The 60,948-nt window shown below is 42.8% G+C and overlaps 2 protein-coding genes across 4 annotated transcripts; one reads left to right on the top strand and one right to left on the bottom strand.

Annotated features, from left to right (window-relative positions):
• Positions 1–8,643: 8,643 nt before the first annotated feature.
• zbtb43 (zinc finger and BTB domain containing 43) lies at positions 8,644–34,964 on the top strand. 3 transcript variants are annotated; one of them, XR_011882783.1, is made up of 2 exons: positions 8,644–8,717; positions 33,624–34,964. XR_011882783.1 is itself a non-coding variant. In XM_072239986.1 (2 exons), exon 2 carries the CDS (start codon positions 16,972–16,974, stop codon positions 18,391–18,393), a length of 1,422 nt encoding a protein of 473 aa, XP_072096087.1. In that variant the 5' UTR covers positions 8,650–8,717; positions 16,954–16,971; the 3' UTR covers positions 18,394–24,459. The 3 variants fall into 3 exon arrangements, 2 of the variants coding, with proteins under 2 accessions (XP_072096087.1, XP_072096088.1); XM_072239986.1 differs by lacking the exon at positions 33,624–34,964 and adding an exon at positions 16,954–24,459 and having other exon boundaries at positions 8,650–8,717; XM_072239987.1 differs by lacking the exons at positions 8,644–8,717; positions 33,624–34,964 and adding exons at positions 15,666–15,857; positions 16,954–24,459.
• A 9,868-nt stretch (positions 34,965–44,832) lies between these two features.
• cfap144 (cilia and flagella associated protein 144) lies at positions 44,833–60,735 on the bottom strand. The gene is made up of 4 exons (XM_072239960.1): positions 60,518–60,735; positions 52,002–52,061; positions 51,794–51,897; positions 44,833–45,064 (listed from the first exon to the last, which is right to left on the bottom strand). Exons 1-4 carry the CDS (start codon positions 60,645–60,647, stop codon positions 44,957–44,959), a joined length of 402 nt encoding a protein of 133 aa, XP_072096061.1. The 5' UTR covers positions 60,648–60,735; the 3' UTR covers positions 44,833–44,956.
• Between the last annotated feature and the right edge of the window lie 213 nt (positions 60,736–60,948).

The raw sequence follows: 60,948 nt of genomic DNA on the forward strand, positions 1-60,948 counted from the left end.
GAATGATATTATGGTCTTTTGGAGGTCACCTGATGTAATTTTCCCGCCGATGTGTGGTCATGTGATGACATGTGACCCATGACTATATAAGGGTCGACCCAGGTGACACAGGGGGTTTTTAGATTGTAGATTTCCAGGTAGAATGTGCTGTATCTCTGTTTCTGTTGCGTGTTTGTTCTTATGACGCCGTTTCATTTTTAAAACAGAGTGTGCGTTCTGTTGCAAGATACCATTATTATTTGGACTAGAAATTTTTGCTAGATGTGTTGATTTACCCAATTCCAACATTAGAAGGGAGAGTGAAGAATTTATCGAAGTTACAGGATCGAAGGATTGAGAGGAGTTGGCATCGTTTGGCAGTTTAATAAAGGATCGACCTTATTCGTTGGAGTAGTAGCTACCTGCATCGAGATAACTCTTGCCAAAAAGAGCAAGGAGTTTATGCAAAAAGGTGCTCTCTCTCTCTCTAAAGGAATTTAAGGTCAGTTGATTTAAACAGTTTATTTTCAGCATCGTGAATCCTGTGGACAGAACCAGCAGGAAAGTTGCCTCTGTGAAGAAATCCTTCTCCAGAGAAGTCTCTCCCAATTGAAAGTGTAAATCTGTTGGACTTTCGAAGTTATCGCTTTAAGAACTATATCTGATTGTGTCGCTTTAAGAACTGTTTTCGCATTTAATGCTTTAAGAACCAGAGCCAAGTGGCGAGTTGGTGAACGGCTGCATATCTGTTAACTTCTGGTTAAAGTTTTTGTTTTTTTTTACCTTATCCTTTATCCGTGTTTAATAAATGTTTGGTTATTTTTATATAACCTGTCTCGATTGATATTCATTGTTGCTGGTTACGTAACACTTTGTTGTTTATGTGAGCTTGCTATGCACAAATTAATGTTTTCTACAAGAGATATTACACTTCAGAAAGTGCTTCATTGGCTGCCAAAATACATTCAGTGTATTACAGAAAGTACCTAATAAAGTGGCCATTGAGTGTAAGTTTCTCGTCTGTAGCCCATCCACTTCTAGGTTCAACATGTGCATTCAGAGATGCTCTTCTGCACACCACTGTTGTAACACATGGTCTCGCATTAACAAGGCATTTTCTGCCATAGAATTGTTGCTGATTGGATGCATTTTTGTTTATCCCACCATTCTCTGTAAACTCTAGAGACTGTTGTGCATGAAAACCCCAAGAGATCAGCAGTTTCTGAGATATTCCAACCACCCTGCCTGGCACCAACAATCATTCCATGGTTAAAGTCATTTCAATCACATTTCTTCCAGATTCTTATGGTTGGTCAGAGAATCAACTGAACCTCTTGACCATGCCTACATGCTTTTATGCACTGAGTTGCTGCTGCATGATTGGCTACATTAACAAGGTGTACAGGTGTACCTAATAAAGTGGCCACTGAGTGAAAGTGGAACAGCCAGAAGCTGTGAAAGATGCCACTTTCCACAATGATCATCATTATCTTCTTGATTGTATCGGCAAGTTTACGGCGCTGGAGGTTCATGGCAGGGAGAGTTTCTCTTCCTTCTACCGTCTGCATGAGATGATGGGACTTTCGAGAGATTTTGAGACTTTTTTTTACCATGCCCATGGTCTGTTCTTTATCAAATTATGGTATTGCTTTGCACTGTTGTAACTATATGTTATAATTATGTGGTTCTTGTCAGTTTTTCAGTCTTGGTTTATCTTGTGTTTCTGTGATATCATACCGGAGAAACATTGTATCATTTCTTAATGCATGCATTACTAAATGATAATAAAAGAGGACTGCGTGTCCTCATAATCTAATCTAAATTGGTATTATTATTATCATACATACCAAGACACCAAGAAAAAAATACAGTTTTTCAAGGCATCCACAGAGACAATTACAAAATCTAAGTACCTTGAAGTAGTCCAAGAATTGAAATTTTGATTTTGATTCAGAATCAGGTTTATGATCATTAGAGTCATAGGGTTTAGAAAAGTACAGCACAGACTAGGCCCTTCGGCCTATCTGGTCCATGCCAAACCACTTAAACTGCCTGCCCCCATTGACCTGCAATGGGACTATAGCCCTCCTTACCCCTACCATCCATGTACCTATCCAAACTTCGTTTAAACATTGAAATCAAGTTCAGATACACCACTTGAGCTGGAAGCTCATTCCACACTCTCACAACCTCTTTCAGCTTTCATCCTTAGCCTGTGAATTCTGGTTGTAGTCTCATGCAACTTTATTAGAAAAAGCTTGCTTGCATTTTCCCTATCTATATCCTTCATAATTTTGTACACCTCTATCAAATCTCCTCTCAATCTTCTACAATCTAAGGAATAAAGGCCTAATCTATTCAATCTTTTGTTATAAGTCAGGTCCTCCAGAGCCGGCAACATCCTTGTAAATTTTCCCTGTACTCTTTCAACCTTATTTACATCTTTCCTATAAGTAGGTGACCAAAACTACACACAATACTCCAGATTAGACCACACCAACTTCTTATACAACTTCAACATAACATCCCATCTCCAGTATTCGATACTTTGATTTATGACCCTATCATTATGACTCTATCTACCTATGACATCACGTCCAATGAATTACAGACCTGTACTCCCAGATCCCTTTGTTCTACAGCACTCCTCTGTGTCCTACCGTTCACTGTGTAAGACATACCGAAGTGCAACATCTCACACTAGTCTGCATTAAATTCCATTTGCCATGTTTTAGCCAATTTTTCCAGCTGATCCAGATCCTGCTGCAAGCCATGATAGTCTTCCCCACTGTCCACTCCACTGTCAATCTTGGCGTCATCTGCAAATTTGCTGATTCAGTTATCCAGATTATCATCCAGATCATTGATATAGATGACAAACAACAATGAACCCATCACTGATCCCTATGACACTCCACTAGTCAAGGCCTCCAGTAAGAGAGGTAACCATCTACTACCACTCTCTGGCTTCTCTCACAAAGCCAATGTCTAATCTACTACCACACCTTGAATGCCGAGCAACTAAACCTTCTTGACCAAACTCCCATGTGGAACTTTGTCAAATGCCTTGCTAAAGTCCATGTAAACAACATCAACTGCCTTGCCTTCATCAGCTTTCTTGAAAAGCTCTATAGGATTCGTTAGACACAACCTACCATGCACAAAGCCATGCTATCGTTAATCAGTCTGTGTCTGTCCAAATACTCATGTAACCAGTCTCTCAGAATACCTTTGAATAACTTTCTCACTACTGATGTCAGATTCGCCAGCCTCTAATTTTCTGGTTTATTTTAGAGCCTTTCTTAAACAGTGGAACAAAATTAGCTATCCTCCAATCCTCCGGTATCTCACCTGTCGCTAAGGATGATTTAAGTATTTCTGCTAGGGCCATGGCAATTCCTGCACTTGCCTCTCACAAGGTCTGAAGGAACACCTTGTCAGGCCCTGGGAATATATCCACCCCAACTTGCCTCAAGATAGAAACATCTCCTCCTCTGGAATCCGCATAGGGTCCATGACTCACTTTGCCTCACTTCTATAGACACTGTGTTCGTCTCCTGAGTAAATACAGATGCAAAAAAATAATTTAATATCTCTCCCATCTGGTTTGGCTCCTCACATGGATTACCATTCTGATCTTCCAAAGGACCAATTTTGTCCCTTGCAATCCTTTTCCTTTTTAGCATATCTGTAGAATCCCATAGGATTCCACTTCACCTTGTCTGCTACAGCACCTTTATGCCTTCTTTTAGCCCTCCTGATTTCTTTCTCAAGTGTTCCCGTGAATTTCTTACAATCCATCAGCATCTCATTTGTTCTGACCTGCTTATACCTCCTATGCACCTCCTTTTTTTTTCTTAACCACAGCCTCAGTATCTCTTGAAAACTAAGGTTGTTATCTCTTGAAAACTAAACCTGTTATCTTTCTATTTTATTCTGACAGGTACATACAAGCTTTGTACTTTCAAAGTTTCACTTTTGAAGGCCTCCCACTTACCAAGTACACCTTTGCCAGGAAGCAGGCCGTCCAAATCCACAACTGCCAGGTCCTTTCGGACACCATCAGCATTGGCCTTTCTCCAGCATAGAATCTCAACCCACAGACCAGACCTATCTTTTTCCATATTTACTTTGAAACAATAACATTATAGATAAATACTTCATTGCTCCCAAAGGAAATTACAGTGTGACAGTAGCATTACAAGTGCACAGATATACAAATATTAGAAGAGAAGTAAGAAAGAATAAAAAACAAGTTCCCTCAAACAGTCTAACAGGAGGGGGGGGTCAAGACTTCCCTGGCTATAGGTTTACTCATTATAGAGCTGAATGGCCATGGGAAAGAATTAACTCATACAGAGCAGTTGTCTTAGTCTATTACTAAAATTGCTCCTCTGTTCAGCCAAGGTGGCATGCAGAGGGTGAGAAACATTGTCCAAAATTGCCAGGATTTTCTGCAGGGTCCTTTGTTCTACCACAGCCTCCCGTGTGTCCAGTTTGACTCCTATAACAGAGCCAGCATTTCTAATCAGTTTATTGAGCCTGTTGGCATCACCCATGTTGATGCCATTGCCCCAGAACACCACCGCACAGACGATTGTACTGGTGACAACAGACTACTAGAACATGCATAATCCAAAGAACCTCAGTTTCCTCAGGAAGTAGAGGCGACTCTGGCCTTTGTTGTACACAGCCTCGGTGCTTGTGCTCCACTCAGGTCTGTCATCCAGGTGCACCCCCAGGTACCTGTAGGTCCTCACCACATCCACGTCCTCACCATCAATAGTAACTGGGAGCAATGCAGGCTTAGTATTCCTAAAGTCTATCACCATCTCCCTCTGCAGCTCAACTTGCACCGTTTGACGAAGTCCTCCCCCAGGGCCATGTATTCATCCTCCCATCCTCTCTTTATACACCCAACCATTGCTAAGTCATCAGAGAATTTCTGCAGAGGACGATTCAGTGTTGTATCCAAAGCCCAAGGTACACAGGAGTAAACAGGAAGAGAGCCAATACAGTCCCCTGTGCTGCATGTAGCCACATCTGACACACAGCTCTGAAGCTGCACAAATTGTGGCCTGCCAGTCAGGTAGCCCATTATGATCACTAGATGCAAAGTGTTCCCCTACACAAATTTCTGCCACCTGTACTGCCTCATTCCCTAATAACAGATCAAGTATCGCACACTCTCTTGTTGGTACCTCTACATACTGATTAAGGAAACTTTACTGAAAACATTTGACAAACTCTATCCCATCTAGTCTTTTTACAGTATGAGAGTCCCAGTTAATATGTGGAAAGTTAAAATCACCCTGCCCTCAACTCATCTGCCTTTCCAATGATACTTCTTGCATTGAAATATACACAGCTCAGGACACTAGTCACACCATACTCAACTTTTTGATTCCTGACTTTGTCTGAGGTCTTAACAAGATCCGTCTCCACAACCTCTCCACTCTCTGTTCTGGCACTCTGGTTCCACTCCCCTACAACTCCAGTTTAATCTACCTCCCCACACCGTGCAGCACTAGCAAAACTTCCCACTCGGATATTAATCTCCTTCTAGTTCAGGTAAAAACCATCCCTTCTGAACAAGTCCCACCTTCCCTGGGAGAGACCCTAATGATCCAAAAATCTAATGCCCTCCCTCCTACAGCAACTCCTTAACCACGTATTAAACTGTATAATCTTCCTAATTCTGGCCTCACTAGTACGGGACATGGGTAACAACCCTAAGATCACAACCCTGGAGATCCTGCTCTTTAAAGGCATCCATTAGTCTTGCGAGACCATGGATCTGCGCCTGGAAAGTCTTCACTCTCCAGGGCGCAGGCCTGGGCAAGGTTGTATGGAAGACCAGCAGTTGCCCATGCTGCAAGTCTCCCCTCTCTACAACACTGATGTTGTCCAAGGGAAGGGCATTAGGACCCATACAGCTTGGCACCAGTGATTAAGTGTCTTGCTCAAAGACACAACACGCTGCCTCGGCTGGGGCTCAAACTCACGACCTTGAGATCATTAGTTGAATGCCTTAACCATATGGCCACGTGGCCTCTCTGCTCCTAAGCACCAAACTCCCTGAACTCTCCCTACCCATGTCATTGGTAGCTACATGGACCACGACCTCAAGCTGTTCGCGCTCCCCCTTAAGAATGCTGAGGACTCGATCCAAGATGTCCCAGACCCTGGCACCCAGGAGGCAATATATCATCCAGGAATCTCATTCTCATCCACTGAACCTCCTTTCTATTCCCCTAATGAACGAATCTCCTACTGGCACTGCTCGCCCCTTCTCCTCCCTTCCCTTCTGAGTCACAGAGCCAGACACAATGCCAGAGATCTACCACTGTGACTTTCCTCTGCTAGGTCAATCCCCCCCCCCCCCGCAACAGTATCCAAAATGGTATACCTGTTGTTGAGGGGGATGGCCACGGGGGTACCCTCCACTGTTTGTTTACCCTCTTTCCCCTTTCTCAATGTCACCCAGTTTCCTGTGTCCTGCACCTTGGGCGTAACTACCTCGCTAAATGTCCTGTCTATCATCCCTCAGCCTCCTGAATGATCCGGAGATCAGCCAGCTCCAGCTCCAATTTATCAACGCGGAGTATTAGAAGCTGCAGCTGTATTCAACTATCCTGCCTGACATCACTACTGATCTAACAGAGCAAATATAAAGAAGGAAAATCAATAAATAAACTGTGTGTGTGTGTGTGTGTTGGGGGGGGGGTGAATCTACCTTCAGCTTTTCATTTTCTTTGACTAAAGCCCCAAACTCCACAGTCTAATTCTGTCCACTCCAACAATGGCCCCTCCGCTTGCCGCTGCCTTATTTTAATTTGTTCTTGCAAATCAATCCTGAATGCTGATAGGCCAATGTTCAAAACACCAAACTGCCATGAGTTGCTGTCTTTTCTCCTTAATTTGTGAACCTGAGTGAATTACGTCTCCCCACGCTTCCGATCTCTGATTGGCTGCTGCTCGATACACCAAACTGCAGTGAGTCAATGCCTTTTCTACTCAATCGGTGTACCTGAGTGAGCTACATCTTCTCACGCTTCTGATCTCCAATAGGCCACTGCTCATTGACTTGTATGCATTTATTTTTTTATTATTTCGAGATACAGCATGGTAACAGGCGCTTCCAGCCCAACAAACCCATGCCACCCAATTACACACATTGACCTACTGTCCCATAAGTCTTTGGGCTGTGGGAGGAATCCGGAGCACCCAGAGGAAACCCATGCGGTCACAGGGAGAATGTACAAACTCCTGACAGCAGCAGGAATCGAACCCAGATCACTGGCGCTATAATATTTATGCTAACCGCAATGCTACTGTGTCGACTTCTTCCTGACGTGAAATTTGTTGTTTTGTGGCAGCAAGTACAGTGCAAAGACATCAAAATTACTGCAAATAAATAATGCAAGAAAATGAAAAACCTTTATGGGTTCATGGAAATCTGATCATGGAGGAGAAGATGGCACCGGTGAACAGCGCTACCACAGGCGACATCTTCCAGATGGTCCATGAAACTGTTTTTTTCACTTCTTTTACATCTTTTTCTTTCCTATGTGGCATCGGTACTGTTGGAGCCTGTGATTTACAATTTCATTAGGTGTTTTTGGGCCGATTGAGTGATCTAGTGCTTTGCTGTCTGTGAGAAGGTTCCAGGAGGCTTGTGGCCAAGAAGCTTAGAGATGGAGCACGAGCCCATGATCAACTCCATTTCTCGCTGATTAAAGCATCGAGGAAGATTGAAAGCATAGAGGCAAGAGTGGAAGGCAAGCGAGTGTTCAGCACCTTTTACCAGCTTTTCGCTCACTGCTGCCGGGGGAAGGTGTCTCTTTCCCTTTTGCACACTGCTCCCGAGGGAAGGTTCCTGTGTTCGAATGGTCTCTCTCCCTCGATGCTGGCAGAGGATGGTGTCTGCAGCTGTGGACTGGACTGGAGCTCTTGGTCACTACTTTTTCTGTTGCTATTTTGGGTAACTTTGAATCAGGGCAGCCTGGAGATAGTAAACACTAAGCTGAACTGAATACGGACTCTTTTGATCATGTGTTTCATATTCTGTGTTTTCACTTGTTCTTTCTTGTTGCTGTTTGCACAATTTGGTTTTTGTGTGTGGGGGGGAATTGATATTCTTTTTGCCAGTTACGCATTTTCTTTTCTTGCACGTTGGGGGAGGTTGATGTTTTTCTCTGATAGGTCCCGTGGTTTTCTGTTTCGTGGCTGTCTTTGTAGAAGACGAATATCAGGGTTGAATACTGCATTGTACTTTGAATCCTTTGAAGGAGCTGTTCCTGAGTTATTGAGTGTGTGTCTTCAGCAATAACAGAATGCAGAGTGCAGTTTCAAAGGGTCTGGGTGGAAAGGAATTGACAGCATGGGCCAGTTGAATTGCAGGTACATTTTCCGTGCTGTAAGACTCTGTGACTGTATTATAGCGCGACAATTACAGAAAAAGTGCAGTGCAGTTAGATAATAAGAGTTGAACATAAAAGCAAGATTAACATTGACTGCAAAGTTGTAAAAGGTGCTACAAAAGCAAAGGCTGTTACATTATTACGGACGACGCATTCCAACGGAGTTGAGAGAGCGCGGACAGCGCCTGCGCGCTGCTCCGGCCTGTTTGTTTACACGGCAGGCGTGCCTCTGCGGTCACGTGAGCTGTCGGTGACGTCAGCGCGGTTGTCGGGGAGCTGCCGATGCGGCCTCTCAGGTGAAAGGGAATCTCACAGGTACGTGGTGATGGTGGCGGCAGCGCCCGGTGACCTTCACTGACACTTGCGGACTCAAGCCGAGACGAGGTCGCGCTGGGCCGGGCATCCTTTCAACCCAGCTGCCGTTTTTGTCCGTTCCCATCCTCGGTCGCTCGACGTGAGGTTTCGAAGGCCTCACCGAGAGAGGACTTGTTGACGTCTCAGGCGGGGTGGGCTGGTGTGATGATGTCATTGGTGGTCCTGGGAATTGACAGTAATTCTGCCCTATCATCTACGGCTTCTCCCCCAATCATGGGCAGGGCTTTATGTTTGGCAGGCGGCTGGCTAATCATCTTAAGGTTAGGATAGACAAATGGGCGGGGTCTCGTAGCGCAGGCTTGAGGAGGGCTGCAAGGGTGGATGCAAAAAAAAGTAGCTATCTTGCTTTGCCCTGTTGGTAAATAAAACGTTTTATTTAATAAAGCACCATTCAAAAAGTGCTAAATTTTCATATTAGTCCAAGTTTATTAAATAAGAAATAAATAATAAATTACCCTTATTATTTCTATTTGACTCCTGACAACTTGTTTATCTACAGATCAAAACCTAAGCCCACAAATGCATTTCCACGCGCAAATTTGCTAACCTAAGATATTTATTGAATTTGATAGGCTTAATTTTTTTTTATCAGTTTGTGCCTCATGTTTTAAATCTTATGTAGGTTCTTCAGTTAGAACATGAAGCAGTCCAACCCTCTGCTTTACAGCCAGTTTTGGGGAACATTTGGTCTCAAACTAATGTGTGATAGGAATATCATTTGCTGCCTTTAGGTGCCAGGCAATAATCATCTCCATCAATAATCTAACCACATCAACTTGATGTTCGGTGGTATTACTGTCATCAAAGTCAGCAAAGCCTTAAGGTTTCTTTAACATATTTGCAATGAGTAGAATAATAAAGGGGTCTGCAACAGGAGTTAGCTGACTTTCTACTAGCAATAAAACATTTCAGATTTGGCAGTATTCCCCAACTTGTCTTGGTGAATGCAGTACAAATTGCACTGAAAAAACTTGAAATGTTGCGAAACAAGACAGCTGGTTCCTTTTCCTTAATCTGTTTCTCTCCCCACTGATACTTTCTTAACCTGCTGAGTGCTTCCTGTATTTTTCACTGTCAATTCAGATTTCCAGCATCTGCAGTTTTTGCTTCTAAAGTAACTATGTTTAATTGGGACAGGAACTCAATTGAATTGCCTTTATTTCTTACATCCTTCGCATACATGAGGAGTAAACATCTTTACGTTACGTGTCCGTTTAAATGAGCAATGTGCAATTTGTAGAAATTTGTAATAAATAGTATGTACAACAGGAGCATAAAAGTACAATTCTGTCAGCGTGAATTAATCAGTCTGATAGCCTGGTGGAAGAAGCTGTCCCGGAGCCTGTTGGTCCTGGCTTTTATGTTGCAGTACTGTTTCCCGGATGGTAGCAGCTGGAACAGTTTGTGATTGGGGAGACTCGGGTGCCCAATGATCCTTCGGACCCTTTTTACTCACCTGTCTCTGTAAGTGTCCTGAATAGTGGGAAGTTCACATCTACAAGTGTGCTGGGCTGTCCGCACCACCCTCTGCAGAGTCCTACAGTTCCCATACCAGGCAGTGATGCAGCCAAGTCAGGATGTACCCCTGTAGAAAGTCCTTAGGATTTGGGGACTCATGCCAAACTTCATTGATTGGATGAGTTCTTCTAGCAGTTTGCTTTTAGCAGCACATTGCAATACTTGCAGTCCCTTGTCTCTAAGTTTGATGGGGTCTATACTGAACATTCACTACTATCTTACAATGTACTAATCCATTTCTTCATGGAATAGAAAATCAGAATGTAATGTTAGAATGTGAAAATTGATCAAATAAAATGTAAAGATATGCTTATTTATGATTTTGATAACTTTAATCTGATTGGAACTTCTTTAAGAGGGGCAAAGTCAAAGTTCATAATGCACAAGTTGAAGACCAAAAGCGCAAGAGATTCTGCAGATGCTGGAAATCCAGAGCAGCACACACAAATGCTGGAGGAACTCCGCAGATCAGGCAGCATCTATGAAAAGGAATAAGAGTCAATGTTTCTAGCTGAGGCCCTTCGGCAGGACGAGCCCCAATGAAGGGTCACGACCCAAAATGTTTGACTGTTCATTCCTTACCATAGATGCTGCCTGATCTGTTGTGTTCCTCCAGCATCTTGGCGTGTTAAAGACCAAAACTTTTGTTGTGAAGTACTAAGTTTGAAACTTGTGAATAGAATTGGAAGTAGTGCACTAATATAAGACCCTTACAGGAATATTAGAACACAGTACTGTACAAGTAGTACTCTGAAATGATTCTTGTAACAAATACAACGGGTAGAAAACACATAAGAATAAAAGACAACATTGGACAGTTTGTTTGAAACTTGAGTGAAAGGAAGAAGAAACGTAAGGGCTCTGTGCCATTGAGCATTAATTGGGAGTTTGAATAGACTCAATGGGCCTAATGGCCTTCATTGTGGGAACAATCCCACGATTCCATAAAGGTTTTAGCATTAGTTTTCTTGTAGGACTACCAGAGTTTCCTGGGCTTTATGGGACAGCAGCATAGTGATTAGGGGAGTATTTTAATCACAAAGAATTCAACATTAATTACATTTCTTAAAGATCATTGGTGGGCCATTGTATTAAAAATAAGTTTGAATCTCACATAAAAAAACAACATGTTTAGAATAATTCAGACAGCCTCTTCCATCACAGACATTGAAAATTGTTTTAGAGCTAATATTACCAGAGCTAGCCAAATGGCATGTCAGTAAGATATGATAATAATTCAGTGTTTCTGGTCAATGCATAAATTTTACTTAACCAAGTGTTTTCCTGCTGTGTAGAATGTCTATAAGAAACAAGAAAATATGTATTTTTGAAAAAGATAATGCAATTTTGAAATGGAAAAAATAGTTCTTGTGACATAAGCAGGAGGATAAAAGTACGATCCATACTAAAAGATTAATGAATGCACAAGCAATATTTTAATTATGATTCACTATATTGGTGGTTGATATGTTATCATGCAACATTAAAATAATTTATTTAATTAGAGATACCGTGCAGATAGACCCTTCCGGCCCTCAGAACTGTGCCGCTCAGGAATCCATTGATGTAGCCCTAACCTAATCTCAGGACAATTTACAATAACCAATTAAAGTACTAACTGGTACGTCTTTGGAATGTGGGAGGAAACTGGAGCATCCCACATGTACGGAAGGAGACCCATGTGCACATCGGAAGGTCATACAAACTTTCTTACGGAAGATGCCGGAATTGATTCCAAAGTCCGATGCCCTGAGCTGTAATAAATAAATACACATTAAAGTAACAAAAGCTTAACTGCTTTGAATTGAAGAGCAAAAACTGCAGCTGTTGAGAATAGAAACAAGAAATGCTCAGCATTTTGAAGAAACAGAGCCAATGATACAGATGGATGACTGTCTATCAGAATTAGTTCTGATGAAAGCTTATCAATTTGAAATATTAACTGTTTGCTCCTCCATAGATGCTACCTGACCTGCTTTTGATGTTTATTTCTTCAGTGGAACTCCCATGTTACTTGATTTTTAAGTTTGAAGAAATAAAATCTAACCATGTTTAATTAAAAGTTTAAAGTAAATTTTATTATTAAAGTCACCATATACAACCTTGAGATTCATTTTCCTGTGGGCATATTCAGTAAATCTATAGAATAGTAACTATAACAAGATACTAATGATAAGTACAAAAGAAACTCTTGCTTTGGAAATCTTGAAGTAGAGTTTTAGTTTCTATCGTTTTTAACTCTGAATTTGAGACATAGTGTAAGCGTAGTCACAGTAACAAGATAGGGTGAGAGATATTAGATAGTGCTCAGGAAAGCGGGGCTTTTAGTTTGCTTCAGCATATGTCATTAAATTTGTTTTGTGGCAGCGGTACAGTGCAATACGTAAAAATACTATAAATTTCAGTAAGTATATATAAAAAAAGAAAATTTAATCAATAAGTAGTGCAAAAACAGAGGAGGAGGAACTGAGATGGTTTTCATGGGCTCAGTGCCCATTCAGAAATCTCATGGCAGAGGGGAAGAAGCTGTTCCTGAAACACTGAGTGTGTGTCTTCAGGCTCCTGTACATTCTCCTAGATGGTAGCAATGAGAAGAGGGCATGTCCTGGGTGATGGGGGTCCTTAATGACGGATGCCACCTTTTTGAGGCATCGCCTTTAGAATGATTTATATGTTTCTTTTTTATCATTTCCATCAAAACAAAATGCTTTCGCTGAGACACATATGTCTCAGAATTCAAAGAAAAGATTTGAATTGCTCCAGGATTTTTATTTTATTTCATTCACAGGATAGATGGTATTTGTTTCCCATTCTTATTAGTCCAATAGAAGGTTATGATGAGCTCCCTCCGTCTAGATCTATTACATTATGTGTGGTTGATCTATGGGACGGAGCTGATAAGCAGGAAGTTCCTGAAGTTGTATCCAGCAATACAGAAGCAATGGCATATTGTATAAAGTGTGTGACTGTATGAGCTGGCAATGACAATGGTAATAGTCTTGTATTTCTGCTGTCCTTGTTCAGCGAGCTGTCAAAAATAACAGGTTTGGGAGATATTTTTAAGGAAGCCTTGCTGAGTTCTGACATCGCATGTTAAAAATGTCAAACACAGCAGCCATGATGGACAGAACATGGATGGAAGAAGTTTTTAAGCGAGAAATTGAGGTGCCCTGGAGAATATCAAACTCCTTATGTTGAAGGTAAATGAATCCCACTCAGCACTTGGCAATGCTTTGTGGAATGGCTTTGGGGTAGGAGAAGGTGAGTCACTCAGATAGCTAATCTTTCAATAGCTCCTCACAATCACGACATATTACATGCTCTTAGGACAGCTTGGTAGCATAGTAATTAGCGTAACAGTTTACAGCACCAGCAATTGGGGTTCAATTCCCATCACTGTCTGCAAGAACATAGAACATAGAATAGTACAGCACAGTACGAGCCCTTCAGCCCACATTGTTGTGCCAACCCTCAAACCCTGACTCCCATATAACCCCCCACCTTAAATTCCTCCATATACCTGTCTAGTAGTCTCTTAAATTTCACTAGTGTATCTGTCTCCACCACTGACTCAGGCAGTGCATTCCACGCCCCAACCACTCTCTGAGTAAAAAACCTTCCTCTAATATCCCCCTTGAACTTCCCACCCCTAACCTTAAAGCCATGTCCCCTTGTATTGAGCAGTGGTGCCCTGGGGAAGATGCGTTGGCTATCCACTCTATCTATTCCTCTTAATATCTTGTATACCTCTATCATGTCTCCTCTCATCCTCCTTCTCTCCAAAGAGTAAAGCCCTAGCTCCTTTAATCTCTGATCATAATCCACACTCTCTAAACCAGGCAGCATCCTCATAAATCTACTCTGTACCCTTTCCAATGCTTCCACATCCTTCCTATAGTGAGGTGACCAGAACTGGACACAGTACTCTAAGTGTGGCCTAACCAGAGTTTTATAGACCTGCATCATTACCTCGCGACTCTTAAACTCTATCCCTCGACTTATGAAAGCTAACACCCCATAAGCTTTCTTAACTACCCTATCTACCTGTGAGGCAACTTACAGGGATCTGTGGACATGTACTCCCGGATCTCCCTGCTTCTCCACACTACCAAGTATCCTGCCATTTACTTTGTACTCTGCCTTGGAGTTTGTCCTTCCAAAGTGTACCACCTCACACTTCTCCAGGTTGAACTCCATCTGCCACTTCTCAGCCCACTTCTGCATCCTATCAATGTGTCTCTGCAATCTTTGACAATCTTCTACACTGTCTACAACACCACCAACCTTTGTGTCATCTGCAAACTTGCCAACCCACCCTTCTACCCCCACATCCAGGTCGTTAATAAAAACCATGAAAAGTAGAGGACCCAGAACCGATCCTTGTGGGATACCACTAGTCACAACCCTCCAATCCGAATATATTCCCTCCACCATGACCCTCTGCCTTCTGCAGGCAAGCCAATCCTGAATCCACCTGGCCAAACTTCCCTGGATCCCATGCCTTCTGACTTTCTGAATAAGCCTACAGTGTGGAACCTTGTCAAATGCCTTACTAAAATCCATATAGATTACATCCACTGCACTACCCTCATCTATATGCCTGGTCACCTCCTCAAAGAACTGTATCAGGCTTGTTAGACACGATCTGCCCTTCACAAAGCCATGCTGACTGTCCCTGATCAGACCATGATTCTCTAAATGCCCATAGATCCTATCTCTAAGAATCTTTTCCAACAGTCTTCCCACCACAGACATAAGGCTCACTGATCTATAATTACCCTGACTATTCCTACTACTTTTTTTGAACAAGGGAACAATATTCGCCGCCCTCCAATCCTCCAGTACCATTCCCGTAGACAACGAGGACATAAAGATCCTAGCCAGAGGCTCAGCAATCTCTTCCCTCACCTCGTGGAGCAGCCTGGGGAATATTCCGTCAGGCCCCGGGGACTTATTTGTCCTAATGTATTTTAACAAATCCAACACCTCCTCTCCCTTAATATCAACATGCTCCAGAACATCAACCTCGCTCATATTGTCCTCACCATCATCAAGTTCCCTCTCATTGGTGAATACCGAAGAGAAGTATTCATTGAGGACCTCGCTCACTTCCACAGCCTCCAGGCACATCTTCCCACCTTTATCTCTAATCGGTCCTACCTTCACCCCTGTCATCCTTTTGTTCTTCACATAATTGAAGAATGCCGTGGGGTTTTCCTTTACCCTACTCGCCAAGGCCTTCTCATGCCCCCTTCTTGCTCTTCTCAGCCCCTTCTTAAACTCCTTTCTTGCTACCCTATATTCCTCAATAGACTCATCTGATCCTTGCTTCCTAAACCTCATGTATGCTGCCTTCTTCCACCTGACTAGATTTTCCACCTCACTTGTCACCCATGGTTCCTTCACCCTACCATTCTTTATCTTCCTCACCGGGACAAATTTATCCCTAACATCCTGCAAGAGATCTCTGAATATCGACAAAGAAGTTTGTACGTTCTCCCTGTGACTGTGTGGATTTCCTCCTGGTGCTCCAGTTTCCTCCTACATCTCAAAGACATAAAGGTTAGTTGGTTAATTGGGTGCTGGGTGGGTGGTGCGGGCTCGTAGTGCCCAAAGGGCCTGTTACTGTGCAATATCTCTAAATAAATAGATGATTTGAGTTAAGTGTCTGGTTCGTGGTGATGTTGGGTCCTCAGAAGAAGGCCAAGATAGGCTATCCACAAAACCCCTTAGATGAAAATGTTTGCAAATTCTTAAAAATTTTGCTTTAATAGAGTAGTTTTCTAAGCTATTTCATAGAGTCAGTAATCAGTATCAGATTTAATATCACTGGTATATGTTGTGAAATTTTTTGTCTTTGTGACAGCAGTAGAATGCAATACATAATAATAGAAAAAATGTGAATTGCAGTAAGTATAATAATATTTAAATTAGTAGTGCAAAAATAGAAATACAGAAGTAGAAAGGTAGTGTTCAATATCCGTTCAGAAATCGGATGGCAGAGGAGAAGAAATTGTTCATGATTCATTGTGTGTGTGCCTTCAGGCTTCTGTACCTCCTTCCTAATAGTAGCTATGAGAACAAGGCATGACCTAGGCGATGGGGGTCCTTAATGATGGATGCCACCTTTTTGAGGCATCGCTCCTTGAAGATGTCCTGGATATTATGGGGGATAGTGCCCATGGTGGAGCTGACTGAGTTTACAAATTTCTGCAGCTTATTTTGATCCTGTGCCCCCTCCCCATACCACGTAGTGATGCAGCCATTAAAATACTCAACAACATTGCTATATGTCTGAAGTCACATAGGAGTCAGACCAGGTAAAAGTAGAAAGTTGTTTTCTAAAACGGATTTGCAAATCATGAAAGTTCATGTATTAATGCATCAATTTATTAATAACCACAACTAATTATGAAATTACCTTGCTGCCATAGTGAGATTTGAATACAAATTTAAATAATATAACCATTTCCAATGCCCAAATTTAACCTGTGATTTGAAAAGCATTACGTTTGCTTTGCTGTGAACAAACATTGTATCTTAGTATTTAAAACTAAGAGAAATTTTTAAGAATGCTACTTTGAGTCTCAACAGTACACAAATTTAGCATTTTCTCAGATCACATTTAACATATCCATTGTCTTGTATTTTTAAACAGTATTTGATTTCATCTACGATGGAACTAGCAACCAATTTTTTCCGAGTGGAGTTCCCAAATTTCACGAGTACTTTACTGCAGAGGTTAAACCAGCAGCGTCAAGATGGACAGCTATGTGACATCACTATTCAAGTTCAGGGTCATTTATTCAGGGCCCATAGGGCTGTATTAGCTGCCAGTTCACCTTATTTTTGTGATCAGGTACTACTGAAGAATAGCAATCGGATTCTTCTGCCAGACGTGATGAACCCAAAGGCATTTGAAAATGTTTTGTTATCTTGCTACACGGGGAAGCTTGTATTGCCAGCCACTGACATTGTCAGCTACTTAACAGTAGCGAGCTTCCTTCAAATGTGGCACGTGGTGGATAAGTGTACAGAACTTTTAAAGATGTGCCCAACTGTTCCATACCAGAAGGCAAATCATTTGATTGACCATCAGTCACCCAGTAGCAGTAATTTTAATGGCTTAGGGGAACATTCAGAACTCAATGCTCTGGGACAACATGAACTCAATAAGGGTACAACTGAAGATTCAAAGGCTGATGAAAATGGTGAAGAGAGCCCCAAAGAGGGTAACGTATCACCGCCCCAATCCGTAGATCACGACAACCTTCCCAGCAATTCCTCGGGAGAGCAGGATCACTTAAGTGCAGAAATGAATAGCCAGGATGGCGAGGAAGGAGCAAGTGACAGTGCAGAGTATGCTTTTGCCAGACCGCTGTATAGTCAACCTAGCATAATGCCTCACAAACGGTGGGTGTATGTAAAACAGGAAAAGTTTGAGCAGGATTATGGTGATGGAGTCTCCCTTCCTGCTGTTGAAGATCACCAAGTCTCCGAGTCGGAGAACCTTACTCAGGCAGAACCAGTAATACAATCTTCCAGCATTGATGACAGCTTTAATATCGTCACTGCCAAAAACCAAGAGATGTTTGAGGAAGGACCTGAGAATCGTTCTTACGATGAGCAGGTTGATTACTATGGGTCATCACTGGATGAGTTTTCAGCTGACAGGGGAGATACGAGCATCAGTGCACACCGTCAGGATCCATTGATGGCAGCAGAAATGCAGGTGAATCGACTGCCTGGTTATGGGGTTGAAGGTGAACTAGGGCCACCAGTTAATGAAAAGACCTCTCACTCTGGCTTCACTGCTGTTGTTTACAAACTTTACCCATGTCAGTGTGGCAAAAACTTCACTCACAAGAGTCAGCGAGATCGACACATGAGCATGCATCTTGGCCTCCGGCCATATGGCTGTGGTGTTTGTGGTAAGAAATTTAAAATGAAGCACCATCTTGTTGGCCATATGAAGATCCATACTGGCATTAAACCGTATGAGTGCCACATCTGTGGTAAGAAATTCATGTGGCGAGATAGTTTTCATCGGCATGTGACATCGTGCACAAAACTGTATCAGGTCCCTGATGTCCGCTGACAGGACTTATGGGCCAAGAGGCCCATTTAAATTATATACGGTACTTGATGTAGTTAAGATGTTTTAAGTGCTTTTGACTCATTCAGTGGTGGGCTCAATCACAGTAGAAAACCAGAGGTTTCATTGCTGACAGCCAGGGGATTGTGAGAAATCTGTAGGTGCCACAATGACATTTATTTAACCAAAACCATTCTCCTATAGTTTTTACACTTTAAATCTTGCACAATTACATGACTGCTAGACAACTGAATTGACGAGCCTTGTGTACATTTAATGTGGAAAGAAGTGAAAGCAAATCTAGGAATAAATGTAGAACTGTATTTTGCTAATGTGTTATTAGCTCCATTTGCACATGTATATTTTATGTCGAGTCTATACTGAGAGCGTTGTGTGTAGAAATGCTGTCAGCTCGCAAATGAACATCTCTCCTCTGAGTCTGAAGCTTTTTGGGCTCGAGTCCCCCACAAGCGACTGGGGGAATAGGCCGCCACTTACATGCATCACTGAGGAAATACATTGGAGTGCCATCTTTCCAATGAGAGATTAAACCGCGGCTGCAAATGCCCTTAGGTACATGTTAAAAATCCCATGGCATTGTTTCAAAGGAAGAATAGGGGAGGTAGCCTAAAGTCCTGGATAATTTTTATTCTCAATCAACATCACTTGCAGAAAATAAACATTATTTAATCTTGCTGTGCATAAACTAGCAGCTGTTTATCCTACATTACAACAGTGTTTATACTTTAGAAAAAGTTCTATTTTAGCTGTAAAGCACTTCCGAATGTCCTGAGATTAAATGGACTATATTAATCCAAGTCTCATTCTTTCCCTTTTCTGCCTTTCACAAAGGCAGTTTTATGTAATGGAGAGGATTGTGATAGGAATTTATATATTACATGCACAAAACCAGAAGTTGGAGCAGTTTACAATCATCTTAAATTCCAAGGCTGCAGGTGCCATGTTAATGGAAATTCCTATTAAAGTGTTGTATTCTGGAGCCTGATCCTCAGAATTATATTTGGACTTTGAGGATTAGTACTGAGCTCGGTGTTCGAATGGTGCCCAACGTTGTTTGTGAACAATGGACTGCCGATCATTTTGCAAAAGGCTTACAGATTGAAATACTCTTTAAGATGTTTGAAGTCTTTCAACCAAACCTTTCATTTGGCATGTTGGCTGATGAATAACTTAAGAAATCTTTCTGTAACTTTGAATATTTGGTATGTTGTAGCTTTGCAATGCATTCTAAAAAAAATTGTCTGCATTGATAGTGGCTTTAAATAACTAGGTGTGAGACAGGCTGAAAATAACAACTATAGTAGACTGATGCTCGTTTCCCAAAATGGTATTACTTGCATACTCTGTGTATGTGTATATTTGAAGTATTGTGTCCTAGACACTAAATGTTGAGCATGCATGACAGCTGAGGAGTAAATTACCAGTCAGATTTACTGACGGAACTCAGCACATCAGGCAGCATCTATGAAAAGGAACAAACAGTCAACATTTTGGGCTGAGACTCTTATCAGGACCTGATGAAAGCTCCAGCATTTTATGTTTGTTCCTCTGGGTGTTCATCAGCATCTGCAGAATCTCTTGTGTTCAAGATTTACTGACAAAAGTTTCTATTTGGTAAGGTATTATTCACAGCAGATGGACATCTATGAAACCACAATGAAATTATAGAAGAATATAAGGTGGAAAGAGAGAACAGGAAATTAATAATTAATAAGCTCCAAAGATGAAAATGCAGCATTTGATAGAACAACTTATTGGCTTCTTTAACAAAGGTGGATGATTTGAAAATTATGTACTGTTAATTGCTTTCTTGAAAATGTTCAGTCATTTTCCGCTGAAAGCAAATGACACTTTAATTTCTGTTTTGCATTTGTTACTTTTAGAAATAGAACTAAAAGAGCCTGAGAATTAAAATTTTTAAGCTACAATTCTTTTTAAAAGTACCTATAAGCAGTTGATGTTTTACAGAACTAATGATATTTTAATGTAAACATAGTTCAACTCCAAAGTTATTCGATAATTACAACTTTTAGGACCTGAAGACTACTATAAAGCACTCAAATCGAAAAAACTTGTTTGCAAATCCTATCTGTAAAAACATGTTACTTGTGCAATGGATTTGAATCTTTCAGTGTGAAGTCGCTGAGATCAGCTTACCTAAAACTGACACCCCTGTCTGTAGGAATTTGAAATTATTTGATTATGTGATAGCATTACTTGGCAGATCAGAAGTACTTAAAAATACTGTCGAAGATGTACCAGCCAGCCTCGTGTATTGATAAGATATGGAGAGGGAAGTACAGGGGTGTGGTTAGCATGGAAAACGAGGCCATTTAAATGCTCATTAAAGGTCTCTAATGCATCATTAGCTCTCTGACCTTGAGTAAATGGTGTTTTCGTATAGAGGAAAGCAGCTTCCAATTGAACACTGCCTATGCCAAATTAAAGAGCTGATTTTGATTTTTAAAGTATAATCCTTGGTAAATTTACTTTAACATCCTAAGCATTTTAATATAATTAAAAGGTACATAGACTGTTGTGGAATACAGTAGGTGCTCATCATATTCAGCATTGATTCTCCATATCCGTTGAGCCAATAGGATAATTCCTCTGAAAGGCTTTTTGAATTCCAATGCCTGTATAGTAAATTTAAAATCTGGGCTTTTGGTGGACAGACATGCAATAGAAAGTACTATCTGGTGCTACAGGGAAATAGCAAAAGAATGGGACTGACTGGAGTGCTCTAGAAAGAGACATCACAGCCTCAGTACAGTACCTGGCCTCAGGTGCTCTTATGAATATGCCTCAAATGAATGTCTACTCTGTAGTGCTCAGTTTAAAGGCTTCAACCTTTTCAGTACCCTGATTTCTGTTACTGTAATTAAATGTATTAGCACCAGGTAAGGGATTACTGAACAACTTAAAACTGTCAACCTTATTTCCAATACCATCAGCATTATTGAAAATGAGAGCACATTATTAAATTTGAAGTGTGCTCTTCCTTTTTGGTGGGAGCTAGAGGAAGGGAGTGGTGATAAGTTTATGCCTTGAAAATGGAAGAGGAACTGGAATGTTGTTTGATCATTGCCCGTCTTTTCCTGACTAACTCTAGAATAAAGCAGTGTATACCATAGTTAGCTGCAGTCCTGCCACCTTTACTTACTTAATAACCATCACTGCTGTGGTCCATTGTAAGAATCAAACAGACCTGTGTGATGCAAGAAAAAAACCAGAGGAAAAAAATCCCAAAAAATCATTGCACTATTTTAAGACAAACAACCAGAAAGCAAATTACAGAGCAAAGCTTTGCTGTTGTAAAATACAGTTAATTTATATAGCTTAATTCATCTGTGAATAGTAAATTATTCTCACAGTGTTTGAAAAGATATGCAGTCCTTAAAATTATGTGGAGTTAAACGATGTTTAAAATAGTTTGGCTGAATCCCTTCACCTATATTAAGCATTTTCAGTTGACCAATGAAAATCTATTTTACTAAATATTTGTTCACTATCAATTTCCAGGAGACTTTCTTTACTTGGATTTGGTGGAATATATGGAGATGACATTCTGTGCATTTTATATTTTACTTGGGAGTCCAGTGTATTTCCAAGTTAGAATAAGCTCTCTCCAGAGCCCTAACAGATTTAGAGTCATTCTAGTTACAGAGCACAGAAAGAGAACCTTCATCACTCCATGTCTATGTTGGTTAAGAAGTACCCATTTATGCTGTTCCCACTTATCAGCACTTCAATCCATATCCTTCTCTGTCTGGTGGCTCAAGGGGCAACTGGGCCATAAGATTAAAATGGCTACATCATCTGTAGTGACGCAGATAACCTCATTGAACCAATGAAACTTCATTGTTTCTGTTTGCATGTATTATGTGCAACTGGACTGTCTGTTTTGAAATTAACACCTTGCCCTTTGTTAAGGTACACAGCAAGTGCCTGTACCAAGCTAATTTTATCAGACATAAGGGAAAGGCCCCATCTGATTTATACCTTCCACTAGACTTTGAAGGTTTTGGATTGGAGTGAGTTCCCCCTATGTTTTCCCCTGTTTATGAAATGTTTCCATTTCTGTCACTGGTCACAGAATATTACAGTTATTAAACATTACATTTATGCCAAATAAATAATAATAGAGCAATATTTGGGTATAAAATGAACTAGTAGTGGAAGAAGCTGTTTTGGAAGTTCCATAAGTGTCATGTAAGTGTAATTCAAATTAAACTTTAAAACCAGTCATTTAAATCCATACCTGGTCCCATTATCCATTATCTATTTTCATCTTTATTTGAAATAATTAATACAATGTTTTAGAAGCAGTAAGTGTGCACTGATTACTTTGTAATTCAATTACAACATTTATCAGATTTTCAAATCCAATAGATAATATATCATAGAATAATATAAATTCATATTAGACTTTATATATGTATATATGTTATTTAAATCAATGCATTGTCTTTAGGGTCAAAGCTAACTGGACACTGACAGATGAATTTATTTATACTGGAAAGATGTGTACGATAAGCTTTGAGTAATTTACAGTGGTCATTGCAATAATTAACATACTCATCTTGATTAGATATCTATGTAATATTTCTGTGAGAGAAACGTGACCACTCTGTGATCAGTGTAACTCAATACAGAGTGTTTCCAACAGATATGATGTTTAAGGCTACTTTATGCAATGGTGCATTTAAAATTATACTGCTACCAAATATCAGATATAAAAGGTTAAAGTGCTAAGTTTTGCAAAATGGCTTTTGCTGCAGGATTTTCCTTAGGCCAAATTCACAGACTTTCTCTCTTGCACAGAAACTAGTTTATTAGGTTTCCCCTTGTGTTAAAATATCAATATTTCCGTGTCATCACAGTAAGTTTAAATGTTGTTCATCTCAGATATCCACAGACAGTACCATGTGCTGTACATTGGTTTTGTATAGGGATGTCTGATTAAGAAGTAAGCTCAGAACATGCTGTGTTATCCGTTTGTTGCCTGAGTGCTATATCATGTGTGAAGCTGCATCACAAACAGTAAAAAATGAATATAAGATGGCAAATTAGGCATTTGGTTCACTTTTGCACCTGTTTAATCTAGTGAATTATTCAGCTGTTACAAAATATAAATGCATATAGACTCAGTTTAAATGGATTAATAATACTCTGACATTTGAGGTCAAGTAGAAGGGTTGTTGTATATTTTATCAGTAGGAACAATCAAGTGAGAAGCTTATTTTTTGCTTTCTGTGATGTCAAATTAGTAATGTATTTTTTCTCCCTTGTTCATTTTCTGAAGCCTGTAAATCAATAATAATGCTACTGAGATTTATAAGTATATAAAAAGGTCAAGGTAGTACTTTAACCCTCTTCCAGCTTTAAACTAAATGAGGTACAGAACATTTTCAGCTAATAAACTTTAGGAAACAAAACTTCCAGGCATGTGTAACAGTTTCCAGTTATATAATTTTAAGCTAATTGTGAAAATGTATATAAGATGTATTTAGGAAGTTTTGACACAGGGATGTCTTATCATTTGATTTTTTTTTGTAGCAAGTGGAACAGAGATTGCGTTTTTCTCAAATGTTGCAGTTCTCTACTTCCAGTGTGTATCAGAAAACTTTTAAAGAGACATATCAAATTGATACTATGTTCTTATTTCAAAAATCGAGTGGGTCCACCTGATTTTCGATGTTACTTTAACCTACGTGGTTTAGGTCGTTAATTTTAAATAATTATCATCTTTCTGAACAATTGTTGTCAAAGTTGTTTACTAACTGTTAAAACAAGTGTTTCATGTTTTGTCCAATGTTATTTAAAAAGTGCTTTCAAACTGAATTTACACTGAAACTAACCAGTTATGTCAGAATTTGTGATATTTTTTTTTGTTGTTTAAACTATGTTTCCCATTCTATTGAACATACAGTGTCTGGCTTGCTACTTGCAGTTGCCAATGCTGTGAAGATTAATTTCTTCTTATAGAAGAAAATTGTGACTGTATGAGTACCATATCGTAAAATAAATGTCAGCTGGCTCAAATCATTCGTTTGCTTCTGTGGTCTGTTTTGCCCAAATCATTATGTCTTGTCATAGAGTCTTACAGCATGGCAGCAACCCAACTTATCTACTTGTCAAAAGTAAAGTTATAGAGATTAGTACTAACATAGTAGTAATGATGCAGTCACTCGAGTTGAGTATGAAGTTCTCCGAAGTGGTTGTCCATTGGTGGGTCCTCAGGTGGCTGTAATGCAAATATTGTTAAGAGTGCTAACATTGATAGAAAGCACAAATACTAAGTAATGCTTATTGAAATGAAATGCCTGAATTTAATCAGAGTCAGGTTTATTATTTTTTAATTTTATTTAGCAATGCAGCGTGGAGTAGGCCCTTCTGGCCCTTCAAGCCATGCCACCCCAGCAATCCCTGACAACCCCAATTTAACCTTACTTAATCACAGGACAATGTACAACGGCCAGTTAGCTTACCTGGTACATCTTTGGACTGTGGAAGGAAACCGGTGCACCTGGGAAACACACACACATTCTACAGGGAAGATGTACAGAGACTCCTTACAGACGGTGCCAGAATTGAACTGTGAACTCTGACACTTTGAGCTACTGAGGTGCCCTGGCACGTCATATATCACTGACATATGATGTGAAATATGTTTATTGTGGCAACAGTACAGTGCAATACATAAATACTCTATATTTGCAATATATTTTTTAAATTAAATGCCAGAGTGCAGAGGGCCCAGAATGAATGCCGCTCAACGGCAACCACCAATCAGGGCATTCATGGATGACCTCACAGTCACTACAGAATCAATTCCAGGCTGCCGGTGGATTCTGCAGGGGCTGGAAAAGCTGGTGGAGTGGGCCCGGATGCGTTTCAAACCAGCCAAATCAAGATCGATGGTGCTGAGGAAAGGGAAGGTGGAGAACAAGTTCTGGTTCAGCATCACAAGCACAACCATTCCAACCCATTACAGAAAAGCCAGTCAAGAGCTTAGGCAAGGTTTTTGACAGCTCTTTAAGGGACACAACATCCATTCAGGCGACCTGCACCGAGTTGGATGGCTGGCTGAAATCTGTGGACAAGTCTGGCCTACCTGGGAAGTTTAAAGCCTGGGTGTATCAGCATAGCATTCTTCCCAGAATACTGTGGCCCCTCCTCGTCTATGCAGTTCCGATCTCGGCAGGCGAAACCTCAGGAGATGGCTGGGGCTGCCAAAGAGCCTGAGCAGCATTGCACTCTATGTAATTGAGTGCAAACAAACAAACTGCAACTGCCCTTCAAATCCTTGGAGGAAGAATTCAAGGTAACAAGAGCCAGAGAAGTGCTACAGTATAGGGACTCAAGTGACCTGAAGGTGGCTAGAGCAGGGATCCAAGTAAGGACTGGCAGGAAGTGGAGGGCAGAGGAAGCTGTTCAGGAAGAGGCGAGGCTGCATCACAGGAGGCTGGTGGGAGTGGTCACACAAAGCCGAACTGGGCTAGGATCCTTTCCAACTCCCCAAATGGACACCAGAGGGAAGGAAAGGCGTCGTCTATTTCAGGAGGAGGTGAAAGCAGTAGTGGAGGGGACAAGAGCCTGCAAGGCGGTGGGAGTAAAACAACAGGGAGCTTGGACAAGATGGGAGAATGCGGTTGAGAGGAAAGTGACCTGGGTTGATCTTTGGAAAGCTGAACCACACCGCATCCAATTTCTCATCCAGGCAGTGTACGATGTGCTTCCAAGCCCATCAAACCTGCACAGATGGGGCAAGGCAGAGTCATCTGCGTGCCCACTGTGCTCCAAGCGAGGAGCCCTGGAGCACATCCTCAGTGACTGCACAAGGGCACTTGGTGAGGGACGGTACCGATGGAGGCATGATCAGGTCCTGAAAACCATCGCTGAAGCCATCAGCGCAGGAGTTGAGTGGGTGAAGCAGTCCCGACCCTCCAAGCAGACCATTGCCTTTGTCAGAGCTGGGGAGCAGCCAATACCTGCCAAAAGAACATCTGCAGGCATCCTGACCTCTGCAAGGGACTGGCAGCAGTTGGTGGACCTCGAACGGCAGCTGAAGTTCCCCAACCATATCGGAGCCACCACCCTGCGACCAGACATTGTCCTTGTGTCTGAATCTACTAAGCAACTGGTGCTGCTGGAACTGACAGTCCCAGGGGAAGATCGCTTGGAAGAGGCCTTTGAAAGGAAGCTCTCCAAGTACACAGGACTGGTCAGCAACTGTCAGCAGGCTGGATGGAGAGCGAGGTGTCTCCCAGTGGAGGTTGGTTGTAGGGGATTTGCAGCCTATTCCTTAGCTAGAGCCTTCAGCAATTTGGGCATCGAGGGAGAGAGGAAGAGGAGAGCCATCCGCTGTACCACCGATGTGGCAGAGAGGGCCTCAAGATGGCTGTGGCTCAAAAGAGAGAAGCCATGGAGTCATAAGTAGCTATCCATCTGGACACAAGCTGGGGTCTGATAAGCCCCGGCTGGGTCACCTGGAGGAGGGTGTATGATGTTGAAAGACCTGAAACGCCCGATGATTCCAGGAACATCAGTGAAGATGTGTCCAGAGGCATCAGTGGATGTACGTACATAGTAGTGCCAAAAAGAGAACGAAAGTAGTGAGGTAGTATTCAGGGGTTGGTTCATTGTCCATTCAGAAACTTGATGGTGGAGGGGAGTAAGCTGTTTCTAAAATGTTGAGTGTGTACCTTCAGGCTCCTGTACCTCCGTGATGGTAGTATTAAGAAGGGGGTCATGCCTGTATGGTGGGGGTCCTTTATGGTGGACGCCTCCTTTTTGAGGCATCGCTGTTTTGAAGATGTACTCAATGGTAAGAAGACTAGTGATGATGTGATTAGCTGAGTCTGCAACCCTCTACACTTTTTACTGATCCTGTGCATTGGTGTATACTTACTGTACAAAATGGGTGCATCAAACTGTATTTAATTTGATTTAGAGATACAGAACAGGCCCTACTGACCCAACGAGCTGCACTGCCCAGCAACCCACCTATTGACCTTAGCCAAATCCAGGACAATTTACAATGACCAATTAACCTACTGAACAGTACATCTTTGGACTGTGGGAGCAAACCGTAGCACCCGGAGTAAACCCACATGGTCATGGGGAGAACATACAAAATTTCTTACAGAGGAGGCCGGAATTGAACTGTGAACTCCACCAACCCAAGCTGTACTAGTGTTGTGCCAACCACTGTGCTGTTATGGCACCCTAATGAGGCATCCTAAAAGTTATTTCCAAACTGTTTCACTGTTTTCATTAATATCTTTATGTGAAGTGACACATTGCCCTCTGTTATGCTGTAAACTTCATTTGTGTATCTATGATGTGTGATGTGCAATAAAGTAAATCATGAGATTACCGTTAACCAAGTACTGTATAATAATATATAACCATTTCTGTTCAACAGGGACCTTCAGCCACAAGGAAAATGCAGAAAGTAAATTATTGCAATTAATTCAAGATTGTTTAATGTTATTTCCAGTACCCAAATATAAAGGAAAATTAAATAATTATTCCTCTGAGTTTGATGCAGCATAAAAAAGAACACAATAATAAAAAAAACACTAAATATAAATACATAGTTTATATACATCGATTGATTGTATGTCCATAAAATGACAGTAGGCACAGGTGTGTCTGTACGTAAGGTGACTGACAGGAAATGATAATGTGGTGGGGTGGGTTAGTGGCTGGAGGTGTTGATCAGTCTTACTGCTTAGGGGAGGTAATGCAAAGTTTATAGATACAAATAAATAGCCTGCATTCCGAGTCAATTTATCTCAGTTAACATGACATTGATTTGATTCCTTTCATCACTCAGCAGACTTCTCGTATGTGAAATGTAAGTAAATCGTACATGATGCAAATTAGGCTTTCAGTAAATTATTTTGCAATGTTTTCTGATATATATTGCAAGGAAACTTATGGGGGACTCTTGAGTCTTTATGCAAGATCCTGCCCGGATATGACTAGGTGTTGAGCCATGCTTGCACCAGACAGTCTGAAGTTATGGTTTAGTACTAGCGCTACTTAAAAAATTAATTTCTGGAGTAGGGCACAGCCAAGAAGGCCACCTTATTTTGGCCATCTCCCCCCCCCCCCCACTAGTACCTGGAATGTTGACAATTCCTTCACCCACCCCACAGATACTGCTCAACCCACTGAGTTCCTCCATTGTTACTAATAGGTCTAGCTTTTACCATCCATCCCAGGTTACACATGAAGGTGATGATGAGCGTCTTGAACCGTTTTATTGCATTTCACAAAAGGTATTGCCACAAAAGCAACATGCACAAAATGCTGGAGGAACTCTGTGGAAAAGAATAAACAGTCAACGTCTTGGGCCAAGATGCTTCTTCAGGACTGAGAAGAAAGGGGGAAGATGCTAGAATAAAAAGGTGGGGAGAAGGGAAAGAGGCAAGCTGGAAGGTGGTAGACGAAGCCAGATGAGTGGGAAAGGCCAAAGGCTGGAGAGGAAAGAATCTGATAGGAGAAAGGGAAGGAGGAGGGGTCCCGGGTGAAAAGTAAAAGGTCAGAGTGAGGGATAGAGGAAGGGGGTCACTGCCACAAAACCTTTGGGTAATGGAATATGAAGATTTTTGATTTCAGCTGTAAAAGAACAGAGATTAATCTGCAAGTCTACGCAATGTATTCTTGGGAAATTTCAAGTTCAAGTTCATTGTCATCTGACAGTACATATATACAAATGAAACAACATTCCTCCAGAACACAGTGCACTCACAAAACATTATCACACACAGCACATAAAACAAAATATTACAACAAATAAGTTAATAAATTATCATTCAAAATACATGTAGTGTACAGCACAGGGAAACAGTAAACAGCTTGCTGCCCTAGTGACAGCACCTTGGTGGTGGCAGGGTATTCATTAGTCTCAGAGACTGAGGGAAGAAGCTGTTACCAAGTCTGGCAATCCTCGTCCTGATGCTCCTGCACCTCCTTCCTGATGGTAGTGGGTCAAAGTGATTGTAGGTTGGGTGGTAGGGGTCCTCAACAATGTTTTGGGCCCTTCATATACAACGCTCCCGGTAAATGTCACAAATGGGGGGAGGTGATCCCCCCTCAGTGATCCTCTTGGCAGTTTTCTCTATCCTCTGTAGGGCCATATGGTCCGATGCCTTGCAACTTCCGTACCACACAATGATGCAGATAGAACACTCAAAATTTTGAGATGATGACATTCCCAGGTACCTGATGCCCTTGACGTTCTAAGGGTGGAATTTGCAGGTGAGGTGATATTGCCAAAATGCATCATGTTTATGGAACATGGCAAACACAACGGGCCAAGGGTGAATCTTGATAGCAAGTTAATCAAGGTAGCTTAATCAATCCATGCCTACTTTAAGGGTAGAGAGAGTCCATAAACCTTGTCAAGTTGCAAGTATATAGTGAACTTTCCATCAAACCATATGTAAATGCAGGAAGTCCTACTTGAATAGATACCTAACTCTATGCTACTATGCCACCTTCTGGTAAATAGTGAGCAGAAACCAGGCTCAGTCCTCTTCTCATGAATTAGTCACTACTGTTCATGCATAAATGGTTAGCACCTTATTCCCTGCAGGGTAGATTTGAATGAATGGAGATTTGATAAAGGTATACAAAATTATGAGTGGTGTAGATAGGGTAAATACATGCAGGCTTTTTCCACTGAGGTTGGGTAAGACTGGAACTAGATTTCATAGGTTTAGTGTGAAATATTTAAAGGGAACCTGAGGAGGAACTTTTTCACTCAGTGCTGAGAGTGTGGAATGTGCTGCCAGCGGAAGTATTAAATGCAGGCTCGATTACAACATTTAAGAGTTGTTTGGACAGGTACATGGATGGGAATGGATATGGAGGGCTATGATCCAGGTTTGGGTCATTGGGACTAGGCAGGAAAACAAGTCAGCAAAGAGTAGATGGCCTGTAGGGTCCAGTTCTGTGTTGTAGTGCTCTATAATTCTATGAGGTAGAACTGGATCAGTGGATAGGGACTTAGGGTAAAAGCAGGTTTATGGAATTAGTTTGAAGATCAACCATGACCTCTTCAGTGCCGGAATAAGTTTGAGGGATTAAATGTCAGGTTGTGTTGCATTAGGTGTAATCTTGCTGAAAATCATGGTGGTAATTGACAGGCTGGTGTCAGTTAAGTTTCATTCAGAGTGACAAGTGACTCAGTGTAATGAGACGGTGATGGAGGCAGCCCTCATGAGGTACAGGATGAAGTGGCATCAAGCTGCTATAACTTGGCAGGATTCAGAGCAAGAGCACAGACACCCAAAGGTACAGTAGTGTAGCAGTTAGCGCAAAGCTTTACAGTGATCGGGGTTCAATTCCTGCTGCTGTTTGTAATTTCTCCCCGTCACCACGTGGGTTTCCTCTGGGTACTCCAGTTTCCTCCCACGTTCCGAAAGATGTATGAGTTAGTTAGGATTAGGAAGTTGTAGGCATGCTATGTTGGCACTGAAAATACGGCGCCACTTATAGGCCCCCAGCTTATCCTTGGACTATGTTGGTATTTAAAGTAAATGATGCATTTCACTGTATGTTTCAATGTTTTGATGTACATGTGACAAAGTTAATCTCTTTAATCATTAAAAAATACCAGTAGTGATGGCAGAGACTGGGCTTGGATGGGTCTGACTGAAAGGATATGAAGACATTAAAATGGTACCTGATATTTTCAAATCTACCTAATTACCCTGCTGTACCATGGCGAGCACTGTAATTGGTAGCAGTCAGAATGCTGTAGTGTTAGAATGACGCCATCTAGTATGGAGACATCAGTGCACAGGATTGGAAAAAACTGCAGAGGGATGTAAACTCAGCCAGCTCCAACATAGCCACAAGCCTCCCCAACATTGAGGACACCTTCAGAAAACAATAACTCAAGAAGGAAACATCCATCGTTGAAGACCCCCACCATCCAGGACATGTTATTTTTCTCATTGTTACCATCAGATACAGGAGCTTGAAGACACATATAATGTTTTCAGAACAGCTTCTTCCCCTCTGCCATTAAATTTCTGAATAGACAACATTACCTAATCATACAACAATAAAGAGCATATTTTAAAATCCTCTTGGAAATTTGTCTATCCACAAATGAAGTCTGCACTGTAATCTATTTTAAATATATTCCACATCTGTTTTTCCCTACTTTTCAAGTTTATTGCCGTTCACTGTACAGATATATACAGTTAAATGAAATAATGTTCCTCTGGAACCAAGGTGTAAAATACAGTACATATAATCACATTAAAATAATGTAAACAGATAAAAAATTACTCTGAAGATATATGTTAACATAAAGCATATATATGACATAAAAACACAAAAGAATAATGCCACTGACACTTCCATAAATAATGTGTACTGGGTGGTGACAGGGTTTCTACTGTAGATGAATACACATAAATTAATCAAGGCTTGTGACCAGTGATAATTAGAATACGCAAGCATAATTCAGTTTAGCTTTATTAATCTTTTTCCATTTTAAAATACTTAGGTTTATATTGACTATAGCAACAACCTACCTTCTTGTCACATTGCCATTACACTTTCCTGCCTACAATGGCAGTGTAACACCATAGAGGAAGATGTAATTAACTGAGAAAAAAGTAAAAACTGATTTCTTTCTCAATGAATCCATCTCACCCCATTACCCTCCTTGCTAGGGACTGCAGCCTCCATTACAACACTGGAATGCATTTTAATTAGTTTTGTCAATAGAGGCAAATGTTCTTCTGGCCACGCCTTCTTTCCACTCAGCTAACTTTTGAGTATTACTTAATAAGTGCAAACTTCTATAGATGCACAGTGGAAAATGTCCTAAATGGTTGTATTGTGGCTTGGTATGGAAACATCAATAACGAGGAATGGAAAAGTCTACAGAAAGTGATGAATATAGCCCAGTCCATAATTGGAAAAGCCCTCCCCAACATTGAGCATACTTTCAAGGAGCTCTGCCACAAGAAAGTAGCACCCATCATTATTGACCCCCCACCATCGTGGCCATGCTCTTTTTTTGCTACTGCCGTCAGGCAGGAGGTACAGGAGCCTTGGATCCCACACCACCAGATTCAGGAACAGTTATTACCCTACAACCATCAGGCTGCTGAACCAGGGTGGATAACTTCAAACATCACTACTCTGAACTAATTCTATGACAACCAGACTCACTTTCAAGGGCTCTCTACAACTCATGTTCTCACTATTATTTATACAGGTTGTCTTCTTTAGCTATTGGTGTTTGCAGTATTTCTCTGTTTCGATATTTTTTTTTCATTAATTCAGTTGTCTTTTTCTCCCTATGAATATCTGCAAAATGATGAATCTCATGGTAAAATATGGTAACATGTATAGGAAGTACCTAATAAAGTGGTCACTGTGTATATCTTTGTGACCTTCTGCTGCTGTAATCTGTTGCTGGTAGTGTAGTGACATCCATCCAAGACTTCAGGGTGAAAGGTTCTGAGTTCAAATCTGGCTGGCTCCTTGCACGGTTTCCATCCGTGCTGGTTGAGTGCCCAGCTAGCAACAAGGCCTTGTAAAACAGACAAAGCACTAGAGAAACATCACGGTTGCTGTCCAATGCACCGAACGAGGCATGGGGAGGAACCACTGCCCTAGCCCATCCACTTCAAGGCTTGGTGATGCTCTTCTGCACACCACTGTTATAAAGTGTGGCTGCTTTCAGTTATTGTCACCTTCCTTTCAGCTTGAACTAGTCTAGCCATTTTCCTCTGGTGGTTCTCCTAAACAAGGTGTTTTTGCCCACAGAACTGCCACTCACTGGATGTTTTTTATTTGATTTTTGCACCATTCTCTGTAAACTCTCGAGACCAGTGCATGAAAATCTCATTTCAGCAGTGTCTGAGATAATCAAACCACCCCATCTGGCACCATCAATCATTCCACAGTCAACATCACTTAAAACACATTTCTTCCCATTCTCATATTTGATCTAAACAACAAATGAACCTCTTGACCATGTCTGCATGCTTTTATGAATTGAATTGCTGCCACATGATTAGCTGATTAGGTATTTTCATTATCGTACAGGTGCACCTAATAAGTGGCCACTGAATGTATGTGCTTTGATAATTATTTTATTTTGAACTTTGAACAAGTATCTGAACATACATTCTCTGCATCCAGATGTGGTTGTTTTTTTTTTACAGAAATCACTTGCCTTCACCATGCATATGCCTGTAGGATCCACAACACTCAGGAGTCCCAGTCCCTGTCTTGCGACCCAAATAGATCAAGTGATTTCCCAACAGGACTGCACCACTGGACTGCTGCTTGGACCCAACTGTGGAGTGTGGAGCATGAGCTTGATGGACTCTCCCAGCATTCCTGAATGTTGGAATTAGTTTATTACTGGCACATGTATCAAGATACAGTTGAAAAGTTTGTCTTTCATAATGTTCATACGGATTAGATCATTACGCAATGCGTTGAGTTTGAATACTAATGCAGAATAATGTGTAAAAGCTGCTGAAAAAGTGCAGTGCAGATAAACAATAAAATGCAAAGTCATAATGAGGTATAGCGAAGCCGAAAGTCTATCTTATCAAACAAGAGTTCCGTTCAAGACTGATACAGTGGGATAGAAGCTGTCCTTGAGCCAGGTGATACATGCTTTCAGGCTTTTGTATCTTCTGCCTGATGAGAGAGGGGAGAATAGAGATTGTCTTTGATGATGCTGGCTGCTTTACTGAGGCAGCAAGAAGTTTAGACAGAGTCCATGGAGGGGATGCTGGTTCCTGTGGTGTGCTAAGCTGTATCCACAACACTCTGCAGTTTCTTGTAGTCACGTGCTGAGGAGTTGACATTCCAAGCCGTTATGCGTTCATATAGAATGCTTTCTATGGTGCATTGATAAAATGAGTCAATGGGGACATGGTGAATTTCTTTAGCCTCCTATAAGTAGAGGCATTGATGAGCTTGCATGGCTTTAACATCAGTGTGGTTTGACCAGGACAGGCACCTGGGAGCCTGAAGCTCTCAACCCCTCTCAACCTCAGCACTGTTGATGTGGACAGGACCATGCACACTGTCCCACTTTCTGAAGTCAATGACCAGTAAAAATCTACACTCCACCAACAGCTGGTTAAGCTTTTTGCATTAAGCACCAACCATTATCATTTGGAGAACTGAAAGGCAAACAGGTAACAATAAGATAAGTTGAACATTTCAATCCTTTATGATTGTTTTCTGTTTTTAATTACTTGAAGTTTTATTTAATATAGATTTTGAAGATTTTATGATCCTATCATTGGAGGATATTCGGACCATGCACATTCAGAGGCATATAAATTTGACAAAGGATGAAGCTCAGATAGATCTTGACAGTATAGAGCTTGGGGCACCATGGTAGTGTAGCAGTTAGCAGGACACTATTACAGCTTGGGATGTCAGAGCTCAGAGTTCAACTATGACATCGTCTGAAAGGAGCTTGTACATTCTCCCCATAACTGTGCGGGTTTCTTCCGGGTGCTCCAATTTCCTCTTACAGTCCAAAGGCGTGCCAGTTAATGGGTTAATTGGTCTTTGTAAATTGTCCTGTGATTAGGCTAGAGTTAAATCAGTGAGTTGCTGTTCTGCACTGTATCTCTAAATAAAATAAAATTTCGGTCTTTCACACATTCCTGACTTTAGTCAGCCCACTCTGGCAGTTCAGCCGAGAGCTTTAAGTCTGGAATTCCCTTTGTCTTCCTGCCTCTCTCTTCTTCTATTACTTTTCAAAGGCTAAAATAGTGGATTGGTTTATTAGAGTAGTTTCACGGGCTAGGTTTGTGCTGGGTTACCATTCCAATGAACATGCAATATAATTCCTGCTTCCCATGATTGTCAGAATATTAGCTACTTCTCACGGAAGGGAATTATGAATAGATATTGTAAAATAAATGTCCGTCGGCTCCAAACATTCCTCCTTCATTATCAAAGTCAATCGGATTTATGTCTTGTCATAGGTTAAAAAAAGCAATTTTTATAAGTTAGCACTAATATTGATTGAAAAGGCAAATGTTAAAATATGAGAATGAGAGTTGGTTTGAATATTGTTATGTTTTATAACTCCAAAACGTTAAATTAATTGGAAAGAAAACTCAGAGGGTCCAGATTGCGAGTCTAACTTCGTTTTTACTTTAAGCAAGGTGCACGTATATCATGTGGTGGGGAGATGACATATGCAATTTATATACTTCATATATACAACCATAATGAAGTATTTAAGCAACAAGGAGTGCTTAATCAAATAATATATTTACAATATTTCTTAAATATTACAGAAATGTTAAACACACAACAAATATCACTGACATATGTCTTGAAATGTGTTCTTTTGTGGCAGCGGTACCGTGCAATGCAATAATAAAAAGCTGCAAGTTAAACTTATAAAAATATTAAAAATTAATTAAGTAGTGCAAAAAGAGCAAAGAATGAAAAAAAAACTATTGAAGTAATATACATGGTTTCATTATCTATTCAGAAATCTTATGGAGGAGGGGAAGAAGCTGTTCCCAAAAACGTTGAGTGTGTGTCTTCAGGCTCCTGAGTAACACTCATTTCAAATAAAATACCTGAAACGTCTGCACACTTTCTGTCCATTTTACTAGACAATATCTGAAGATGAGAGATATATTTATTTGTTACATGCACATGAAAATGTATATTGAAATGTGCCATTTCCATCAAATCAAATCAGCACAGAGTGTGCCCACAAATTAATAACCTTAATAACAACTTAATAATTTTAGCCGGTATGTCGTTGGGATGTGGGAGGAAACCAGAGCACCCAGAGGAAGCTCATGTGGTCAGTGAAAACAGTACAAACTTGTTACGGACAGCAGTGGGAATCGAACTCTGATCTTACAGCGTTGTGCTAACCACTACGCTACTGCGCTGCCCTGAGCAGCAAACTGAGATGTCTGTTTGGGATCACGTCACATTTGGAGGATTGTATGCAGTGTTGTTCACCACACTGTAGGAGAGACGTGGAGGCTTTGGAGAGGATGCAGAAGAGGTTCACCAGGATGCTACCTGGATTGGAGAGCATTAGATTTTAGGGGACGTTGGACAAGCTTGGATTGTTTTCTCTGGAGCATCAGAGATGGAGGATTGATCTCCTAGTAGTGCGTAAAATTATGACAGGCATAGATAGCATAATGGATGGCGGGGAAGAGATACATCTCTGCCAAAGGAGGTGTAAGACACTTCTTCCCTCCGCTAGCCTGCAGGCCACCCTTGGGAAAGGTGTAGCACCTGCTTAGCCCCCCGATCATGGTTACATGAAGCAGTGGATGGCCATTTGAGCAGCCGGTGCATATCACAAGTCCTGATTATGTGACCACTGACACCAGGCAGACAATCCCTGAAGAGTATTGATAATGAAGAGGGTCACCTGTCTTGTAAAGACACTTTGCAGCCCAGAAGAAGGTGATGGCAAACCACTTCTGTAGAAATATTGGCCAAGAACAAGCATGATTGCCCATGCGATATGTCATGGCATGTAACGATGATGATGAGACAGGGTAGAAAGTTATTTATCCTAGGATGGAAATGTCCAGAGGACATCGGTTGAAGGTGAGGGGTAAAAGAGACAAGTTTTTATTACAGAGAACTTGCTGCCTGGAGCATACTGCCAGGGGAGGTGATTGAAGCAAGGCGATGGAGATGGTGATCAGTATCAAGGTGACAGATAGCAGTAAGAGGCATTTAGACGGACAGATGATCAGGTAGGCAGTGGAGGGATAGAAGTCACGTGTGGGCAGATGGGATTATTTGGATTGGTATCATGATCGGATCAGACAAGATGTGCCCAAGATCCAGTTCCTGTGCTGTACTGTTCAATGTATCACTTATTATTTTTATATAAAATACGTTGCCCACTGATATGCTATGTGTTTCAGTCCAATCTCCAGGACGTGTTGTGTGCACCAAAATAAATTTTGCCGAAGTGTAACGACACATAATCACTTCTGTTCTCGGGAAATGATGCAAGATGAAGCCGTGTGTTGCAATCCCTTCAGCCAAAATCTAAATGCATAACATGAAATACTGCAAGTATGAAAAAGCTGCATGTGTTCCAAGTCAGTTCCTTTGACTGATATGACAAGGTCTTGACTCCTTTCATCATGCAACAGACTTCTTGTTTGTACATTTTCTTTTGTGCAAGATCCTGCCTGAACATGACTTTGTGTTGGCCCATGCTTGCCGCAGACAGTCTGAAGGTATGGATTGCTACTGATACTGTTTAAAAATTTATTCTTCGAATCGATCAGTGCTAACAAGGCCAGAATTTATTATTCCTCACTGTGAGCAACAGAAGGTGGTAGTGAAAGTTTTTATGACCTGCGGTAAAAGTACTCCTGCAAGACAGTGGGGTAAAGGATTGCAAGCATTTCTGTTAACAACAGAGGTGGATTGGAGATAAATATGCAAGTGAGTAGAATGTATGCCTGGAAGGAAATTTCAAGGTAATGGCTTTCCCAGGCACCTGTTGCCCTTCAAGGTGGTGTCGAGCTGCCATCTCCATTGAGGTCGTGGGTCAGACTTAGTTGCTTTTTTTAAGTTTGTAGGGATGGTTCAGGGACAGAGAGGGGAGTTAGAGGTCAGATTTGGGTTTAGGAACAGCGATGTGGGGAGTTAAGGTCAGATTAGGGTTTAGGAACAGGGATGTGAGAAGTTAGAGGTCAGATTTGGGTTTAGGAACAGGGATGTGGGGAGTTAGAGGTCAGATTTGGGTTTAGGAACAGGGATGTGGGGAGTTAGAGGTCAGATTTGGGTTTAGGAACAGGGATGTGGGGAGTTAGAGGTCAGATTTGGGTTTAGGATCAGGGATGTGGGGAGTTAGAGGTCAGATTTGGGTTTAGGAACAGGGATGTGAGAAGTTAGATTTGGGTTTAGGAACAGGGATGTGGGGAGTTAGAGATCAGATTTGGCTTTAGTGACAGAGATGTGGAGGAGTTAGAGATCAGATTAAGGTTTAGGAACAGGCACATGACGAGATAGGCCAAAGCCAGCATGGTCTCCTGAAAGGAAAATCCAGCCTGACAAACCTACTGCAATTCTTTGAGGAAATTACAAGCAGGGTAGATAAAGGAGATGCAGTAGACTTGGCGTACTTGGATTTTCAGAAGGCCTTTGATAAGGTGCCGCACATGAGGCTGTTTAGCAAGATATGAGCCCATGGAATTACAGGGAAGTTACTAGCATGGGTGGAGCATTGGCTGGTCGGCAGAAAACAGAGAGTGGGAATAAAGGGATCCTATTCTGGCTGGCTGCTGGTTACCAGTGGAGTTCCACAGGGGTCGGTGTTGGGAAAGCTGTTTTTTATGATGTATATCAATGATTTGGACTATGTGATTATTGGACTTGTGGCTAAATTTGCCAATGATATAAAGATAGGTGGAGGAGCGGGTAGTGTTGAGAAAACAGAGAGCCTGCGGAGAGACTTAGATTGTTTAGGGGAATGGGCAAAGAAGTGGCAAATGAAATACAATTTTGGAAGGTGTAAAGGGACTTGGGAGTCCTTGTGCAGGATACCCTAAAGGTTAACCTCCAGATTGAGTCAGTGGTGCAAAAGGTGAATGCAATGCTGGCATTCATTTCTAGAGGTATAGAATGTAAGAGCAGGGATATGATGTTGAGGCTCTATAAGGCACTCGTGAGACCATACTTGAAGTGTGCAGTTTTGGGCTCCTTATTTTAGAAAGGATATACTGACAATGGGGAGGGTTCAGAGAAGATTCACGAGAATAATTCCAGGAATGAAAGGGTTATTATATGAGGAAAGTCTGGCAGCTCTTGGGCTATATTCCCTGGAGTTCAGGAGAATGAGGGGGGATCTCATAGAAACATTCTGAATGTTAAAAGACTTGAACAGATTAGATATGGCAAAGTTATTTCCCATGGTAGGGGAGCCTAGGACAAGAGGGCACAAATTCAGGATTGAAGGATGTCCATTTAGAATAGAGATGTGGAGAAATTACTTTAGTCAGAGGGTGGTAAATCTGTGGAATTCATTGCCACAAGCGGCTGTGGAGGCCAAGTGATTGGGTGTATTGAAGGCAGAGATAGATAGGTTCTTGATTAGCCAGAGCATCAAAGGGTATGGGGAGAAGGCAGGGGAGTGGGGCTGACTGGAAGAATTTGATCAGTCCATGATTGTATGGCAGAGCAGACTCAATGGTCCAAATGGCCTGCTTCTGCTCCTATATCTTATGGTCTTATGATGTGAGGAGTTAGAGGTCAGATTAGGGAGGGAGATAGGGAGAAAGTAAAGTCTGATGTAGCAGCATTTCAGTGGAGTAAGGGGAATTACAGTGGTATGAGAAAGGTGTTGGCCAAAGTAAATTGGAAAGAGCTGCTGGCAGGGATGACAGCAGAGCAGCAATGACTTGAGTTTATTGGGAAAATGAGGAAGGTGCAGAACATATGTATTCCAAAAATGAAGAAATACTCAAATGCTAAAATAGTACAACTATGGCTGACAAGGGAAGTCAAAGCTATTGTGAAAGCAAGAGAAAGGGCATACAACAAAGCAAAAATTAGTGGAAAGATAGAGAATTGGGAAGTTTATAAAAACCTACAGAGAACAACTAAAAAAAATCATTCAAAGGGAAAAGATGAAATATGAAAGCAAGCTAGCAAATTATATCAAAGTGGATAGTAAAGGTTTTTTCAAGTACGTTCAAAATAAAAAAGAAATGGGAGTGGATATAGGACTACTAGAAAATGAGGCAGGAGAAATAATAACAGGGGACAAGGAGATGGGCTGATGAACTAAATGAGTATTTTGCATCAGTCTTCACTGTGGAAGATACTAGCAGTATGCCTGATGTTGTAGTATGTGAAGGAAGAGAGGTGAATGCAGTTACTATTACAAGGGAGAAGGTGCTCAAAAAGCTGAAAGATTTAAAGGCACGTAAGCCACCTGGACCAGATGAACTGCACCCTAGAGTTCTGAAAGAGGTAGCATTAGAGATTGTAGTGGTATTAGAAATGATCTTTCAAAAATCATTGGACTCTGCCATGGTCTCAGAGGACTGGAAAATTGCACTCCACTCTTTAAGAAAGGAGGAAGGCAGCAGAAAGGAAATTAGATCAGTTAGACTGACCTCAGTGGTTGGGAAGATGTTAGAGTCAATTGTTAAGGATGAAGTGATGGAGTACTTGGTGACACAGGACAAGATAGTACCAAGTCAGCATAGTTTCCTTCAGGGAAAATTCTACCTGACGAGCCTGTTGGAATTCTTTGAGGAGATTACAAGTGGGATAAATAAAGGGAATGCAGTGGATGTTGTACATTTAGGTTTTCAGAAGGCCTTTGACAAGGTGCCACACATGAGACTGCTTACCGACTTAAGAGCCCATGGTATTACAGGAGAGTTACTAACATGGTTAGAGCATTCAACAGGAATTCTGCAGGTGCTGGAAATTCAAGCAACACACATCAAAGTTGCTGGTGAATGCAGCAGGCCAGGCAGCATCTCTAGGAAGAGGTGCAGTCGACGTTTCAGGCCGAGACCCTTCGCCTGCTGCGTTCACCAGCAACTTTGATGGTTAGAGCATTGGCTGATTGGTAGGAGGCAGCAAGTGGGAATAAAAGGATCCTCTTCTGGTTGGCTGCCAGTGACTAGTGGTGTTCCGCAGGGGTCGGTGTTGGGACCACTTCTTTTTATGATGCATATCAATGATTTAGATGATGGAACAGATGGCTTTGTTGCCAAGTTTGCAGATGATATGAAGATTGGTGGGGGGCAAGTAGTGTTGAGGAAACAGGTGGGATGCAGAAGGACTTAGACAGATCAGGAGAATGGGCAGTAAAGTAGCAAAGGAAATACAATGTTGTAAAATGCATGGTCATGCACGTTGGTAGTAGAAATAAATTTGCGGACTATTTTCTAAACAGGAGAAAATCCGAAAATCTGAGATGCAAAGGGACTTGGGAGTCCTTGTGCAGAGCACCGTAAAGGTTAACTTGCAGGTTGAGTCAGTGGTGAGGAAGGCAAATGCCATGTTAGCATTCACCTCAGAGGTCTAGAATACAAGAGCAGGGATATGATGCTGAGGCTTTATAAGGCACTAGTGAGGCCTCACCTTAGTATTGAGAACAGTTTTGGGCCTCTCATCTTAGAAAAGATGTGCTGGCATTGGAGAGGGTCCAGAGGAGGTTCACTAGGATGATTCCAGGAATGAAAAGGTTATCATACAAGGAACATTTGATGGCTCTATGTCTGTACTCACTGGAATTCAGAAGGATGACGGGGTTGGGTGGATATCATTGAAACCTTTCAAATGTTAAAAGGCATAGACACAGTAGATGTGGACAGGATGTTTCCCATGGTGGGAGAATCCAGGACAAGAGGGCACAGCCTCAGGATAGGGGGCGCCCTTTCAAAACAGAAATGCAGAGAAATTTCTTTTGCCAAAGGGTGGTGAATTTGTGGAAATTGTTGCCACATGCAGCTGTGGAGGCCAGGTTGTTGGGTGTATTTAAGGCAGAGATTGATAGGTTCTTGATTGGACATGGCATCAAAGATTATGGGGAGAAGGTCAGGAACTAAGATTGATCAGGAGAGAAATAAAGGATCAGCCGTGATTGAATGGCGGAGCAGACTTGATGGGCCAGATTGCCTAATTCTGCTCCTATGTCTTATGGTCTTATGGTTGTATGGATGTGGAGGATTTAGAGGTCAGATTAGGGTTTAGGGACAGGGATGTGAGGAATTAGAGGTCAGATTTGGGTTTAGGAACAGGGATGTGAGGAGTTAGAGGTCAGATTTGGGTTTAGGGATGTGAGGAGATAGAGGTCAGATTTTGGGTTTAGGAACAGGGATGTGGGGGAGTTCGAGGTCAGATACCCTCTCTGCGTTTGAAGACTAACAACATAGACTAGTGGCAAACGACATCTGGAATCCAGGCCTCCACTCTGTGTTCGAAATCCAGTGATGTGAACATAAGGGCAGATGACATCCAGAGTCTGGGGCACTGCTCTGCACTCAAAGGCCAGCAGCATCGATGGGTGACGAAGTACATCCATAGATATCAGGTAGTCCCAGGTCGGTGGATCAGAGGATCATATGTCCATGGGAAAAGGAGGAACGTAGAGGTATAAGGGCCGGTCAGATGGCAAGCCTGGAATTCAGGGTCCCATTATCAGCAGGACTTGAGGTCAATACTGAAGATAAGCCCGAAAGTGAACAGAAGTCAGGAAATTGAAGCTTGGAGACTAAAGATTGGAGGTCTTATCTGGAGTCGGGGGACTGTCTATGTGTATGTGTGTGAGGGTAAGTGGGATGAAGGACAGGGACTTGCTTTGCTGGTGTTACTTTGTTGCATTTTTGTGTTAAGTGTTGTTCTGCCAAGCATTGTGGGCATGCTATGCTGGTGCTGAAATGTGTGAGGACACTTGATAAGGTTCCCCATGCAAGGCTCCTTCAGAAAGTAAGGGGGCATGGAATCCAAGGAGACCTTGCTTTGTGGATCCAGAATTAGCTTGCCTACAGAAGGCAAAGGGTGGTTGTAGATGGTTCGTATTCTGCGTGGAGGTCGGTGACCAGTGGTGTTCCACAGGGATCTGTTCTGGGACCCCTCCTCTTTGTGATTGTTATAAATGACCTGGATGAGGAAGTGAAGGGATGGGTTAGTAAGTTTGTCTGATGACACAAAGATTGGGGGTGTTGTGAATAGTTTGAAGGGTTGTCAGCGGTTACAGCGGGATATTGATAGGATGCAGAACTGGGCTGAGAAGTGGCAGATGGACTTTGACCCAGATAAGTGTGAAGTAGTTCATTTTGGTAGGTCCAATTTGAAGACAGAATATAATATAAATGCTAAGACTCTAGGCAGTGTGGAGGATCTAACAGATCTTGGGGTCCATGTCAATAAGACACTCAAAGCTACTGCACAGGTTGACAGTGTTGTTAAGAAGGCATATGATGTGTTGGCATTCATCAACTATGGGATTGAGTTCAAGAGCCATAAGGTAATGTTACAGCTATATAAGACCTTGGTCAGACTCCAGTCGGAGTACTGTGTCCAGTTCTGGTCACCTCACTACAGGAAGGATGTGGATACTATAGAGAGAGTGCAGAGGAGATTTACGAGGATGTTGCCTGTATTGGAGGGCATACCTTATGAGAATAGGTTGAGTGTACTTGGCCTTTTCACTTTGAAGCCTAATGGCCTGGGGGAAGAAACCTCCTGACCATTCTTGTTTTTATGCATTGTAGTCTCCTGCTTGATGGTAGAGAGTCAAAGAGGGTGCTGGATGGATGGGTGGGATCCTTAATAATCCTAAGAGACCTGTGTATGCAGTGCTCCTGATAAATGTCCCTGATGGGTGGTAGAGAGACCTTCCAATGTGAGCAGTTTTGGGCCCCCTATCTAAGAAAGGGTGTTCTGGAAATGGAGAGGGTTCAAAGGAGGTTCACGAAAACAATTTTGGGATTGAAAGGCTTATCATATGAAGAGCCCCAGCCGAGGCAACGTGTTGTGTCCTTGAGCAAGGTACTTAACCACACATTGCTCTGCGACGACACTGGTGCCAAGCTGTATGGGTCCTAATGCCCTTCCCTTGGACAACACTGGTGTTGTGGAGAGGGGAGACTTGCAGCATGGGCAACTGCTGGTCCTCCATACAACCTTGCCCAGGCCTGCAACCTGGAGATTGAAGATTTTCCATGTGCAGATCCATGGTCTCGCAAGACTAACGGATGCCTTTAATGAAGAGCATTTGATGGCTCTGGGCCTGTACCCACTCTAATTCAGAAGAATGAGGGCGATCTCATTGAAACCTATTGAATGTTCAAAGGCCTCAATAGCGTGAAGGTGGGGAGGATGTTTCCTATGGTGAGAAAGTCTAAGACCAGAGGTCACAGCCTCAGAATAGAGGGGTGTCCATTTAGAATGGAGTTGAGGAGGAATTTCTTCAGACAGAATGGTGAATCTGTGGAATTCGTTGCCACTGACAGCTGTGGAGGCTAAGCCACTGGATATATTTAAGGCAGAGGTTGATAGGTTCTTGATTAGGCAGGGCATGAAGGGATATGGGGAGAAGAGAGGAGACTGGGGCTGAGAGGGAAAATGGACCGGTTGGAAGGGCCTGTTCGTGCTGTATCTCAATGAATAAAGATTGGCTGCTGACTTGCAAACTGGGATATTTGGAATAATGTGAACACAAGCAGTGGGTGCAGATCCAACCCGACTGAACCAGGTGCAAAGGTTTGACCTTTGTATTATATACATAAGGAACAGTACCATAAACCACAATGATACCCTTTTTCGTGCAAATTAATTATTATATTCTACCAAGGATCACATTCCCTCAGCCTGAGCTATGCAGTTTAAAGAATGTCAATAAACCAAGCTATTTTCCAGCTGTTATGCATGTTTATTCTCGACAGATACGCAAAATTACAACTAGCTTGCTCACATTATTTTTACATCTCTTAAGTCTTTTCATAACCAGTAGGTAGATCAAAGGGATATTATGTGGCTTCCATTAATTTTTGGAGTTTTCCTTTTGAAGAAAGTACTGTGCCATAAATCTTGTAATTTCATTGCTTTGGTGAGGGAAGTTCAGTCTCCGATCATTCCAATCTGAAGAAACCTGCAGGAGAGAGTGAGATTTTAACCTATCAAGCCATTTCTGAACCATCTGCATTTCAAAGTATTGCTCAAAGTTCAAAGTGTGGAGGGGCCACTGCACGGGATCAGAAAAAGCTGTAGAAAGTTGTAAACTCAGCCAGCTCCATCACGGGCACCAGCCTCCCCAGCATCAAAGACACCTTCAAAGAACAATGTCTCAAGAAAGTGGCATCCATTAGTAAAGACCCCTATCGCCCAGGACTTGCCCTTTTCTCATTGCTACCATCATGGAGGAGGTGCAGGAGCCTGAAGACACACACACAATGATTCAGGAACAGCTTCTTCCCCTCTGTCAGCAGATTTCTGTATGGACATTGAACCCATGAGCACTACCTCACTCTGTTCTTGCTCCCTTTTTGCACTACTAATCTTTAATTTTTTTATATGTACATCTTGTAAATTATATTTTTCTTTTATTATTATATATTGCAATATACTTCTGCTGCAAATCAATAAATTTCAGAACATATGCAGGTAATATTAATCCTGATTGTGATTCTGACTCCAGTTCCTTTTCAATATTAACATATTTTCACAATTAGGCTCGATGGTGTAATGCTATTACATCTCCAGCGACCCGGGTTCTCTTCCCGCTGCTGTCTGTAAAGACTATGTACATTCTCCCCATGGCCCCATGGATTTACTCCAGGTACTCCGGGGGCTTTGTCCCATTTTCCAAAGCCGTACAGGTCAGTAGGTTAATTGGTCACTTGGGTGTAATTGGGCGGTGCGGGCTCCTGGGCTGGCGGGGCCTGTTAGCATGCTGTATCTCCAAATAGAATTAAGCATTGTATTGATTTCTTTATTATCACAAGCGAAGTGCAGCTCACTGACTTCATAAAATAGTTATCAAGACCATAAGAACATAAGATATAGGAGCAGAATTAGGTCATTGGGCTCAACGAGTCTGCTCCACCATTTCATCACGGCTGATCCAATTTTCCTCTCAGCCCCAATCTCCTACCTTTACCTCCTATCCCTTCATGCACTGGCCAGTCGAGAATCTATCAACCCCTGCCTTAAATATACATAAAGACTTGGCCTCCACAGCTGCCCGCGCCTCATTAATGAGGCCTACCATTCAGCAGTACACTCTAGATCTCAGCCTCATGGCATAGTCTACTGGCAAAATCCCTCTCACTTTCGAAAGTGATCACACATGGTATATTCATATGATAGTACAGCACTTACATTGTTATTATTATCAGGATATAGTGTGGAACAGGCCCTACCAGCCCTTCGAGCTGTGGCGCCCAGCAACCTTCGATTTATCCTTCGTCTAATCATGGGACAATTTACAATGACCAACTGGTACATCTTTGGACTGTGGGAGTAAAGCCAGACTGTCACGGGGCAAACGTACAAACTCATTACAGGCTGGGGTGGGAATTGAACCCGTGTTGCTGGTACTGTAAAGTTGTGTTAACCACTACGCTACTGTGCCGCCCCGTAGAATAAGCCATGAAATTGAGTCACAGAGTCAAATAGCACAGAAGCCGACCCTTCAGCTCAAATTAACCATGCCAAACACAATTTCCATCGAAGCCGGTCATTCTTGCCCGAATTTGGCCCATATCCCTCCAATTCTTTCCTGTCTGTGTACTTGTGTCTTTTAAAAGTTATCCACATAGCTTTTAAATGTAGTTAATGTACCTGCCTCAACCACTTCCTCTGGCAGCTTGTTTCATGTATACACCAGTCTCTCGGTGAAGAAGTTGCCCCTCAGGAACCGTTGAGTTCTTCCAGTAGGTTGTTTGTTGATTGAGATTAATGTAGGATCATAAGTAAATGGGTGGTTGATGGTCAGCCCAAGCTTAGAGGGCCTTTTTCCATACTATATTTCTTTATGACTAGATCTGTCTTCTCTCACCTTAAACCCATCTAGTCATTGGTTACCTTTCCCTGGGAAAAAGACAGTGTGCATTCACCCTATGTTCCTCATGACATTATGGACCTCTGCATCTCTCACATTCCAACAAATAAGGTCCTAGCCTGCCAACCTCTCCCTATAACTTGGGCCCTCGAGTCCTGGCAACACTCTTGTAAATCTTCCTTTTCACTGTTTTCAGTTTAGTGACGTCTTTCCCACAACAAGGTAACCAAAACTGAAATCTGAATCAGCCACACCAATGTCAAAGTTCAAAGTTTAAAGTAAATGAATTATCCAATATGTACACATCACCATATGCTACTCTGAGATTCATTTCCTCACAGGCTTTCGCAGTAGACAAAGAAATACAATAGAATCAATGAACAACTACACAAAAAAAGACTGACAACCAAGGCACAGAAGAAGGCAAGCTGCGCAAGTACAAAAAAAACTAATAAGTCCAGTGGATTCCAGTTAATTGGGACACATCAGGACCAGTACATTTTGGCCCAATTAAGCGGCTGCCCTAATGAGCTGAAGTTTCATGGAAATAGTTAAAATGGTAGAAAAAGAGGCATTGATGTACTAGGAGGTTTATAGTCTGCTGAGGGCTATATCTGTGGCATTCAAGTCTGGCAGCCAGAACTATACAAGAAAACCAGGTGTGACTTACAAAGGGCTTCCTCAAGAGCAAAGGAACTATTCCGAACAAGGTTGGAGGCAGAATCAGATGCACATCAACTCGGGCATGTCATAAGGTGGTGACTGGGAACAGACCCAAGTGCAAGACCCAGACACTGAAGTACTAGGGACAGGACTAGGATATGGGGTGAGGGCTAGGACATGGGCACGAAAAACCGGGAACCCAGAACAGGACTGGACAAGAGAGCTAGGAGCCCCGGCTTGGACTCCGAGCCAGAGACTGGACAAGGACCCAGAACCTGGATCTTGCCTCTGGCTCGGACCCCAGAACTAGGCAAGGACGTGACTTGGCTGGCAGGCAGGGCAAGGCTGGAGACCAGAGACTTGAGGCAAGGCTTGAGACCAGAGGCTTGAGGCTTGGGGTCTTGAAGCTTTGTCATGGTGCGGATCGGGGTCCCTTTAAATTTAGCTTCTTTATGTTACGATCCGAACCGTTGATTCCCTGTTTTCCCATGTCCCTCAACTTTGGTGATTAGAGGCAATTAACACTCGGCTGAACCGGTAGTTTATAGTCTCCGGCTTTCAGCCGTTCGGTGCGGGAGCGTCTGCAAAGTCACGGCGTGCTAATGTCTTCTGGCCAGACCAAGCCTTGTCTCCGCCTGAAGTGAGTGCTGGTAATTCGCCTTTCCTCACCGGAGCAACCCTGTCCAGTTACCTCGCCGAAGCGAGCCTGCAAAGTTTCCTCATCAAGGTGGGTCCGTCAGTTAACCCGCCGGAGAGAATCAAGAGCCGCTGTCTACTGTTCCCAGGCAGAGTCGAGAGCTCGGCACTACCCGGAGGTTCCAAGCACCACGTCCTGGCTCCGGCGGCATCCAAGTACCACGTCCACGTCCTGGCCCTGGTGGCGTTCAAGTACCATGTCAAGTCCTGGCCCTGGCGGCTTTCCAGTTCTGAGTCTAGTCCTGGCCCTGGCGGTCTGTGATTCCTGTCCTACCCGCTTGTCTGAATCCCTTCTCTGCCCCTCTTGCCTCTAGCCCTCGTCTGCAGCCCCCACCTGCACTTCGGTCTAGTTCCATCACCGGAGCTAGATAGGTACTGTCTGGTGTTCATTCGTGTCGGTCTTGTCTTGTTCTGTCCTCGCCTCCGTGGGGTAAGTCAGGCCATCTTGCCATTGCCCCGCAGAGGGTCATGAGTCCCGGCCCTATGTCCTGTACCCAAGGAGGGGTCCCGGCTCTCTGTTCTGTGTGCGAGTCCCAACCCTATGTCCTGTACCCAAGGAGGAGACCAGACTCTTTGTTCTCTGTATGTGTCCATGGTTCCATATACCTGCTCTCCCAATACCGAGGCTCTGTGTTCCCATGTTCCTCCTCTCCCTAGCCCATGTCATGTCCATGCCTGGTTCTGGGGTCCAAGCCCGAGGCAAGACCCAGGTACCGGGTCCTTGCCCAGTCTCGGGCTTGGAGTCCATACCCTAGCCTCTTCATGTCTCCTCTAGTTCTGGGACCCGATTCTGAGTCCTAGCCCAGACCCTTGGTCCCTGCCTAGTCGTAGTTCTCAGTCCTTGTCCAGTTCACTACTCCTGCTCCTGCCTAGCTCTCCTGATATCAAACAATAAACTAATTTTAATTAACCTCACAAGATGCATCTTGCATTTGGGTCCACCCTTGCTCCCAATGCCCCGCCATTGTGAGAAGCTTGGCTTGGGGCGAGGCTCGAGGCTTGGGGCCTTGAAGCTCCTCCTGGGCAGGGCGCAGTACTCCTCCCGATGGAGGCGAGGGACAGGAAGGGACAGAACCAACCGCAGGGTAACAGCAATCTGGTCTGACTTACCCAACGGAGGCAGGGGACAGGAAGGGACAGAACCCACCGCAGGGTAATGGCAACCTGGCCTGGCTTACCCGACGGAGGCAAGGGACAGGAAGGGACAGAACCAACCGCAGGGTAACGGCAATCTGGTCTGACTTACCCGACGGAGGCAAGGGACAGGAAGGGACAGAACCCACTGCAGGGTAACGGCAATCTGGCCTGGCTTACCCGACAGAGGCAAGGGACAGGAAGGGGGCTAGGTTCAGGGTGGCTCCAAGACAAGACTTCAGGCGAGACGAGGCGAGAGTTACCAGCAAGACAAGGCAAGGCTTCAGGCAATGCAAGGCAAGACAAGAACTTCAGGTGAGGCGAGAGTTACCAGCAAGACAAGGCAAGACTTCAGGCGAGGAAACAGAAGGCAGGGGAAGGGATACAAGGAGTAAGGACAAGAACAATCCAGCAGCCATGCCCTGGTCTCTGGAGGTATTTATGCAGCCTGCCCCAACGAGAATCAGCTGCCTCAATTAGTGCTCAACAGGAACAGAAACAGGGTAGACAGGAAAACCTGGAGCAAGGGTCGATGGACCGGACCATGAACCGGAATGCAGACTTCACGGACCGGTCCATGACAGGGCAGGGTTTGCAGGCTTATACTTCCTACAAAATGAAATGTAACATCATGAATGGCAGTGATGTTTCACTCTCAGATGAGCTGAATGCCTTTTATGCACGCTTTGAAAGGGAGAATAAAATTACAGCTATGCAGATCCCCACAGCATCCAGTGACTCTATGATTTCTGTCTTGGAGGCAGATGTCAGACTGTCTTTGAAGAGGGTGAACCTTCACAAGGTGACAGGCCCTAATGGAGCATCAGGTAGGGCTCTGAAAACCTGTGCCAACCAATTGGTTCAAAGACATTTTCAATCTCTCGTTGCTACAGTCGGAAGTTCCCACCTGCTTCGAAAGGGCAACAGTCATACCAGTGCCCAAGAAGAGCTGGGTGAGCATCCTTAATGACTACCGTCCAATAGCACTCACATCTATGGTGATGAAGTGTCTTAAGAGGTTAGTTATGGCTAGAATTAATCCTCTCAGCAAAGACCCACGGCAATTTGCCTATTGCCACAATAGGTATATGGCAATCTCATTGGCTCTTCATGTGTCATGTGGCCTTGAATCACCTGGAGAATACTAATACCTATAATCAGGAAGCTATTTATTGACTACAGCTCTGTGTTTAGCACAATCTGATCAAGAAGTTCCAGAACCTGGGTCTCCCTCTGTACCTCCCTCTGCAACTAGATCCTCTACTTCCTAACCAGAAAACCACAATCTGTGTGGGTTGGAAATTTCAGCTCCACCTCATTGACAATCAACACTGGCGTACCTCAGGGGTGTGTGCTTAGCCCACTGCTCTACTCTCTCTATACCCATGTCTGTGTGGCTAGGCACAGCTCAAATGCCATCTATAAATTTGCTGATGACACAACTATTTTTGGCAGAATTTCAGATGGTGATGAGAGGGCGTACAGGAGCGAGATAAATCAGACAGCTGAGTGATGTTGCAGCAACCACCTTGCATTCAACAGCAGTGAGACCAAAGAAATGGTTGTGGACTTCAGAATGGGTAAGACAAGGGAACACACACCAATCCTCATTGAGGGATCAGAAGTAGAAAGAGTGAGAAATTTCAAGTTCCTAGGTGTCAATAACTCTGGACCCAGCATATCGATGCAGCTACAAAGAAGGCATGGTAGCTATATTTTATTAGGAGTTTGAGGAAGTTTGGTATGTCACCGAAAACACTTGAAAATTTCTTCAGATGTACCATGGAGAGTATTCTGACTGGCTGCATCTCCATCTGGTACGGGGTGGTTGCGGGGGAACTACTGCATAGGAACGAAATAAGCTGCAGCGTTGTAAACTCAGTCAGCTCCTTCATGGGCACAAGTCTCTGATAGTATCAGGATATCTTCAAGGAGCAAGCACACAACACATTGAACTTTGAAGTGGATGGGCTACAGCAGCAGAAGATCATGAACATACACTCAGTGGCCACTTTATTAGGTATAGGAAGGGTCTAATTAAGTGGCCACTGGGTGTATATTTCATGTGAATTATTTTAATGCCAACTCATTTTAATGGAGGGAATTCCAACCTTTTTTATGCCCTGGACCCTTATCGTTAACCGAGGGGTCCAGGACCCCAGATTGGGAACCCCTGGTTTAGAGGTTTTCTACTTCTGAAAATGTTCCACTGTAAATGTCAAGCTCTTGCTGGGTGACTTTGTAACCTCAACCCACTTTCAACACCAGATTTATGTGCCTGGTATTTTCCATAGTGTTTCTTTTCAGGGAGCTTAATGTCCTTACCAGTGGAGTCGTTATCCAGCCAATCTCCTGAGCTTCTGTCTGGGGCATGGTGTACTTCATCCTTGGTTCCAGAAAGTTGCGCCGTAATATTCTGGACAACTCCTCTAAATGATGATATGGAAACCACATGCAAAAATTATAAGTAGAACAAGACCTTTTGCGTACCAGGAGAGCATATTATGAGAATAAAATGAATATAGATACATACGATCCTCCTCCCCTTCCATATCCACATCGCGGACATTAGGTTTTCCTGTAATACAATGGACTGTTGGGAAAATAAATACAAGGCACATATTTAAACAGAATATCATTTAAAAAAACATCTTATGTTACTTAAAGCTAAATGTGATGATATATTACTTATGCAACTTTCATATTTTCAACTATGATAAAAATTGGGATGTTCTCTTTATCCCTTACTCAACATCACTACTAATTTATTTGGTTTAGCACAACATTGTGGGCTGAAGGGCCTGTTCCTGTGACGTACAGTTCTATGTTCTACAATTCTGTGCAATGAAGTGTAACAGTTACAGAGAAAGCACAGTGCAGGTAAACAATAAAGTGTAAAATCATAATGACATTATTTCTTAAGTCAAGCGTCTGTCTTGTCAAAGTCAAAGTAAATTTATTATCAAAGTATACATATGTCACCATATATTACCCTGAGATTCATTTTCTTGCAGGCATTTACAGGAAAGTAAGGAAATAGAATAGAATTTATGGAAACTGTATATAAATAAGACTGGCAAACAACCAATGTACAAAAGAAAGCATATTGTGCAGTAACAAATATGCACAGTACTGTGCAAAGGCTTAGGCACAAACAGGGTGCCTTAGAGTTGTGCTGCTACTCTATTTGTCAACGTAGAGCAGAGAGCGAGTTTGTAAATCTGGCGGGAGCAAATGATGTTAGGAATGGCGAGGGTGGAGCACCCTGGGAGGGGTGTGGGACAGGCAGCGGAGAAGGACTGCCAGGGGTGGGGAAGTGGGTGCAGACACACCCAGCCCTGAGACACCAGACAAGATCATTTGATCCCAAACAACCGGTTTATTGATCATTACAGAATGTCTCTCAGATGCTTCCCGCTGCCTCCCCTCTCCCTTCCCCTTTTCCCAACCATGATTCCCCTCTCCCTGCCCCCTTCCCACTCTCAGTCCACAGTAGAGACCCATATCAGAATCAGGTTTATCATCACTCACATATGTCATGAACTTTGTTTTTTTTCGCAGCAGCAGTACAGTGCAATACGTAAAATTCCTACAGTACCATGTAAAAGTCTTAGGCATGCTAGCTATATATACTGTATGTGCCAAAGACTTTTGCACAGTTCTGTCTGTTGTATTACTGAAACCATAGCCTCATCACTGCTTGCTGGAACTTGCTCCGATCAATTTGCCTGCTGTGCTCTCTGTCAGATTCGGAATCAGATTTAATATCACTGACATACATTATGAAATCTGTTGTTTTGTGGCAACAGTACAGTGCAATACAGAAAAAGTACTATAAGTTTCAAAAATATATATTGTCTATAATAAAATTAAATAAGTACTGCAAAAAGGAAGCAAAAGTAGTGAGGTAGTGTTCATGGGTTGGTTCATTGTCTGTTCAGAAATCTTTTTTTAATATAATTTTTATTGAGTTTTCAAAGTGAATATATGAAAAGATAATGTCTACCCCCCCTCCCCTTAACCCTTCCCCCCGATATATACTCCTACCTGAAAAAAAAAGAACTGCCTGGATATTGGAAGGTTTCCACGTGCTCCATGGGATTCAAAATAAATTTAGTATATTTATTTATTACTTTCCCCAAGGGACCAACATCTTTATCATCAGACCAACTAGATATGCCATCCTGTCTTTTGTAAATAAGGGCGCCAAATATTCAAAAATGTTTCATATTTATCTCTTAAATTATAAGAATTTTTTTTCGAGTGGAATAGAACTAGCCATTTCATTGTTGCAACGATTCATACTTAAATACGAATCGGATTTCCAAGTAACTGCAATAGCCTTCTTAGCTACTGCCAATGCAATTTTTATGAATTCTTTCTGATATTTATTCAATTTAAGTTTTGGTTTTATCCCTTCAGTATCACCTAATAGAAATAATACAGGGTTATGTGGAAGTTGAGTTCCAGTAATTTGTTCCAATAAGACTCTTAAATTTATCCAAAAAGGTTGAATTTTAGAACAAGACCAAGTAGAATGTAAGAAAGTACCAATTTCTTGATTACACCGAAAGCATTGATCAGAGTCTGTTCAGAAATTTCATTGGGGAGGGGAAAAAGTTGTTCCTAAAATGTTGATAGTGTGTGTTCAGACTCCTGTACCTCCTCTCTGATGACACTAATAAGAAGACAGCATGTCCTGGGGGGGACTAGGAGTCATTAATGATGGATGCTGCCATTCTGAAGATGTCTTTAATGTTGGGAAGGCTGGTGATGGAGCTGACTGAGTTTGCAACTCTCTGCAACATTACTCGTTGTTAAAGTAGTGACTATACCTCAGTATGTGCAGGTTACCATCACCTAAACTTTGGACATGGCAAACATACAACTGAGTTCCCACAAACTGAAGAGTCCAGTGTATAGACCCGCATTTGTTCCTACAAATGGTACTTTATGTTGGTGGTTCTCCATAGACACTGCCTGACCTCCTGAGTTCCTCGAGTGTTTCGTGCATGCTGCTCCAGATTCCAGTACCCGTGGTCTCTTATGTCTCCAGAATGAGAATGTTTGATTGGAACAGACCCTGAGCCTCCCTCCCACCCCAACACCTGTCATCTTGAGGGTGCCTTGTCCTTGCTTGTTTGTAAGAGAACGGTGAATCTATGGGATTCATTGCCACAGATGGCTGTGGGGGCCAAATCATTGGGTATATTTAAAGAGGAGGTTGATAAGTTTGTGATTAGTAAGGGTATCAAAGGTTACTGGGAGAAAATAGGAGAATGAGGTTGAGAGAGAAGATGAATCAGCCACGATGGAGCAGACTAGATGGGCTGAATGACCTAATTTGCTCCTATGTCTTATGGTCTTACAAGTTTTGTACAAATTTACCATTACCACACTTCTCAAAAGCAAAAAAATAAAGTTACATGGGCTAGTAGTATAATTAAGAAAATGAAAACTATCACAATACCCTCAGTGTGTCGTAAGGAGGTGGCTGGGAATATACCCAAGGGCAAGACACTGACACTGAAGTACTAGGGACAGGACTAGGATACAGGGTGAAGGCTAGGACATGGACAAGAAAACCGGGAACCCGGACAGGACTGGACAAGAGAGCTAGGAGCTTGGGCTTGGACTCCAAGCCAGAGACTGGACAAGGACCCAGAACCTGGGTCTTGCCTCTGGCTCAGACCCCAGAACTAGGCAAGGACGTGACTGGGCTGGCAGGCAGGACGAGGCTGGAGTCTTCAGACTTGGGGCCAGGCTTGGCTAGAGACTTGAGGCGAGGCAGGAGACCAGAGACTTGAGGCTTGGGGCGAGGCTCGAGGCTCGAGGCTCGAGGCTTGGGGTCTCCTGGGCAGGGCGCGGAACACCACCCAACAGAGGCAAGGGACAGGACCAACCACAAGGTAAATGCAATATGGCCTGGCTTACCCGACGGAGGCAAGGGACAGGAAAGGACAGAACCAACCGCAGGGTAGATGCAATACGGCCTGGCTTACCCGACGGAGGCAAGGGACAGGAAGGGACAGAACCAACCACAGGGTAACGGCAAGATGGCCTGACTTACCCAGCGGAGGCAAGGGACAGGAAGGGAGCTAGGTACAGGGTGGCTCCAAGACAAGACTTCAGGCGAGACGAGGCGAGACTTACCAGCAAGACAAAGCAAGGCTTCAGGCATGCAAGGTGAGACAAGAACTTCAGGCGAGGCGAGAGTTACTGGCAAGACAAGGCAAGGCTTCAGGCAATGCAAGGTGAGACAAGAACTTCAGGCGAGGCGAGAGTTACCAGCAAGACAAGACAAGGCTTCAGGCAATGCAAGGTGAGACAAGAACTTTGGGCGAGGCAAGAGTTACTGGCAAGACAAGGCTAGGCTCCAGGCGAGGAAACAGAAGGCAGGGGAAGGGATACAAGGAGTAAGGACAAGAACAATCCAGCAGCCACAGCCTGGTCTCTGGAGGTATTTATGCAGCCTGCCCCAACGAGAATCAGCTGCCTCAATTAGTGCTCAACAGGAACAGAAACAGGGTAGACAGGAAAACCTGGAGCAAGGGTCGATGGACTGGACCATGAACCAGAATGCGGACTTCACGGACCGGACCATGACACAGTGGCCTCTTTATTAGATACAGGAGTGGAACCCAGAGCAGTCACCTGCTTCTGTAGCCCACTCATTTCGAGGTTTGATGTGTTGTACATTCAGATGTGCTCTTCTGCACATCACTGTTGTAATGTGTGGTTATTTGAGTTACTTTTGCCTTCTTCTCAGCTTGAACCAGTCTGGCCATTCTCCTCTGATGTCTCTCATTAACAAGGCATTTTCGCCCACAAAGCTGCCACTCATTGAATGTTTTTGTATTTGTTGTACAATTCTCTGTAAACTCTAGAGACTGTTGTGCGTGAAAATCCCAAGAACAGGGGTAAGGTAAGCAGAGAGAGTTGTCATCGCTGTGCTTCAATCAAGACCTGACAAGGCCGACACAAAAAGAAGGGAGTTAAATATAATTACCAGAAATCCCAATTGGCTGGAATGTGTGCATTTTTCACATGCGTGACTTGTTGTCCGCTTTCAGTTGTTCACCTGCGAAAGCAACCAAAATCCACAGCGACGTCCACCATGGCGACACTCATACTAAAGAGCAGTCACGATATGCACTGGCAATGTTGGAACCCAAGTGTGGAGGAAAGACAGACACCCATGTAGAGACGGTGACCAGAATTTATTCATTAGAGCATTGGTGGCTCAGCTGAGTAACACTGTGAAACGTAACATTCTCAAAACTAGAATTAATCCTGGGAAGGGAGAAGGAAGAAGCACAAGGTGGTAGTTGATTGGTGAAAGAGAGGTAACCTCCAACCTGATGGCATGAACATCGATTTCTTGAACTTTCAGTAATTGGTGCCCCGTCCTTCACCGTTCCCCATTCAAATTTCCCTCTCTCACCTTATCTCCTTACTTGCGCATCACTTTCCTCTAGAGCTCCTCCACTTCCCTTTCTTCCATGGTTTCCTACCCTCTCCTATCAGATTCCGCCTCCTCCAGCCCTTTATCTCTTTCACCAATCGACTTCCCAGCTCTTTACTTCCCACCCGCCCCCTCTCCCAGTTTCACCTTCTCGGATTTCTCCTCTTCCTTTTCAGTCACGACGAAGGGTCTCGGCCTCAAACATCGACTGTTTACTCTTTTCCATAGATGCTGCCTGACCTGCTGAGTTCCTCCAGCAATTCGTGTGCATAGGTTTGGATTTCCAGCATCTGCAGATTTTGTCGTCTTTGTGACATCTGCAAGGTCGAGTGATTTTGTGTACATACATACATATCTATTTCTCTCTATTATTGCTCTCTTTTTGCACTATTTATTGATTTTTTATATAGATAGATAGATAGATAGATATACTTTATTAATCCCGAGGGAAATTTGGTTTCATTACAGCCACACCAACCAAGAATAGAGCATAAATATAGCGATACAAGAAACCCCAACAATCAAACAACAAAATGCAAACTATGCCAGATGGAAAATAAGTCCAGGACCAGTCTATTGGCTCAGGGTGTCTGACCCTTCACGGGAGGAGCTGCACGTTCGATGGCCAAAGGCAGGAACGACCACCCGTGCCACCAAGTGTTGCATCACGGTGGAATGTGGCCGAAGTCCAACAGTAAAAAGTTCAATATCCAGACTGCAAACACGTTCCTCGATTGTAATATGCCCCGGATTGCACCATCCGTTGTTAGCCAGAACAGTAAGCACCAAACTCCTTTACGCTTACCGCTCTCAGTGCACTTCCGGTCAGTCGGAACAGTATTACCCACCAAACTCCTCTTCTCCAAAATTCTTATTGTAATTTGTATTATTGCATTGTACTGCTGCCACAAAACAACAAATTTCACGACATGTTAGTTTATTTATTTATTGAGATAGAGTGTGGGATAGGCCCTTCTGGGCCTTCGAGCCACACCGTCCAGCCATCCCCTGATTTAATCCTCATCTTAACCACAGGACAATTTACAATGACCAAATAACCTCTGAACCAGTAGGTCTTTGGGAGGAAACCTGAGGGGACCCACACAGTCACATGGAAAACATACAAACTCTTTCCAGGCGGTGGCAGGAATTGAACCCGGGTCACCTGTACTGTAAAGCGTTGTGCTAACCACTATGCTACCGTGCCACCTTTATGTCAGTGATAATCTGATTCTGGTATATTGGGGATGAATTTGATTTACAGACATTGTAAACACTGAACCTGTTGGTAAGTCAGGAATGACTTGTAATTTGTTAGTTGTAAAGTACGTTTCATCATCATTGTTATGTGCCATGTTGTAAGACATAGGCAATCATAGTCTTTCCATTGTTCTTGGCAAATTTTTCTACAGAAGTGGTTTGCCATTGCCTTCTTCTGGGCAGTGTCTTTACAAGACGGGTGACCCCAGCCATTATCACTACTCCTCAGAGATTGTCTATTTGGTGTCAGTGGTCGCATAACCAGGTCATACGACCATCCACCACCTGCTCACATGACTTCACGTGACCCTGATCGGTTGGGGAGGGGGGCGGCTAAGCAGGTGCTACACCTTGCCCAAGGGTGAGCTACAGGCTAGTGGAGGGAAGGAGCGCCTTACACCTCCTTCGGTAGAGACGTATCTCCACCCCACCACCCATATAAGGTACCTTTGGATATCCTAAAAAAAACATGTTGCTACATAAATACAGACGTTCTTCATTGGGAACTTTTATATTTTATTAATAATAAAAACATTTTCGCTCCCGATTTCAGCAATATGTTGTCTGGGATTTTTTTTTTTCCATTGGAGTTTATAGCATCAATGTGACCCAACACATTGACCTAAGAATTAAGTCAAATTATTATCAAAGAATATGTACGGTACCCTCCAAGGAGGCCACAACCATGTCGTTGGGTTTGGAGGCTTGCGTGCTTCAATGACCTCGAGAGCGATGTTGGCTGGAGTCAGGGTTTTATGCTTTGGCTGTTGATAGGGTCACCCATGCCAAACAGGTCAAAGGTAGAGGCCAGACTAAGAGTGGTCCACTTGTCCTCCAGGTTCGGGGGTTCAGCTCAGGGCTAACAACCCTGACTAGTAAACCAAAACTGTTAGGGAAAAAGCAATGAAGAATCCTTCTGAGTGTGATGGTATCCCTGAGTCTCTTCCGAGACTTACATGAATAGTAGTAGTGAAAACCGAGCTACTGACACGATGAAGGAAGCCCTGACTACCGCCAGAAATGGAGGACCTTCAGTGCTGCCCCAAACGCCAGTGGCGTAACTGGCAGCATCCAGGGTTTATAGCATACTGCCTTGAGATTCGTCTTCTTGCATGCAGCCACAAAATCAAAGAAACTCAGTAGAACCCGTACAAAGAAAAACGCCATACAAAAGGACCATCGAACACCTAAAGTACGAAAAAAAGAACAGATTGTGCCAACAAAACGTAAACGATTAACTTTAACCGCAGGGTATACATCCGCAGGCAATTCAGTTCAGGGCTGAAGCACCCTATCAGGAGTAAACAAGAACACAAGGAACATTAACCGCGGAGTCCCAAAAGTGTATCCACAACTCCGGAGCGGGATTCAGCGCTGAGGCGGCTGAAGCCCGCCCAGAAGCCGATAGCTGCAGAACAACGGCACCTGAACCCGACCGAGTGCCTCAACACTCCTAAATGCCCTGATGTAGAGATGTGTACTGTTTTCGTAATTATATGTGCCCTGCGCTCTGTATGACTGCTGGTACAGCACTATGTTTCACACCTTGTCCCAGAATAACACTGTTTCATTTGGCTGTTACATGTATGGTTGAATGACAATTAAACTTGAACTTCAAGTGAACTCCCACTTTGAAATCTTTCATCATGTTCTAGGCAGTAGAGCCATTGTATCCACTCATGATGTCTTCCATTAATGCAGGTTTTGACCATCCCGGAAAGAGGATGCAATAATTACTCATAAGATTATTCAAATCCAGGTAATAATTTAAATCGGGGTTGTCAGGCGGTGCGGCTCGAAGGGCTGGTAGGGCCCTATTCCGCCCTGTTCCCTAAATAAAATATTAATTAGCCAATTAAAACGTGCGTAAATAGCCCGATTTAAATATGTTAAGGGTATCCACTCTTCCGTCCTCCGTCCGCCCATTATCCGTCCGCACCTGGATCCACCTATCACCTCGCCAGCTCCTGCAACTTTCAAACCAGTTGAAGGGACTCGACCCGAAATAACGGCTGTCGCCTTCGCTCCACAGACACTTCCTTACCCGCTGATATTCTCTAATGGTTTATTTATTTTCCTAGTCTAATATTGCTAAAGTCTATCTGCGTGCACTTTTTAAAAAGCCATTTTGAGGTTACTTTCCCGAAGCCTGGCGCATTTTGCGGGCTGCCCGGCACAATCCTCGCTGATTTGTTTTGACGTGAACGATGCATGTTTGAGTGAACATCTGACAAATAAACTAATCTTTTTTTTTAAATAAAAATCCAGTTCAGATATATAAATGGTGAAAGCCTGACAGCCGACGCGGTTTACTCGTGACTTACACTTCGTGCGGAAGTTGATGTTGAAGTTTGAGTAGAGTTTCTGGCTGCGTAGTTCTTTCCTGATGGTTTCCCGGTCGATGGCCAGTTGCTGCACAGCATCTTTTGGTGCTTTCTCCACCGGCCGTGCCATCCTATGAGGTCGCTTTGCCCTCTCGGTTACAGAAACTCCCGGCTGCCTGAGATTGCTACAGCGAATTGTTACACTGGTCACCAGGCAACCACCGGTGGAACCCAAACACAACCTCCCTCCCCCACACTCTCCGGCAGACTCCTGAAAGCCTCGTTAGATTCTAATCCCAGCCTGTTACTGAATTGCCTTTCTCTGTCTAAATTATGACCCATGGGAAAATAATATTAATCGTATCAATTTAATCCGCAATTTGCCTATCCTACAACAGGTCTACGGTAATCTCGTTGGTTCTTCCCGGCCT

This window comes from Mobula birostris, chromosome 22 (genome assembly GCF_030028105.1).
Source record: "Mobula birostris isolate sMobBir1 chromosome 22, sMobBir1.hap1, whole genome shotgun sequence".
NCBI lineage: Eukaryota > Metazoa > Chordata > Chondrichthyes > Myliobatiformes > Myliobatidae > Mobula > Mobula birostris.

Excerpts from the sequence above, each read along its gene's own strand:
- cfap144 (XM_072239960.1), bottom strand. The coding sequence starts at position 60,647 with ATGGCACGGCCGGTGGAGAAAGCACCAAAAGATGCTGTGCAGCAACTG. Across the intron at positions 51,898-52,001 it reads TATGGAAGGGGAGGAGGATC|AGGAGTTGTCCAGAATATTA; the intron begins GTATGTATCTAT and ends ATCATCATTTAG. Across the intron at positions 45,065-51,793 it reads GCTGGATAACGACTCCACTG|GTTTCTTCAGATTGGAATGA; the intron begins GTAAGGACATTA and ends TCTCTCCTGCAG.
- zbtb43 (XM_072239986.1), top strand. The coding sequence starts at position 16,972 with ATGGAACTAGCAACCAATTTTTTCCGAGTGGAGTTCCCAAATTTCACG.